The sequence below is a fragment of the Numida meleagris genome, chromosome 1 (genome assembly GCF_002078875.1).
Source record: "Numida meleagris isolate 19003 breed g44 Domestic line chromosome 1, NumMel1.0, whole genome shotgun sequence".
Classification (NCBI taxonomy): Eukaryota; Metazoa; Chordata; class Aves; order Galliformes; family Numididae; genus Numida; species Numida meleagris.
This window is the reverse complement of record NC_034409.1, coordinates 125338205-125410293: the sequence shown is the minus strand read 5'-3', so window position 1 is coordinate 125410293 and position 72089 is coordinate 125338205. Positions and strand designations below refer to the sequence as shown.

The 72089-nt window shown below is 36.3% G+C and overlaps 1 long non-coding RNA gene across 1 annotated transcript; it reads right to left on the bottom strand.

Moving 5' to 3' along the window:
- LOC110392783 lies at window positions 25679-36716 on the bottom strand. Its single transcript, XR_002434620.1, has 3 exons — window positions 36680-36716; window positions 28248-28346; window positions 25679-25898 (listed from the first exon to the last, which is right to left on the bottom strand). It is a non-coding gene; the product is annotated as an uncharacterized LOC110392783 (long non-coding RNA).

Below are 72089 nucleotides of genomic sequence, written 5' to 3'. Positions count from 1 at the left end.
AGCAGTGTGCCCTTGTAGAGAAGGAGGGCTGCATATTGTATGAACAAGACCAAAGGCAATAAATCAAGGAAAGCAATTTTTCCCCTTTACTCAGCACACATGAGGCCACAACTGCACTACTGTGTCCAATTCCAATCCCTCCACCCTTTCCTCACCCCTCCCTCCCCTCTCCCTTTATACATGTCATTTCAAAAAACTGGAGAGATTTCTGTGAAGGTTCACAATGCCATTTAAGAGCTGGAATGTATGTCTTATGGAGGGATACTGATATACTTCTGAAGTTTGTTTAGCTTCAAGAACAGAAAATTAAGATTGGATCTAATTGTTGTGCTCCATTAAATAAAAGTACTTTATTGACATCTAAACTTTTCTCAGAGGTGTGTGATGAAAGTGCATTATCCAGAACTCACAGTAAGTTTACAACAATAATTACATTGATCATCCTTAAACATTCACAGAAAGAATTGTTGAGCAAATGTGGAAACAATTGTGCAGTAGTTGTGAAATCTCCACCTTTAAAAAATTTAAAGACTTAGATAACATCTGGCTTCTAACTTTGATGTTAGCCTTGTTTTGAGCAAAAGGCTAGGCTCAATAATATTCAGATATTAATTTAATACTTAGTGTCATTCTATGACTCAACAAGTACATTGACCTTAAAAAGCAGCAAAAAGACTAAAATATTAATATCTAATAATACATTTGGCACCTGAACACATTTTTATTAAGTTTGCATATATACAAATACACATGCACACACACATGCTTACATCCTTGTCTTCCAATTCAGACTGTGTTATATATATTTCTTTCTAAATATAAAGGATTGACAAATAGCAAAATTTAATTGCATTAAGGCCAAAGCAGGACCATGAGGAATATGTATGTGAGGCCTTCTATATCGAGAGAGGAATATTCAGTGCTACATACATAATGACTAATTGTAGTATTATTTTATAATAGAATTATTTAAATATTCTTTGTCTATATTGTAGTGATTTAAATGCAAACTATGTGTCCATACTTAAATGGGTAGGATTTACCATTTAGTGAAACTATTATACCTTAGGATACATTTTCAGTATTGGGAACTGTTCTAGTATTTTTTCTGAGGAATTAGATTATCTGATCAGCATCATAAATTAAAACAAAGGATGTTGGCAGACATTAAAAATGCATTTTAGCAAAATCACACGATAAGTCAGCATGATGTCTGGCTTTCCTTCTGCTTTTAGAATTATAAATGAATTCTTCCTGGGAAACAATGCTGTTTGCCCAACAAAAACTCCCAAAACTCAAACACAAGAAGAATCTTACATTTATTGAGTAGTATGGTTTATATCAGTGTGTATTTGATCTCCACAGTTTATGGCAGGCAAGATTTAACAAAGATCTTTCCTTGCCTTTGGAATTCAGGTAAGTGAAAAAACAGTATATTCCTGTAGTTGAACCTATGGGGAATCGTGGAAAATAGATTTTTTTCTCTCTTAAAATATGCAGGCAGAACTGTCTTATTAAGTTGTAAACAGGAGGACAAACATTACTCTAAAGAAGTGACCCAATTTCTGAGACCTTTAATAATTTTCTAAAATTAATTAGCAGTTTGGTTATTTTGATGTCTTGGTCATACACACAAGATGAAATATGCAGATTTTTCTTTCTAGTTTATTGATAAAATAATTAAAAATATGAATTTCTTATGCCTACATCTCAGAAAATTTCATTTATGAAATATTTTGATTCTCTTCTAGTAATTATTTTTGATATAAACAATGACATTCAAAGGTATTAGTCTAATTTACATTTCTAGTTTTGTTCTTTTTGAAATGAGTATATGAAAATGCTGTGACATGTGAAAACATATTGGACAACATGATTGCGTGTATGTAGTGTATCAACAGTTCTTCATAGATAGTAGAAGCATATAGGAATTACACATGCACATTTATGTAAAAAGAAGTAACTCACAAGTTAGAAAGAATGTGGAGAGAACTGAAAATAAAATACAATTTTGTAATTACATGATTTTGTTGAAAGGCAGATACATAATTCTGTCCAGCAGCTACTTGACCTACCAGAAACTTTAATTAGCTATTTTTTGTGAATTGATTGAAAAATACTTCTCCCTTCCCCCCAAAAAAACTTTAAGATTTTCAGCGAGAATACATTCTTTTACATAAATATTAGAAAGAAATGAAAAAAAATATATATTTTTATAAGATCAGCATTTTTATAGTTCATTATAACTTCCACAGATAGTTCCTACATACATCATACTCTCTTAAACTCAGTTTATCAATCTGTTGTGTTTTAAATCTCAGAAACTAATAACATCTATGTTTTGTCATTTACGATCCAATGTCAGGAAGAAGCTGAATTCCATCTCTATCTAGATATATCACCAGTTCCCTGGAGAAGGGAGATTCCTAAAGGAGCTCAAAGGTGGCATGACTTGGAGATTTAGTGGAGAAATTTAGCTGAAATGTTGATATCTATATCTGCTCACTTCCCCCTTGATACTTGCTATAAAGTTAGTGAAAAGAAGCAAGTGTTGTTCAAATGTGACTAATCTCATGCTAAAATTAGTGCTCAAAATGGGCTAGATGAAGCAAATCCTTGAAGTGTCTGTTTGCTCTCCACTGGAAATCAAGGGTGACTGGATTTGCTAATACATCTACTCTTAAATAAGTAAAACTCAGCTGGATGACTCTCTGTAGTAATTTATTGCAATTCATACATAACTGCAGTAGTATCTACACTGCAGTTCAATATCTAAATAGCTTGATCTGCTAGGAACACTCATCACATTTTTCTGGACTGAGTTACATTCAGTCCAGACATTCAGTGTGACAGAACAGGTACTTTTAGTTTGTAGGGGATCACTCTAGCCATTTTGAACACTTTGACATCTCTTATTAAACCAGGAACTGGGGGAACCTGGGAAAAAAAATACGGGTTTTGGATGAATGGTCAGTTATTAATTCACTTTCACTGTGAATGGAAATGCATGCGTATACCAACTGTAGCACACAAACATATATCTCTCTTAAGTCTTTATGGCAACAGATAGAGGTAGCAAAATGTTGTCAAAAAATTGTCTAAAATTTACATTCTTACTAATTAAAATAACAATTCAGGTTGTATCAGAAAACATAAATAGAAAACAAATTAGGTATCCACAATTTGAACAAATAATATTTTCTTATTTGATTGAAGTTGAGGGGAAGAAATTCCTCAGATTTCATGATGTTCACCTATTCTTCGACAAGATCAGTGTTATAAAGTTAGATCTCTTTGCAAACAGCAACTGTCTTAAGTAATTTTATTATGGAGGTGTAGATGAAGAGAGGGTTTGGTTTAAGATAGTATTTAACACTGAAGAATCTTCTTGGATGACAAAATTATCAGCTCGCTGTCAGTTGAGCAGTACCAAATGAGTACATTAGCAAGATAAAAGCTTTAAACTTGTGTTTTGCAGAAGCCTAACATTTTAATAAATTCAATACAATAGTATATTAATACAAGGAAATCTATTCTGTTTATTTGACAGTAATCAACTTCGTGTTGTGGAGGGTCACACTGCTCTTGGTAACATGTTTAATATTTCACATCTAATGTAAATCATCTGTGACCAGTGAAAGGATATTTCACCTACTGATTCTTTATGTTGTCCTCCTGGAGTGGTATTAGAAGTCTCTGAGTCACATGTTCCCCTTGGATAGGTAATGTAAACAGCTGAAAACTGTCCCCAGAAACAAACAAACAAACAAACAAACAAACAAAAACACTTGGATTTTTAGCTCAGTGAGTTTGGTCATCTCCTGAAGTGTTGAACATCTTGAATACTATTGTGATCACAATATCTGTGTAGGAAGAAAGAAAACAGACATAAAGCTGGAGGTAGGAAGATGCCCAAGTTAGCAACAAAGCAGAGTTAGATGTTCCTTGTAAAGATGTGATCTCAGACAGACACCTATTCTGCTGGTCTTCCCAGTATTCTGCTAACACAGAGTAAGTTTTGAAGGATGCATAATTTGCTATGTTAAGGTAGAAACATTGCTATGTCAAATTCTTCCTTTTACATCAAGTGGTATCAAGTTAGAACTGTTCTAGCTGCTTGTGCTCCCAGGGACTAGCAGTGAGCTGGTTGTTCTGTAAGCATAGCTGGTGCCTCATAGCAGCTCAGTCATTAAGTGCCAACCTCAGGTCTTCAGGTGCTAAAATGGAAGATTGGATCTTAAGGATGTGGCAAGAAGAGGAAATTTTGAAAAGTCTGTTAAACCTCAGTTATAGAGGGTGCAGAAGAACATTGGGAGGCCAGGTATCTTCAGGCTTGGAGACGGAGTACAAGTCATGATCACTTAGTGTTCTGTTTTGTTAGAACTACTGTAACCACACTGCTCTGTAATAAGGTATTTTTTTTTGCTAACTGCAGGCCGTATGTTTTGTAATGAGTTTGCAAGGTCTCAGGTGTGAGGATTATCTGTAACAGCAGTTATTCTAATTTCTGTAGCTAGAAACTGTTTAACTCTGTATGATACCATCATGATTTTACAATCCTAACAGAATGATGCAGTACAGAGGATGACAGGATTGGTACAATAACAAACCTCAAGGAATAAAAACTTGCCATGAAACTCCCCCACCATTGCTATCTGAGTGGAGCCACTGACCTTAGGACTCAAAGAAGTAGAGGAAAGGAGACCATAACACCAAGTAATGACTTAGACACTAAAAAAAATTACATTTAACAAATTTAATTGTGTTATCATTACTGAAACTTCATTAGATTTATTTTTTCAATTTCTACAGTAATTACAACTTGGCTAATAATGATTCTTGGATTAAACTGTAAAAGTACCAATTATAGTAACAATATTACTCATTTTACATATATTCTATGTTTCCTTTTTCTTCATAAGCAAGATTTTGAGCATAGCACTACTGATTCTCTGCTAATTGTTTGTGAATCTCATTGTTTCCAAGGAAGAAATAGGTAGTTCTTCAACACTGGAATGAATTGTTGAACTGTGGATAAGTTTGAAAAACAACAACAAAAAAAAAACCAACATGATACTGAATAGTATCAAAGTAAAGAGCCCCAACAGTGAACATTATCCACAGTGCAGAAGTGATGATACTGGACTTTTAGTAAAAAAATAATATTCTGATTACATACTTAAAAGTATTGCCATAACGCTTTACTCTAGGAGGCTAAATCCCTAGCCAACCTCAGCTATTGACAGATCCTATCTCGTGTCTTATGTCTTGTCCTTGTATTCATGAAAGCTTTTTTTTTTTTTAAAGGATATTTTCCATTTAATACTTACATATCTACAGTATGCAAGATCAGGGTATTACAAAGATCACTCCAAAAGTCATGCCTCTTTTTATTTCCATGGAAACTACAACTATTACAAAGAGAACAATAACACTCAAAGTCTCAGCTATTAAACACTATTTTTCAGCATAGTCATCATCATTTGTGCAGATATGCGTTTTTTTAGCGCTGAGCAAGAGCCTGAAGTGCTGTAAAAATCTGCGCAAGGGAACATCTGTTTCTGTTTGTGTAAGCCTTTACTGGTCAGTACTGCACTCCTCCATTTTTGAGCATTTGTTCTAATGATGATTTTTACATGCATACATTGAACTCTGTTCTATTTGGAAAATATTGCCTTTATCAAATGCCAGATTTATTTATTTTCACTCTTAATCTAGAGGTTAAAAGATACATGACCTGAATAAATTTTGATACAATAAAGCGTATTGTGAACCACAAAACACTTTCCTAAGTTAAATTGTATATATGTGTCTGTTTTCTTTAAAGATGTCAGGGTTTGGAAACATCTGTAAATTTCTTGCACTAATGAGTAGATTTTGAGATTATAAAAGATTTTAAGTTTCAAAACAACAAACAAAATTGCTATTATGTGTGAACTTACCATTTATTTTTCTTCCTACGGAAAATAATTTTGTTCAACGTTTGGAGGACTTAACTATAGAGCATGCACATCTGCATTAAGCATACCTGTTTAATGCAAAGATAACTATTTCTAAGCAACTACAAAAGAGTCAGGATATATGTTTTATGCTGATTAGCTTAAAATACGATAATGTCAACCTCATTTTAGGTGGCTGCTTGAAAGTGTCATGGAGCAGCCCTTTGCTAGTCATTAAGGGAAATACATTATGGACTTATATAATGTTAAATAATGGTAACTTATGTATTTAATGTTAACCATTATGTGGTTAACAGAGAAAACAAACCACTTGTAAGCCTACATTTAGTAAAAATTATGATTATTCTGATTATGACTCTTAAAAATACCTCAGGTTTTACCTATGTCAATGGTTATACATCTATTCCAGGAGTAATTACTGGCATCCAGTTCATACATTACAACATAACTCAATGTTGTCCAGCCTTTTCCTAGAGTAGATTCATCATGTTCATATAACAGCACATGTGAACTTACTGTTCTCTGGGCCCGGAAAGTTATCTCTTTTATTAAGCATTGTAGATATGTCTTTATTTGTTTACACATCTCATCTACTCTCTTTCCATCTGTTTCTGTTCTCCCTCTTGTTTTTTGTCTTCAGTTCCTCACTGAAATACACTCACAAGACATATCAGGATAACATGATGTCGAACATTTTTCTTCTGGGACCGTTACACGCAGAGACAAAAATGCAAAACAAACAAACAAACAAACAAAAACAAAAACCAAAAAACCCTCACTTTTTATGTCAATTTTAATCAAAACAGCATTGTTTAATGTAATTTTAATTGAAATATTGACTCTCATAATGATTTATTAATAGAAACTATATGTAAGGCTATCATAATACTTTCATTATTTTACCATCAGAGTATATCATCAATTTGCTTTGAGAATTGCATTGCGAGAGATCTGCAGTCTTATGATTTTTTCCAAGTGTTCTTGATCACATCTCTGATTTCAGTGGTACCTTTGTTTCAGTTCCTATTTCTCTCTCAGAGAGCTGTTCATATTGGGTATGTTCTGTCTTGTTTGCAAATGTTTTGAATACTAAATGCAGTCCAGGGATTGACAACAAACTACACTCAGATAAAATAAATTGAGTTGAATACAACAGAAGTACAGTGAAGCACTAGAAAACAACTAGAGAAGAGGAATAATTTAGGTCAAATTTGGGAATATTATTAGCTCAAACAGAGGCACTTTTCACTTAATAGTATTTTTGAAGAACCTAATTATTCTTACCTCTGCATTCAAACTTTCATCCCATCAATGAATTTTTATAGAATTTCTCTTTAACTGTAATTCAAAATTAATATTTAATGTTGGCCTTAAGCAGGTAATTACAGAATTGGAAACACAGATGTGAAAACACAAAGAATTTCAATTTTAATCTTAATAAGAATCTAGGTCTCCAGCAAAGCTACATTCCATTTGACGCAAATGAGAACGATACTTTAAAATGATGCAAGAGAGTATTTAACCAATTAGAACAATACAGAAGTGCACAGCAGTTCTCTCTACAGATTTGTTTCCTGAAAATTGAATATATTTACAATTTTGTGAAATACAGGGTGAACACTAGTGAGTTTAGACAATATTTTATAACAAAATGTTGAGATTTTCACACTCAGGCCAAGTTAGTGTAAAATGACGCTTTAGTGGAGACACACAAACAAACCTGAAATTTATAAACATTTTTAAAAGCTTCATATACATCTATAATTTGTGGACCTTACTTACAAATAACATTTTGCATATAATCTAGATGCTGAAAATGCTTGAACCTTCTAGAAACACTCTTCATCTGTGATTTATTGGATTTACTCACTATAGAGCATGAGAGTCGGTCATGGAGTTACAAGGAGTTCACATTTGTTTCTGTGTGGAAAACAGAGTAGATAGAATGCATGAAATGTAGAAAATCTAGTTATCTTTTCATCACAGCCACAGAAAGAGCTGTCAACAAGCACTGAACTGTGGAAGATCAGCGCTTTTTAAAGACTTGAGTAATACGTTCATTTCTGATCTTTGATTGCAGTTCTAGCGTATTTTCACGTGGGTGTGTGTGTACTGGATGTTTTTTAATCATTAGCATTTTTCAAGAAACAAAACCCTCTAATCTGCATTTCATATTGCTGAAATAATTAATTAGTACTTGAGGACTTGTATAGGTTCTCCTTGAAGGAGCATTCCACTTGAGTAATGAATTGCTGGTAATTTACATTGTGATGAGAGAGAACCAGATAAGACAATTTTCCTTTTTCTACCTATTGATTCAAAATGACCTAGTGACAGAGATATAAAAAAAATCTGCAGGAACAGAACTAAATATTCGGATCATTAATGCAATTGCTGCTGTAATTATTCTTTTTAATATGATCAGCTACTTTTGATTTATATTTTTAAAATCCCAAGAAAGAGTTGTTTGTAAATCTGCAGGAAAGCCACAGATACATTCCACATCGTTTTTGAAATAAAGTTGTAATTAAAACTGCAAATGTGTTTGAATGATCAAACAATCTGATTAATGCAAACTATCAATTGAACATGACTTTATTAAGCAAATATTATGGTTAATTGTATTCCACAAGGGAAAAATGTTTACCTAATGTCACTAGTACATATTCTTCTATCTCTCCATGAATCAATGCTATAAGAAAGATTAATAGATATATTTAATTATGGAACTTATCTGTTTCATTGACTTTTTGACGAAGGTTTTATTTCTAAAACTTAGTTACCTATCTTCAGTTCAGTTATCATCTGTAAGTACTTGTTGATTCAGTCTTCCAAAGATTACATTGTCTGAAGAAAGTGGCTCAGACAACCTAAAATCATTGGCTGTTTTGTCCAATACGTTATGTAGATCATATTTAGAAACTGACTTGTTTGAAGATAAATTGAGGGGAAAAAAATGAAGACTAAGACAAGACATCAAGAAGTTCTTAGCAGTATTAATTTAGTTGGACCAAAATGATAGGAGAGGAGAGGTAGAATGTTGATAATGGGCTTATGTTGATAAAACTTCTACGTATGTGTATATATATGTATGGTCATATGTACACACACATTCATATACATGAGATATGTGTATGTATGTATCAATTTAACACTATACACATCTATGAATTATAAGATTTTTATATGCATGTATGTAATTTTTAATGTAATAACAGAAAATAAAAGTTGTTTTAGAGAGTACCCTGCTTATTATTCAAGAACGTGTGACATTAAAAGCATAAACACATAAGCCCCAGAATTCTAAAGTTTTGTTCACGGAAAAAAAAGCTGTTTAAGAAAAATATACATTGTCTCTGTAAAGTAAGCCTAAATGCCAGCTGCATGGACATGGTGGTTGATTTTCAATATGTACCTCTGAAGACTATGAACAGGTAAAACAATCCTATGTTTTACAACTTTAAAAGCATTGATTGACTTCCAGCAATTTTCTGTCCTTCATATGAATAATATTCTTGGAAGTTCAGTGGTTGTCTTAATCTTTCTCCTTGACTTGCAGAAATTGTTTGCTATTTACATCAGCATTCAGACTTCCTATGAAACCCTGGAAAACATTGTCAATGTACAACAGCAATGGAAAAAGTTTTGAGAAAAAAATAAAATGCCTGATGTAGATAAATGGAAAACGAAATGCTATATACAGGACAGATAACAACTAAGTACTAGTATTAGCACAGTGTTGGTAAATACTCAGGTTGTATTATGTAATGCAAAAATATTTGAAAAATTATTTATATTGATAATAGATGTTGTACTTTTTGCATTACGTTTTGAATAGAATAAATGTCTGAGTATTGCTTGAGGAAGAAGAGAAATAGAGAAAAAAAACTTTTAAATAATTTTGCAAATACACCCTTTATTTCTACAAAGCTGGAAAGTAGAATAAAACCAACAACACAGAAAAACATGCTAAATGAACTCTTCTTAAATGATTATGCAATTGTAGCAGCAACTTTAGTAGATCACACTTCTTTCTCTACTTTAGCTTTGTTAGTTAACATCTTAGATCAGTATTTTATGGCCAGTGTATGTTTCTTCTATGGATGTATTCTCATTTTTACAATTCTGCACTTTCTCCAGGTGACATTCATCTCATTTAACTGCACATGATGACAGTCTGTTGTAAATTGAAAAGGCACTTAGTGGAAAAAGACCACATCAATAACCTCACCATCTTTGTACTGATACAAATAACAAGTATTATCTTTTTACTATCAATTCATAGATTGAATTTCCAAAGACTCTGAGAAATCTGGGAACTCTAAAGTAAAAGTACACATGTGACCAAGACTTTATAAAGGCTATCCTGAAACCAGATTTCAAAACATCAGATAAATTAAACAGATGACATCACATCTCAAAAGAATGTTAATATTGATTTGAATGAAAGTATGCTTTGTGGGAGGACTAATGAATATGTAGGTTATCTTAGAAAATGACTCAGACATCCTTACTGCATTGGTACATATGTAAGTACTACATTATTGTAATTAAAAGGAAATTTACCTGTGTTGTTCCATTTTATCTAATGACCTGGCCTTACGTCTGTGTTGTAATTTGAATGCAACAGTATAATTGGATCTAGTCCCGCATACTTTTGATGGATGTGTTTTTAGACCACAATTTCTCTCATCTTGGTGGCATTGGAATTCTTTGGATGATTTAACCCTTGAAAGCAGGCTTTCCTATGACTCCAGCTGTGGAAATGTATGGTTGACTAGATAAATCTCCCTCACAGTCTTTGGTGAAAATTAGTTTGACTTGCTGGTTTATATGTTACTTTTCTTTCACAGTCTGGGATAGTTTCAAATTACATGTATTTTGTAAATGAACATTAAAAAAAAATGTAAAGGGATTATCATATGTGAATTAAGTTTCAGTCTTTCATGATTTTTTTAACATGGTATGAAAATTATATTTTATAGTAGCTATTTCTTCATTTTTTTTTTTTACTAGATATTGCTTGAACCAGTGCAATATCTTCCTCTGTTTCTAAAAATAATGTAAGGACTTAGTCACAGAAATGTTCATTCCTTTAATTATGTGTGCATACAAGTATATATTAACAACTATAACACATTGGATTCAAGATCATCTAACTTGTAACTTTTATTTGATTTCTTGGTAGCGTTTACCTGGTGAAGAACATATATTTAAAACAGTAGGACATTCCAATAACTTTTTATTTTATTTTCTGGAAAAGCATCCCTATACACACAGTCCAATAGCTTATCAGTTCATTTAATCAAATGGATCTTCAGTTAGCCAGGCTGCAGGACTTAAAGGACTAATGTTTATGAATACTGGCAGCACAGGTGATACTTTGCCATTCTCTATGTTTCCTATGGCAAAGGAAAAAAAGAGGTAGACAAAATATCTCAGTTCTGCACAATGTGAGCTAAAATGAGTCACACTCATCTGCATGTGATAATTCACGTTGACATCTATCAACATAAAGAAAAAAACAGAATTTGAATGTGTATATCTTTTTTTCCTTTATGATACATTTTGTACACAATGTTAAGAATGTAATATAAATTACTTCGAAAAAATTCTGTGTTTGCTTGACTAAAAGCTTTAGAAATCTTGTGAAAAATCTCATTTCATTCAAGTTGATTTCACAACATTATGTTGCAAGTTGTGCTATCCACAGCAAAACTGGCTTATAGGGCTGATCTTCCCAGAAATACCTTGACATCCTCCATTTACATCATGGTTGTACATGCCTTTTTTCACTTTTTCCCATCTTTCACAGCACTTAAAAACTGTTCTGTTCATCAGACTTCCAGTTCATAAGAAAATTATTCTTTTTTATTTTTTTTTTAATAAATATATATGCTATGAAATTTATGTCTTTTAGATAAAGCTGAGTAGGGAGATTTTAAAAATCTGCAAATTGAAGTATCTTCTGCTACATTATATTTTGGAAGTTGGAATTCAACAGTCTGAGCTTTGTGAAAGGGCTGAAAATGCACACACCTAAAAGAATTCTTCAATATTCTTTTCAAAGCACAGCGCAATGTGTTTGCATGAGAATTTTATCCTTTGCAAGCCCTGGGCTAAACATTCAAGTTGAGTTACTTGAATTGTGTTGATAAAAAGTTACATTTATTTTTAGGAACAATGCTCTCTTCAGGGCATTAAAATCTTGGCTGCGAACCCAAAAGTACCCTTATTTGATGCTGATAAAGACATACATGTGCTTTTATTTTCCTAATACATGGTGAAGGTTTTCTGGTTCATCCGCAGTTCTGCTGCCCTGAGGGACACAGCCAGAAGCATGAACCACTAGAACAGCACTGGGCTAAGAGTTCTACTGCTTACAGTGCATGTTGAAGTCTAGTCCCTGCTCTGTCTTTAAAGGGTATTGGAACAGAAAACAGATTAGTTCCTTTGGATTCATGTGGATAACAAAAAAACTGGAACAGAGAGAAGGTACCTCACCTCTCAACAAAGAAAATGATAATATGTAAGAAAAAAACTGCTTAAAATGTCGGACACAAACTAAGTCCATTTTAGAATAGTTTTGTTTTGAAGGCAATATTAAGTTGATTTCTAATACAACGGATAATTTTTGTTTGTTTTGGTTTTAGAAGATTCATAAACAATCTGGGTTTTCTTCCAGAACAGAAAAATTAAATTACAATGAAATTCTAATTAATTAATATTGGGAATAAATTGCACTTGCTACTTCATTTATTTCAGGCCTTACTTAAAATTCAGATCTCCCTTTAATAAAATTTAAAGATGTGTTGGAATATAATAATAATTTCAATTTACATTTTAGAGTCATCTGAGGATGACTGTAGGTATTATCAGATATTAGAAAAAGGAATATACAAATAAATAGATTTCTTTTTCTCTCATTTTAAACAAGGAATAATTTAGTGGGTTGTTAGAACTGTATTAAAAATGATGTACGTAAAGCATAGAATCAGACCAAGGAATAGTGAACAATGATTACAATTGTTGCGTGATACATTGGTTCCGTGGGGTTTATTGGAGCTGTTTGGAAAGCCATCAGGTGCTGTCATTTCTCTACAGACCTTGAATATTCAGATGATGAATACATGGATTCTGACTCCAAATAACAGAAATAGAGGAAAATCTTCTCTTTTGAGCCCCTGAGATTATGAAACCCCAGCACAGATGCTTTGAAGAATATCATATAGGTAAAAAGAAACTCTTATTAAAACACAAGTGGCAGGGCCGAATGAAGAGAGCTGTAATATCATTAATATGCAGTACTGATCTTTTTTTTCTAAGACCTTCTTTAAGTCTGTTCCTAATATGTTCATGGAGAAATTTATTCTGTGTATGTGTATAATAAAACATTTATCTCACTTTATCGCTTTAAAAAACTGTATAATAAGGAAAATGATGTCAGGATTAATAATGAAAAAAAAAAAGATGTCTCATGTCATTTGAAAAATAGGATATTCTTGACATCTGCAGAGGTCTAGCAAGACTGGAGACAGAGCCATTAGAGGGCAACAGCTACCGGTCTGATAGTCCACGCTGCCCAAAATGCCATTGCAAGAATTTGCTTAGGCAACTAAATCTAGATGCCACTGAGTGGCTAAAATTTGTCCTTTCTAGGAAGCAATACATACCATATAATTTAGACACCCATTTTAGAATTATGTACATTCATGAAGATGTCCTATTAGATTTAGGGAACAATTTAAATGTTGTCTGAGCATATATTGGTGTTTCAGGTACAACCATGACGTTCACAAGTACTCAGCACATATGACTAAGGATCTCTTGGAGGGAATTCTGATGCAGCAGAAGCTGGGTGGTAGGTGACTGAGGCTTTTACAGTGGCTCAAAAAGCAAAGCTCAAGCACTAAAAATCAACCCCAGCACTATTTCCTTCAAAGAGAAACAAAAGCTTCTTCTTGACATACTTTAATTTAGATTAATTTTCTGACATGTTTTTTCTTTTTGTTTGTTTGTTTAGGGGTTTGTTCATTTTTGTTGTTTTTACTTTTTGTGGGGTTAGTTGGTTTCGTTTGAGCAGCAGGGATTTTCACTTTGGACAATTCTAACAGTCACACTAAATGACAGTTGGACCTCAGTGCTTCCAAAGGAGGACAAAATTTCTTCATTTCAACTTAGAAATGAATGTAAAGTTGATTTTGAGTGGAAAATAATTAATTTCATGGAAATAAATGTGAAATCTCTGGGATGCATCTGGGAAATTTTCAGCCAAAATACTAGAAAGGAGGTCTAACACCTTCGAATATCTTCATAGAATTGATTTTCTAAATTTCAGTGAATAAGAAATTACAGGCATTGATTTTTTGTTTTGTTTTGTTTTGTTTTGTTTCCAGTCACAGATTCTAATGGGACCTGGTTAGGTAATCACCTATCCTCCTTCAAATTAGTAAATGACCAATTAATATTTTGACAAATTATACAAAGTGTAATGATTTTACTCCTCTGAAAAGATACATATAGAAAAGCAAACTCAGAATAAAATTTTAAGAAGAAATAAAAGAGAGAAAGGAAGAGGGAAAAGGCTCACCAGAAAACAAGGTAAATATTAGTACATTCCTTTGTTGGAATTTTACTATTTTAAAACAATTTCTACATGTAAATCTCTATCAAACATATAGTTTCAGTATCTATTACATAAATTCTACAGGTTTGAAGAAATAAAGTGGACATCTAGAGAGAATGAGCCTATTTCTAGATAGCTGTATGTAGTGTGTCAAAACACAGTCAACGCTCATTAGCTTAGTAAATCTGTACTGCATCACTGAACATTATCTCTATTTCATCCATTATGGTGCAGTGATTGCCTATTATGTTCCCAGGGCTTTTTTATGTGAAAGAGCAAGAGTGGCATCTGCCAAAATGGTCTTGCCATGTCAGAACAGTTTTAATTGAGCTGAGCCATAGGACCCTGCCCAGCACTATTACAGGAGAATAGAACCATTTGGTGAATAGCACTCTATGAGATTACAGCTGCTTAGAGTATAATGGGCAGTTACTTTAATAACCTCCCCAACTCAGATACTATAAACAAGTCCACAGGTAGTCATTTTACCTAGTTATCCCATTTCCTAAAACAGTGTGGGTCTGATGCTTTGTGTCTGTCTTTTATGTGAAAATTACTGCTTGTCTTGGCAACAGGTGTTATCCATTCCATGGTCACTGGAAGGAGAAAGAAGAGGTCATCTTCAGGAAGTAAATATTTCCTGCTTAAATTTCTTCTGCTTCTTTAGAGCAAGTGTATTATCCAAGTAGAATGAGAGCTAGTGGGGTTTAAATATTTTACACTATTTCCAATTGAAATATGTTAATGATTCACTAGAAAATTAGTTAATGAGGAAAATATCTTATTGTTAAGTTTATGAAATCTGATTGTAAATAGTAAAAAATATAAGGAAGCGTAAATAAGCATCTGAAAATTTACTCTTTCAAATGTTTTATTTGTGTTTTTCTCATACTTAAATATATATCACAATCTAAAAACATTTCTTTTTGGTTTCAAATTGATTTACAAAGTAGCATGTCAACAAAGCAGCAAGATTATGCAATTTTGTGTATGAAGAGAAAGAACCATGATTCTTCAAAACCAAATGGAATTAGAAGTGCAAGTTCTTTTTCCAGATAATGGTCATAAGATATAAACAGAAGCCTTTCCTCTACGCCCCCACCCCATTTCCTATCTCTGACAGATCATAAGAGATCAAACAAATAGGTATGATATTTTCTTCTGATGATGATAACGATGATTTGTAGAACACATGAATTCAGCTTAAGCAGTTAATATATGTCAGACAGTGAACTCTGCTATCTGGATAAATTATCTTATCTGTTTGCCCAGTGCTGAAGATTTGCTTGAGAATCATCAGTTTGCATGGCAATGACATTGTGGAGACCAGAACATGAGGTTATTTGCATAAGTTCACTCCAAAATACTGTACAGTCTTGCTTTTTTTCCTTAAAACCAGAACCAGATAATAATGATGATGATGATGTGATAACGACAGCGATGACGATGATGATAATAAACATCCCTAGCACACTTGTTATGGCCAGTGAAGATAAAAATAGACCTAAACCAAAATTTTTTAATATTTTTTTTATTGAATCACTGTCCAGAAATTCCTGCTTCTTTCAAAAAGATTGTAAACTATGCCTGCAGAGTGTTCTTGAGTAGGAAAGAAACTTAAGCAACAAACCATAGATATAATTTTTAATCTTGCTTTTGTAAAAGCTAAGGCAAGTAGTGTTTGTGAGAGTCCTTTCCTAAGGTTTATTTTCAGTGACTCCATGTATCTAAAGTGCTAGCAACTACAATGTATAAGCACTGAAAATCATTTATGCTTAGTACATCTTTCGTTCTCTCTCCAGAAAGGGCTAAAAGAAATATTTTCTGGAAAGTGCTTTTGTGGCTTTTTAAAACAACCTAAAATGCAGACTGTCTGCAATTAAGGCAAAGACAACTACTCAGTAAGTGTTCATGCAGAGATCCACTGTACTATAGCAGTGACGCTTGATCTCACAAAACAGAAGGCAAGTCACTCTTCATAAATAACCTGTCCAGTATTCGAAATCTGCCAGGTCCAGAACATTAAGGATTAAATAGTAGTTAACAGTTGACCCTGAATAGCAAGCCTTTTGTGTTGTTTAAACCAATATTTAATCAATATTTTGTGTTACTTTTACAGTGCTCGTTCAGTGCTTTTCTCTTCCAGGTGTCTTCACCTTTGAACCACGGAAACAGTCAGCAGTCTTTAAGTTCATCGGAAGTTGGTGAAAATGACTTTACTATTTTACTTTTCAAAAAAATACAGGAATGTGTGTATTTAAAATCGTCTTTTGCAAAGCTATGTGTATTTATACAATTAAATAAATGGAGATTTCCATATCTCTATGCACTTCTGAGAAGCTCCAGAAGGTAATGTTTCTGTTAACATTCCTATTCATCTGCTGGAATGGTATAAAATAAGATGTTAATTCTAATGGTTCTCTGCCCCTCAATAAAGCAGTCCCATTCCACTGCCCTCCCCTACTCCAATCTCACTCTTCAAACCCCATTCTGTTTCTGTACTGTGTAAGTGGTTGCAGGAAGTGATTGTCCTGTTCTGCACATTACTGATGTGGCCTCACCTCAAGTACTGTGTGCAGTTTTGAGCTCTACAGTAGAAAAAGAACATAGAACTATTATATAGTGTCCAAATGAAGGCTATGAAGATGGTGAAGGGTCTAGAAGGCAAGACACATGAGGAGTAGCTGAAATCTCTTGATTTGTTCAGTCCAGAAAAGAGCACATTGAGGGGACACCCTCAATGTCTAGCCCAGACCCTTGTAGAATTTGGATCTCTGACTGTACATAACTACAGCAGACTGGACCCAAAAAACCTACTTGTATTTGTTAACAGAAGACATGTAAGATGAAAGCAAGCAATGCTAAGCACTTCAGAAAGAGTATGTGAAATGTGGTTTTAATTACTCTTCATCACCAGGAAATGTATAGATTTCGGTTGAACATCTCTGCAGAGAGAGAAGGCATATCACTTCAGGTCAAAAGTGAAATGACAGCTGGATAGTATAATTATTTAAGACATCACATGCCAGCTATTTTCTTTGCCTCCTTTATCCAAACTCCAACAGTATCTTCCACCTGCCCTTTGCACTAAGAATGGATCCCCAGAAATTTCACTGCTACAGGATTCTACTTACTAGTCTTACTCAAAATCACAATTGAATAATGTAGGGCAGGTTCTGTCAAAAAGTGAATTGTGAGTTAATTAATTATCAACTGAGACTTCAAAATCTATTCCAAAAAGCCATACAAACCTCTGAGATTTTGTAATTTCACTTTTTTTTCTTTTTTTCCCCTTTATTTCCAAATATCTTAGTTAAATGATCATGTACCCTACAAGCAATCATGTTTGAGGGAAAAGTTTGTATTTTCCTCACAAAAAAATATGCAAATAGTTCATACAGCAACATTTGAACTGTAGTGACAACATATGTTTTGTTCTGTCTCTTATCAGCAAAACTATGAAACAATGCTAAATGAACCTACTCTACATTCTAGAGTAGTATTCTGCAATATTCCTCTCGTCACCAGAGACATTGTCAAAATATCATCTTCAATTCCATTGTTTTAACTACTTCTGCTTTGACTTTGGAACTACAATAGAAAGTTTAAGAAAGCAAAGGAAATATTATTATGAAAGTTTATTACATATCATACCAGGAACTTCAGTGAAAAAGAAATGAATATAAAAGAAGCTGTTAGGTTCTCAAAACTGACATATACGCAAAACAAACAAACAATCAAACAAACAAAAAAACAGCATGCAGACACTGTGGACCCAAGACTTCTAGAAAAATTCTGGAAACATTTCCTTTTCTATTTAAATGAGGGAACTCTTATTTTCTTAGATATCACTGTATGAGAGCAGCTGAAAAATATAGCTAGAAGTAAACAGAAGGCCATTCATTTGCAACAACAACAACAAAAGAACTGCAATTTAAAAAGTAGCCTAGAAGCACTGACCTCCATACGTCATCATGATGAATATAATAAAAGAATACTAGCATATTCAGTTTCAGGAAATTAAATCTGAATTAATTGTGGAAGACAGTGAGCAAAATGCAATGCACTGAAATAAACAAACTGGAAGAACGCTGGAGAAGATACCTTCAAAGATGAAGCGTATAGGAGGTACATGAGTCGATATGAAAGTATGAAGGTTCCCATGTATTAATGAGGATGAAAAGGAAAATGGAGATGGATGGAAAGAAAAAAAACCAACAAAGATATATGTTCACAGTTTACAATTGGAACAGCCATGATTATTTTTCCTGTTAAATTCCTGTAATTGTGCTTTGATCTAAAACTCACTATGTTCGCTTGAAGTTTTCTAATACTTTGAGTGGTCTGGTGATAGACAGAAATACATTTTCTTTCATTGTTTGTCAAGGGTCTACAGCACTCCAAAGTTAATTGCATGACAGCAATTGGGAGAAAACACGTTCCTGACACGTTTCAAGGCTACTGCTTTTCAAAAGAGTTAAACAATGCAATTCAAGTCTTCTCAAAAGAAGAGAAAAATGTCTGTTTCTTTGCAGTTGGTACAGGCATTAAAGTTTGGTACAATGGTTTCAAGAGAAGTCTATTAGCTCAGTTAGACAAAAAAAAAAAAAAAAAAAAAAAAAAACCAAAAAAAAACCACCATGAAAAAAGTCTGAGTTTATTTAGCACTCTATACTGATAAAGTGGAAGATGTAGTTATGTAGTCAGATACACATAGTGAAATTGTGGCTCTGCACACTATGAAATGACAACAGAAAAAGAATAATTGAGTAATCTAAGTTGTCATGAATTTTGAGCTGCTGCAGAAAAAGAATATCTACTCACATAAAGATAGCTGTTCATTCAGACTGACCTCTGAGATAATCAGGGTCTGAATGCTGGCTCACTGCTGTTCTTTGTAAGAGTGCGCACCTCTACAAGTTTTCTCATTAGCACTTGCATGTTACTGAAGTATGGCAGAAATGTTATTAGCAAACCCAAATGAGTAAAGCATCTGACTGAAGATTTTGCTTATTTCCCACACTATAATATTAAACTTGAGATGCGTTGGAGGGAGATGAAGTAAGCAACATTTAATTCATACTACAATATTACTATCAGAGTAAGACATTAATATTATAAATTCTATTAATTTCAATTATAGCTTTACATTGAGCCATTTTGAGGGAGCAAATATTTTTGACCAGCAATGTTATTCAGTACATTATTTGGGCATTGATTTTATAGAAGCTGAACTGTTTTAAAGAGTAATTTGATTTCTTTCCTGGTGAACTGTCAGCTCAAACTGCCAGCTCTTCAATTTCATATACTTAATAGAGGCTACGGTGGCTCAATACATATATTTTATCATGTGAATGTAAAGGAATACATATATATATATATATTTCTCACAGAAGATTACGATCTAGAAGTGATCAGTTGTTCTTGCCATTAATTTCAGGGATAAGTCTATTTAAACAATTATGGTACAAAAAAAAGCTCTTACTAGCAACATATCTTCAGTTATAGCCGACAAGCATAAAACATATTATTCTCTTAGAGTAGGCACTCATCAAGAAGGTAATTAGGAATATACACCTGTCAAATTAATTGCTTTTTTTGCATTAATATTCTTTTTTGTTTGTTTGTTTGTTTGTTTGTTTTTTGTCATTTCACACTGCTGTACTTAGAAATACATCTATTTGGATAATTTTACTAATGTTTCCCTCTGTGCTGAGATCATGAACATTTAACATGAAATCAAATGGATTCATGCATGGTAAGAAGTAGCCTTAATATCAGAATATTTTAGTTATCTTGTTTTCCCTGAGTTTGAATTCCAGATATCTTTTCTCCTTATTTTAACTGAATGCATTTTATTCAAAAACAAATAAATAATAGGATGAACATTTTATTCACATTTAGAGTTTTTGACATTACCTTGGAATGACCTGAGTTATCTGAGCCGTGTGCCAAACAAAGAGAAGAAGGATGGTGCATCGTGGATAATTTTATTTGTTGAAATCTTAATCTCCAGCTGTCACTATTCATTTTCTATTTATATTAGAATAAGATGGCTGAAAATGGCTTGGCATTTTTATCTTATCTTTTGACATTTTCAGAGCTAATTATGAGTTAATTAACTCAGACTAATTCTAGGAGACATTTATTCCCAGTGTTTTCCATATTCCTGTGGACCTCCAACCATGCGGTAGTTGAAATAATACTGGGACATCCCTTACTATTGCAAATCAACTAAAACCAATGTTTTTCAATCATTAAATGAAAATCCATGTACTTCTGAACAGTGACTGTGTGAGTCTGTGACTCTTCTGTACAAACTCCAGTTGCAGATTTCAGATAGTCAGAGACAGTACTTCCCAGTAGAAGTACAGTACCCAGTTTGTCTGGCTTTTCCTTAAACATCTTTCTATCATTTTTTTCTGGACATGCAAAACACATTTTGAATACTAATAAAAACTATTCCTTCAAACTTTGAACTTATGATTGTAATGGCATCCTTTGAAGCAGACATGATCTTCTGCCAGAAGCTCTTAAAAAATCTTTAGGTGGAGAAAAGAATGGATTATTAATCTGTGGTGAAACTGAAAAGTCAAGGGCTGTATCAAGAAAGGTGAGAAATGACAAATAGCAGGCACTAGTGACAACTTACCTGCAGTAATATTTATAATTCTGTTTAATAATGAAGAAGTTGAATTCACACTAAAACAGAGAGAATGTCATTATAATAGCAACTGGTAATTGTAATGACAAAAAGATAACTGGAGTGACAAAATATAACTTGAATGACAAATGGTATCTGGAAAGAAAAAGAGTATATTATGTATGCAAATCAAAAAAAGCTAACACTGCATGCAATTGCTCTTTAAATTCACTAAGGGATGAGATAGAGACATAGTAGCATTCTTGAGGAAGAGAAAAGAGTTCTTAAATGAAGACAAAGTAAGAGAAAGCTGTTCTATTTGATATGACAATGTTGGAAGACTATATGAGTAGGTATAAAGTAAATGTGAAAAAATGGGTGACAATTTAGAAGATGTTAAAATGATACAGTTGTAGAGTCTTCTAGACGTGATGGGAACAAAAATCGAAGTACTTTTTAAAATCACCTCTATCATTCTCTTAAAAAGTTATTAGAGACCTGATTTCACTGACTCAGGAGAATTACAACTCCCCTGCATTAAGGACTAGGTATTGCATATACATAATTATTTATTTATTTATGGCTCATATACTGAAAAAGATATAACAGCTGATATAGCAGCTTGAGGACACAGGAAAACAGGTTGCACATGTTATTCGCTGTTAAGAGAAGTTCTTATTTCCTTTATTTTGTCTTAACTTGGGACATTTTCTATTAATAGATTAGATATTGATCTCAGAATAACAAGTAAACTGTTGTTTTTCCTTGAAACGGCTATGTACTTGTCAATAATATATTTATACAACTTCCATTGAAAGAATTTTAACATTTCAGTAATAAAATATTTATTGATTTCAATAAAAGAAACTCTAGAGAGATATGTATCTTGGCCTGTTTTTGTAGAATAAAATATTGTTCAAATATTGGAGAAATAGAGGCTATATTCATGTCTTTTCAAAGTAGAAATAAAACAATAGATGTAGGTGACAGTGTTTGTTCTTCCAGTACAAAGTATTCCCAAATGAGAAAAACTTACAAAGTCAGCACAAAAAAAATACCTTTACACATAAATGCCAGTAAGGTGGGAACAATATGTATACATACTAACCTAAAACACACTAATCATTTTAGAGCAAATTGAATAAAACAAAGTAACATAATGTTAGCAGTAGCACTGAAATTTTGTCTTTTAAAAAATATGTTGTCAAAATTGCTGTATAAATTTATAGGATACTCACAGTAAACTCTTAAAAAGGTTATAAAAAATATGCTTATAAATATATTTTTCAGACCCTAATGCTTTTCATGATGTCATGCAAGATCAAATTTTAACATTCTGATGGCATCTATTCCTTGCCTTTTTAAGTCATGAAACTGAAAGGCTGAAAGGCTGCCATCTAATCAATTCTTGTCCAGGCCAGAGTCATCTACACTTAAAGTATCATGATAGAAACTTATACTTTGCTTTTAAAGAAGTAGGATGACAGACCTCACAGTCATCCAAGGCATTTTGCTCCAGTGTACATCACTGTTATTGTTAGAACTGTTTCCTAATGTGAATGCTCTTCAGCTTTAGTCCATTATTCCTAGACAATTTGTTATAGACTTGCAGAACAGATTGTAATCTTCCTTAGCTATAGCAATCTCTATATATTTGAAATCTGTAACCATATCTTCATCTTTTCATCCTCAAGCTTCTGACTTCTTTTATTTAGGCTAAATAGATGCCATTCTTCCACAAGTCTTCTCATCACCGAATCTCAATTTTGTTTTTCAGTTGGAAACCTGATACCGATTTTTCTACTCTCTGTGTAAGATGCTATTCTAAGCAATTGCATTTCCTGATTGAGCAGGTTGATAAAGTGCAATCAAGAAACATCAAGCTCAGCACAGTTTTTGCATATGAATAGGTGTATGATAACTGAGGCTCCTGAAAAAGATTTTGGCAGCTGAATTCCAGAATGGCAGAATAAATATAAAAGGTTTAAGTAATAATATTCACTATAATTAAATACAGTGGATGATGAATAATTAAAAACATATTGGTATGGACAACAGTGAGGCAACCCATTTGTCTTCCAGATAAATTTAAAAAGGCAGCTTCAAAGTAATCTCTGATCTTGTTAATACTCAGAAGATTTAGGAAGCTGTTTCAGTATAAATGCCATATCTAGGCACTGATAATTTAGCTTCTGTTTTCTTATATATAACTCATTACATATTAAAGATTTCATAACAGTAGTTGTGTTTCACTTTTATCGGATTCATTGTGCATATTCTACTACTTAAAAACTCTCATTCTGTTTTTGGCATGAACCTCATCATGATCACAGGAGGATAAACTGATGAAAATTACTGGTAGAATCAAGCCACAAGTTGCTAAGGACTATGCTTTTACTTGAAATATCCTTCCAAAAACAAATAAAGAAATAAAGATATGCTTGTAAATGAATAGGATAGGTAAAAATCTAGTCAATTATATCAACTTAGCTCAATCAATGCACAGAAGCTGAGACTGCAGCAGGAATGGATCTCACCCCACCCAGAGAAAAGACCGGATTAATTTATTTCTTGGATGCCTCACATGTGTGAAGCTGTACTGATTCTATATACAAGGGCTGCTCCAAAAGTAACACTTCTTATTTTATTATGTTGGCCTGCAATGTTGTAGGTTGGATGTTGATATGGCAGTGAAGGATGAGCTTTCCCATCAATATGCTGTTACACATTGTTGCTGTGAGACAGATGGCAGCAGAGGGGCAGTCTGACAAAATGGCATCTGACATGGAAGTATGTAGGAATCAAAGGTGTGTCACTGAATTTCTCCATGCAGAAAAAATCTCATCCATCAACATTCATAGATGCTTGCTGAACACTGATGGAGACCAAACAGTGGATGTGAGCACAGTGTTTCAACAGCAAAAATAAAAAAGACAGTGAATCACTTCTGCTGGTGCAGATATCTACGAGTACAGCATGAAGGTGTTTGCTCATTACTGGTGAAAATGCATGGCTAATGCTTGTGACTACACTGAAAAATTGTGTTTTGTAGCTGAGAATTTGCTCTATCAAGTAGTCTTATTGTGCTCTTTGTATCTGTTGTGGTTTCCATGGAAACAAGTAGGAGGCATTGCTTTCAAACTGACCTACGTGTAGCAGAAACTGTTCAGTCACATATCATTCAAGAATATAAAGCTACTTCACAAAATCTTTTTTTTCCAGGTAAAGAAATACATTACAGCATGTAGTTAGCTGTCAGTCAAGCAGACAGAGATTTGTAGTTGCTATGTATCTGTCAATTTCCATTTTTTCTTGCAAGTATTTCACAATGGAATTTATAAAAAAAATAGCCTAGATGCACAGTGTGTGTTCCAGAAAGGAGCACACAATTCAAACTCTAAAACACTAAAATAGTCAACATTATTTCACACACTTTTCATATTTTCATTATACTACTGGAATACCTGCAGTGAATCTTTACTTGCACTTTCTACTTGGAATGTTGAATGATGCCCACAGCTGATGCCCATGTAAGATTGCTCTGTGAATTGGGAAATTCTTTGATGTCTAATTCACTATGAAGACAATTATACTGTCCATAGCTAACTTCTTCTCTGCGTTGGGTTGATATTTATACTCAACATAGGCCTAATTAATATAAAGCAGTATATCTTGATGCAAATAGTATTAACACGGTTTGAATTATGCCTTTGTTAAATAGTTGCAATGGTGCAGATATGCTAATCAAGTTGCTAAACTTTTATTTAAGGCAGATCCAGAGGGATCAGAAAATCGCATAGAAACTCTGCAGACAGCTGAAAATGCTAACTTTAGCTAATCTGAATTCCCACCCATTTTCAACTATACAAGTTTTTTTACTTGCTACATAAATTCAACTAAAAATTCATTTTCTTAGCCCTTCACAGTCTTGAGCTCTAAAGCATTTTTTGTATAGTAATATACACTCGTGTTTGTCTCAACTTAGTGATTTCTCTAGCTGCTATTTAAACTATTCTTTTATAATACATATATGTATTCCTCCAAAAGCTCTCTTTAATGTCTAATTTTAGCTGCTGCATGGTCTAATCAGAGAGGGAAAATATTTTTACCCTATTTTAATGGACAGTATCCGGTAATGAATTCCTCTATTTTTTTCCTTGGCACAGATACCCTATAAACTTTCAATTACTTACCTTCTGAATGTTTGAGTTTGCCATTTAAACAAGATACTTTCAATGTATATTACAACATGATCTTTTTACATTGTTGCCTACATCTTATGTAAAATTTTAACACTCATAGTAGAACTCATTGCTGGATTCTGAACTCTGGAAGTTCAATAGCAAGAGATAAATACTTAGCAGCTGATTTGATCAACTTGGAGGAAAAAATATTTATCACAGATTTGGATAAAATTTGGTTTTAATCTGAGGTTCCTTTGACAGTCATACTTGTGTTCTGCTATAATCATAGCATGTTGCACGTATTTTTCTGTGGAGAAAATATAGAGAGAGAGTAGGGGGAGGGGAGGGGGAGCGGGAACAACAGTTTTCGCAAGACAAGGTGAATTTATTTACTTACACTTTTGAAGGCCGTCTGCCTCACAAGATAGAAATATCAGAGGAGCACTCGGTAAAAAGAGATTCAAGACGAGTATGCAAGACAGCTTCTATTCTTGTAAAAATGAGAAACAAGATTACTTCCTATTTCTATGTAAGAGAGAGTGATAACATCAGGGAGATAAATAAAAATTAGGTTGAGATAGTATATGAAGCATATATTTAATATGATACTTGAAAACTTTTGTCTTGGTGTATCAGAGAATTATGACATAACTAGTGCTTTCAACGTCTTGCTCTCTTCTTTGCAGAAGCCATAGTTCCAGCATAGTCTGTAAAACTTTTTTTTTGTGGTAATGAGTAGATAATGTATTGAGGATCACAGTCTGAGGTGCTCTGGACTAAAGATCTTTTTTTATAGTGTCTGTGACTGCAAGGAGATGAGGTTAACTCAGATCTATCAATCACATTTCCGATGAGCTTTCAATTACTGACCTCAGTTTTTAACCTATGGTACCAGATATTGAACAGGAAAATATTCATTTTAAACACTTGAGATGAAGCAGATACTGTTCTAGATCAAATATGACATGGTATGCCATTGAAACATATTTGTGAAGCAGCAGGCTGATATTCAGGTGCTAAATACACAAGTCTGATGTCCCATTTAAATTCATATCAGTTCACATTACTTTGTCCATGTGAGAATACTAGCAAAGTTAATCTACTGAACATTTATCATGCTTCACTGACTACCTGGTTTTCCCTTACATTTACATAACTTAACATATTTCTGAGAGTGACTGAAACTTCTAATCACTTGAAAGGGAGAGACCAATGATATTTTTAAAATTGCTCATGAAAAATGTAAGACATGACAGGTAGAGCAAAGATAAAAAGGTGAACATTTTGCTGGTTTGTCTCCCCCTCTTTTATATTATTGGTTTTAAATTTATGCAGTACAATAAGAGAAGATAAAAACATCTTTTTGCCGCTCTTTTAAAACTTAGGAGACTGTGCTAGGGTGCTTTTTTTTTTTTTTTTTTTTTTTTAATTTTCTAAATGAGTTCTAGAAGTCAGAGTACAAAAACAACTGTAAGCACGAAATTGCATATCAGATTGTTTTAGTTTCCTGAAACCCAGGTAAAATAGAGATTTTACACCTATAATTCAGAACTCCCAGATGTATTCCCTAAAAGCTGGATTTAACTTTATGTGCAACACATTGATAGACATATGTCTCAGTTTTCTATAATCTATTCTGTAAAATGATAATTGATCATTGGTCCATAAAATTATAGATTGTCTCCATCCAGAATTTTACCTTGCTCAGAAAGTGGAGAATAGAAAAGGAATCTTCACTATTTTTGGACTGTGACCCATCCATGAACATAAATATATAAATGCAAACATAAAAATTTATTCTATATGAGATTTGGTGGTGAGGGCATAATTTAGTATTTTAACTTTTGCTTTAAATAGAACTTCATGTATCATCTAGGTGAGTAGGACATCTGCTGAGAAGATTCAAATTTTAGCCTTAACCACTATTGTCACAGAGTAAGTAGAATTCAGAAAAAGAAACTGAGAAGCAGCTACATCAGAACTTTTCATAAGACAATGATTAGAATGTTTTCATAAAAATCACTGTATGATTGCGTATTCAAAATTAGACACAGATGATACATGAGATTCTCTAAAATAATCTGCTCACTGAGTATAATAGGGAATTACTATCAATTTTTCCACTGCATTTTTAGTAGACCTGCTCTCAAAGAGAACACAGCCTAGTACACTTCTTCAGAAGTATGTACATACCTGCAGAATTATTTAGATGCAATTGAAAGTCTGTTTGTCTTATTTTTCAAAATACTACTACTTTTTTTGTATAAAAGCTTATATGGCAGGATGTACCACATGATTATCTCTTACCATGATCTATGTGTCAGAGTTCAGTACCAATTATGTACAGATAACAGCAGTTCAAACTGCAAGACTGTAAAAAAGACTCTCAGAGTTTTTACAGAAGGATAAAATTAGTATTTAATAGTATGCCAGCACATTGCATTGTATAATAGTGTGTTGATACGCTGAGGAAAAACAGTATTCTCTGAAAGCTGATACAGTACTACAAGTGGCAAGTTCAAGTACTATTCTATTAATGTGTAGTTCTAGTAATTCTATTAATTGATTGTGCTATTAGCTGGTAATTAGTTATTTCTGAGTATTCAAATGACATACATGTGATATTACAAATAAATGTAGCCTACATATATTGCATTGTGTCTTGTGAGATATTCAATTAATAAACTATTTTTTTTTCACACTGTTCTAAACTGATTTAAATTAAAAATCACTAATCTCAATAGATTCAGCTCCCCAAATAAGATGAAATCCGCTCTCCTAAAGTATAGTATTTACCCTTCACTATTCTTCCTCACTCTCCTCAGGAAACCTACCTTTTGAAGCTGACTACGCTCAAGGCTGCTGATGATTATCACTGGGCTGGTCAGCTCTTTGCCATTCTGGTGGATCCTGTATCTGCCTTAAAGAAGGTCCTGTTGTCAAAGAAAAACAAATTCCTGTCAACAACATCAGTTATGCAAACAGATGCTCAAGCCTTTCATAGGTAGGATTGAGGAGACACCACACTTTCCCCCTTCCCTTCTCCCCTACCCACGTGTTTGCACTTCACTTACATTCATGCTTTAAATGCTCAAGACCTTCTGATATTGAATCTATTGCCTACGTGAAAAAGCATAAGAAGCAGTATTCTGAGATCTGGACAAGCAACATACCAGAGTGACGTCCTCAGAAAGCATCAAACTTCCTGACAAGAGGTCAGGTCAGTGGATAGGGGCCTCTGAGTCCCACAACAGGGAGTCACCCACTGTTAAAACTTTCCACTTCCTGGTACTATCATGGGACTCAAGCACAGCCACCTCAGGTGCCTCTTTAAACACTGCTTTATGCTTTGCTGCTACCACGACATTGAGCTTATTCTGTAGTTGCAGATCTTTGGGTGGAGAAGAAGCTGTCCTCCTGGTGCTAAAAGTCACAAGCTCCCAGCCCTCATCAGAACAGGAGACTTTATTTGCCACTCTGTGAGGATACTTTCTGCCCTCACCTCTAGTGGCATCTTTACGGGACCTTGAAGGTCAGGCTCATTTTCCTCTCCCTTTATGCCGTGCCGTCTTCTTTCCTCTTCCTGCAGCTTCTGGCACTGTTGGCAGACTCAGCACTTGCTGGCACACACCTCCCAGCTTTGCTAGCCCCAACTCAGTGAAAGGCACTGGGTGGTCCCATCCTCCCCCCAGCATAGTCATGCTGGGCCGGAGGTGGTTGATGCAAATATATTTACTCATTTCTGTTATCTAGTGAGCAAAGCCAACAGAAACTTTTTTGTATGTTCTATGGTATAATACTGATTCTATATTTCTGAAGTGCTTCGTGGGAATACAGTCATTACACTTACATTTTCTAAGCTGACTCTTCAAGAAAACAACTTGTTCAAGTGCTGCTTAAAATAAAATATTCCACAGCGGGAAAACAGACAAGTTTGAAGTATTTCATTTGGAAGTAACTCTTTTTCTTCCTTAAGTTTTTAAATATTTAACCCTGATTTGTATCCAGCCAACATTTTAAACTTCTGAAACCTCTGAAGAAAACATTCTACCTCTTGGGCTTGTCTATCTTTTTTAAAAATAGCAAATTAATAAGTTACTACATATATATATATATGAACACAGAAATGTACACATCATATTTCTAGTTAAGACCAAAGACATTCTCAGGAATGAGAAGTCTGTTTACACACAATCAAGCACATAAAAGCACTAATAATCTAATATGTAAATAGAAGAGATTGATTGATAGTGCTGCATGAGCTCATTCATTTTCATTCTCACTAAATGTTGATGACAACAAGCTGTGGGGTGCAGTTGACGCACCAGAGTGATGGGATGCCATCCTAGACAGGCTTGAGCAGGGGGCCCAGGTGAACATCATGAGGCTGAACAAGTCCAAGTGCAAGGTCTTGCACCTGAGTCGGGGCAACCTCTCCTATCAACACAAGTTGGGGGATGAAAGGATTGACCACAGCCTTGCAGAAAAAGACCTGAGGGTACTGGTGGATTGGCAGCTGGACACGAGCCAGCAATGAGCCCTCACAGTCCAGAAAGCCAACTGTATACTGGGATGCATCCAAAGAAGCATGACCAGCAGTTTGATGGAAGTTATCCTGCCCCTCTACTCTGCACTGGTGAGGTCTCACCAGACGTACTGCATCCAGATGTGGAGTCCTCAGTACAGGAGAGATGTGGACCTGTTCAAATGCATCCAGAGGAGGGCCACAAAAATTATCCAAGGGAATGAACACTTCTCCTATGAGGACAGGCTGAGAGAGCTGGGGCTGTTCAGCCTGGAGAAGAGAAGGCTCCAAGGTGACTTGGTAGCAGCCTTTCAGTATTTAAAGGGGAGCTACGGGAAAGAAGGGAACAGACTCTTAAGCAGGGTCTGTGGTGATAGGACAAGGGGAAATGGTTTAAGACTTAAAGAGAGTAGATTTAGGTTGGATACAAGGAAAAAGTCTTTTACAGTGAGGGTGGTGAGGCACTTGAACATGTTGCCCAGAGATGCGGATACCCTGTCCCTGGAGACATTCAAGGACAGGTTTGACTGGGCTCTGAGCACCTGATCTAGCTGTGGATGTCCCTGTTCATTGTAGGGGAGTTGGACTAGATGACCTTTATAGGTCCCTTCCATCTCTAAGGATTCTGGTTCTATGAAAAGAAAATAGCCTCAGTGACTACAGTTAACAGGAAATGGGGACCCTTCTCTGATGTTATATATACCTTAGTAGCCTGTAATCTCCTCAGTAAGAAGATGCCATCATATAAACTAGACAAAAAAAAAAAAAAGTATATGTCTTCAGCAGCTCAGCAATCACACTACATTTCTGTATTTTCTCCTAGTGCACCATTACTCTCTACTCTCATCAGCATTGCACATCTTTTTTTATGTTGAGAAGAGCACTAAAGGTAGTAGCAAAGAAGTGGTTAGATTGTTTTGTACAAGTCAAAGATTTCCTGCTCTTAGATTTGTTATTGGACTTTGTTGGTTCAGTTAGATGATGAGGTTTTACGGAAGTCTGTAATATAGACTTTGAAACATAGAAAACACATTGGATAAATTCAGGAGCAGTGTAAGGTGGTTAACATCCACAAAGACTAATGTAGCCAGAAAAGGAAAGAACTTTGCAATGTCTAACAGTCATATAAACCTAGGACAATTATAGGTTTATATGTCCATGACATTGTTATGTCATGTTATGTATGCAACCTGTTACAGCACCTCACCAGTCTTATAGTGAAGAATTTCTTCCTTAAATCTAATCAAAATCTGCTGTTTTTCAGCTGAAAACCATTTCCTTCTGCCCTATCACTGCATACTCTAGTAAAAAGTCCTTCACCAGCTTTCTTGTTGGCTCCCCTTAGGTACTGGAAGGAGAATATAAGGTGTCCCCAGAGCCTTCTCTTCTCCAGGCTGAACAAACCCAGCTCTCTACACCTGTCTTAAGAGGAAAGGTGCTCCAGCCCTGTTGTATATTCTCAATAGCCCAGTTGTTATAGCATTCATGTCTATTGCTTTGGACTAGAGTGAATGTTTAGCCTTCTCAGAAGACAAATTATTAACAAATAAGTTTTGCAAATGTCTTTGAGTCTCATCAGGTGAAAGTACTTTTTTTTGTTTGAATATTTTGTTATTCTTTGAATGAAATGTTCAAAGTGCCAATCACGCTCTGTAACATTCCTTTTGAATGGATTTCTCAGTTCCAAAAAGGAAGGTGTTTTTTTTTTCCTTTTCCCCTTTCTTTTCCTTTCCATTTCCTTTTATTCTTTCCCTTTCCCTTCCCCATTCCCTTATCCTTTATTTATTTATTTATTTATTAAGTGTAGATGGAATAACTGTAAGAATATTACATCTAGAAATGCAGAAATGTACCACTGGACCAAGTAAGGCAAACACAGCTCTTATTAAGCAGATCATTTTTTTCAGTCTTTTGCTATCTGACCAGGAGTCAATGAAAAAGTCTTTGTCAGAAACTTAAATATTTTACCATCATTAGATTGAATAGCTTTACTCTAAAACAAAAGAACTTTAAAAATGAAACCAGCATTTAAAGAAAGCCTCACAGTGCTTTTTTTTTTTTTTTTTCAAATCAGAATAATTCTCTTCAGAGTATTGAATGTTTAGAGGCTTCCTATTTTCTTCTGCCTATTATACTACTTTGATCTCATTCCACAAATAATGCTGAGTTCTGACACAGTTAAATTAGGTCACAAGTTCTCCAAGAGCGTTGCCTTTTAATTTCATATCATTTGAATGTTAAGCTCAGCCTACCCTCATATAGATGATGGATTGACATTAGAGAAATGCTCAAGTCAGCTATTTTATGAATGAAGGATTACCTTTCTCCTTCTGTGATCATTAAAGAAAGTATGCATGCAGTATTACATTTGAACTTTTAATACCCATATAAATGGTAACAAAATTATTACAGTAATAAAGTGTTACCAGTTTGATTTTAACTTTTAAATTATTATCAGACCACAAATGGATATAGACTATCCATTACCAGGCTTGAGCTTAAATATGAGATGTTGCAAAAGACATCTATAATAACTGCCAATAAGAGCCAAAATAAACATCTAAATTATGAATTTAATTAAGGAAAATAGATAGATGCCTTCATAGGCATTAATAGGGAAGTCATGCCTTGCCTTAGGTAGGTGCTGGGGACAGGGTTGCCCTAATAGAACTGCTAACAAAAGAGTTAGCTCATGAATTTCCATTATGGTATGACTCCTTACAGCCTACATATTCCTTCAGAATTTGGTTCAATATATTTACAGTCAGACAAATCAGCAAACTTGCTAGCTTCTTCTCAGAAAAGAGTCTAAAATTTCAGGATGGTTTTCTAATGATATGATATGCTCCATCACCCACAACAGGAAGGTAAAACATTGCTACTGTAGAGCTATTTTCACTCCGTGCTCAACAGTCACTCCCAGGAAAAAGTATATAAAATATATGGTGTTTTACACCCTACGTAAATTTCTATGCAGAGTATTTTTATATTATATATTAATTTTGTAACCTATGCTCTGTAGTCAAGTTAATAAGGTATTATTTATTTCTTGTAGGTAATTTATTTTATGTAGGAATATTCATAACACGCTTCTAATATGTTTTGTTAGTATATGACTTGGAATTTACCTCTAGATATTAGTCAAATATTGATCAAAGAAGCTTTCTCCTGTTGTTTAACATCTGTGTATAGTCCACTTCAGTTAAGTGGGAATATTCACAAGGACAATAAAAAATCTATCTTTACATAGAATTGAAGCAATATTCCTTTACAGACCTTTTGTAAATATCTTATTGCTGGGTAAAATATCTTATTTTGCAGTTCTCTGACAAAGAAGTAAATGCAACTCATACATTATCAATCTACATTTGACCTATAAAATATGTTCATAATATTTTTTAAAAAATAATCTTTCTGCAATGGCAAAATATACAGTAGATTATCTTCAGTCACAAAATTTTTTATGAAAAACAAATAAGAACATACCTAATACTTATTATGACATTACAATAATTGAAAAGGATAAATACTGGAATTATTTTAGAACCTGCTTAAGTTAGAGTTTGAGTTGAAAAATGCTTTCCCTTTTTTATTTATTTATTCTTAACAATTTTAATATCATATTTAAGTGGTTGAAATGAGGGGCCCTGTGCCACTGCTGGTTTAGTGTCCAAGCCACATATAATTTACAAAAATATGGGTTTGAGGTGAAAATAACTTGCTTGTCCTACTGAATCCGTATCATGTTGTAAGCTGCTAGCATTCACCTCCAGGCTTTAATTCAAAAGAGTAAGTCTTTTTCTTTCTTTCTTTTTTTCAGTTTAAGAACATGTGAAGTACAGGGTTTTGAGTAAATGGTCCCTAAAATGTTCTTTTAATAGCTTCTTGAGGAAGAATAGCATGGCCTTTCAGTCAAGGATACCTCTAATTGTGTTGGATTTACTTGACATTTTCCTAGGATATTAGGATGTGATGAGAAAACTGAATTTGACAATAAAGTGAAGTTTTTGACATTCTCTTGGTCTCTAGTGAAGTTAGAATAGTGCTATTAAAGAACTGGTACCTCCCAGGATGCAGCAATTACTTTTCTCAATATTTTTTCTTTGTTGAATAAGATGCAGATATTATTCTCATCTAAGGGTTCTAGCAACCAGACTGTTCCATTTTAATGTAGTGAAGAATTTAAAGTAATACAAACTAGACAATGGGAAGATGAGTCATTTCTGAGTCACTGAAGCAAATGAATAGAATTAATGTTGAAATTATGCCCCAAAGAGAATAATCAGGTTACATTTGAACAAGCACCTGTTGCACACTGTAGTTTCCAGTAAAAATATGCAATTTATACTCTGTTCTAAATTGTTCAGTCTACTTTAAAGTTGTAGGTTGCAGTACTAATATAAAAAGAGAAGCTCCTTTCACTAATTGGCTTCTGAGTCATTCTGTGGCATACAAACACAGATTTAAGACAGAAGTTACTGTGAAGACAGTTCAGGTCAATCCAAATTCTTCAAATTTGGACCTGTGCACATTAGCTTCCCTGGGACTATTTGTGTTGCGGAGTTATTTAGATATGCCTAATAAATTAAGGTCTTTGTTTATCACTGAGTGCCAGCTATTTTGGACTTCAGTAAACAAGTATTTCATCTGGGAATTCTGTCATGCAGTGTCTTGTTATTGCTTCCAAGAATGCTCATGATAAAGGAACAGGTGAAATCTAAGAATATCGTAATTTGAGTTAACCATTAACCTTTCCAGAGCTTGAAAAACAAAACAAAACAAAACAAAACAAAACACCCCACAATCCCATTTATACTTTCCTCCACATTGCAATTTTAAATGTTGGTACTTATCTTCAGATGATTTAACCAAAATCCTAAGGGAAATGACTGTGGTAATATGTCAGTAGGATGTACAATGGCAATGGTGATTCTCCTGAGATCAGACAATTGTGGTTTAATCCAACAGGCAGCTCAGCACCATACAGCTATTCACTCACTACCCCCTTCCCATTTAGATGAAGGAGAGAACTGGAAAAAAAAAAATTAGAACTCATAGATGGAGGAAAAAAAAAACAACAACTATCTGCCAAGATAGAAAGGGAGAGAGAAATAATAGTGATAATAATAATAATGTATGAATTTACACAGCAAGTGATGCACAACGCAGTTGCTCACCACGCACTGACCAATGCCGAGCCAGTTCCTGAGCTTCCCCCCAGACAACTCTACAATCCATTTTCTAGTTTTTGCGTAATGTCATATTATAAGGAATATCCCTTTTGCCACTTGTCCTTGTTTTATCACCTCTCAGCTTCTTTTGCACTCCTAGACCCATCTCTAGCAGGGCAGCAAAAGATGCTGAAACACCCTTGGCTCTGCACAGCACTGCTCAACAACTAAAACACTGCTGTGTTATCAACACTCTTTTTCTCCTAAAGCCAAAATGTAGCCATATACAAGATAATATGAAGAAAATCAACACTAAATGAGCTGAAACCAGGACAATGACTTAATGTGGTCCTGCCAGATAAGAAAAGAAATGAACATTCCTGTATCATCATAGATATTTTTTCTAGAGCCAAGATTTTTCAAATTCAGAAATGTATCTATCACACAAAAAAAAATTGCTCACGTTACATGGAAAATAAAAATCTTCCAGGAAAAAAAAACAAACAATAAAAAAGGCAAGTAATGCAAGAGAAATGGGAAATAAATCTGGAAAAAACTATCAAAATAACTAGAAATAAAAAAAAAAGGCAATTTAACATCCTTACAATTTCAGTGAAGGCTAGTGCAAAATCCCTCGTACGTTTTATTTTTCCAATTGTTTCATTTCTACTGCTTTTTTACCATTATTCCTCATTGTTTTGGAGTGTGAAGTGAACAACTGCATAACTAAATGTAGATGTTTACATCTGACATTACCATTTATATAACTTAGCAAATAATGCGGAGACATGAGAACAAAGAAGGCTGTAAATAATTTCATTCCTTAAAGTAGATATCTGAATAGATCAAATGCACAATCTCTGCTATATACATATACAAGGAAGGTATTTATCTATTTATTATATTTTCTAAAAATTTCTGAAAACATACGTTTTTAAACAAAAGCAGAGCAAAATGCAAACTTCGCCAACATATTTGATTGCATGAGAAGTTTTTTAATTCCAAAAATAAATCTTCTTATAGAATTGAACCATAGAATCCTTAAAGTTGGAAGAGACCTTTAAAGGATACTGGTGGGAAGGTTCAACATCTGCTGCCATACCACCAACACCAGTCTCTGACATCCTGCGCCAACATCATAAAATAGGAGGCATTACTTTTGGAGCAGCCCTCATATTTAAATTCAGCAGCAGCTTGTCTATCATTGCCCGTTACTTCATCAAAGCATTTTTTTTCTAGGAATAGCCACAGTGTGCCAAACACCCTGTCACGGGATTGTCTAAGGATCTGCGTCCGTGACAAGGGGGTACAGGCCCAAAAGAAAAAAAACGAGAAAGGAGGAAGGAAAGAAAAAAAAAAATCGCCGGCGATAAGAGCCAGCCCCCGGGCGGTCCAGCGGCTAAAGCGGCAGAGAAGCCGCGGAGCCGCAACCTGGGAAGAGGGGGACCCGTAGACGGATCTAACACAAAAACAGCGGCACCGATCTGAGGAGGAACAACTAATTTTACTAAATATATCAAAATGAGGCTAGTAGAATTATGATAGAGGGTTTACAGGCTGAAAATCTTACACAGTAAAATGCAGGAGGACCACGTGCTTTCTCCGCCAGGCTGGGAAGAACAGACCCCGCGCCTCCCACGTGGCTTCCCCACCCCCTCTCCCGCAAAGACCCCTGGGGAGTGCACCTCCTCCCCTCCCCCTCAGAGGGCCACACCAAAAAAGGCAGTTTACAGTAACCGGGGAATTAACTCTTTAACTGCCCGTACCTTACATGATGTAATGATGTGGAATACCGACAACAAAAAATCACAAAACCATAACACACCCACAGTACCTACATGTAAATGCAAAGGATTTAAGCATGTTGATGAGTCATCTACAGTGGCGACTTTGTCTACTTATATTTGTATGGCGCCTGCAATAGTTCTAGAAACAGTATGTTTATTATCAAATCTCTGTGATCTAAATATTTTCAAAGAAACCTCCAAGACATCTCTTAAATTCAACTTTTACAAGCTTTCCGCAATAACTTGTATTTTCTCATGCATGTATTACACATATATGATAATTTCTCTGTTATCTTTTTTGTACTTACATGTTATTACTTTTTATGTACTTTAAATTTTGGGTATCAGAGGCAAATTTCAGTTCCATATTTATCTTGTGAATGGCACAATAAATCCTTGAAACACAGAGGTATTGTACAAATGTTCTACAAATATAAATAACAAATAAAATACAGACCAATACAATCAAGAGCAATGTTGACTAATTTTCCATCAATGAGACTACTCTGCAAGAGACAGCACAGAGACAGTAGTTCAGGTTACATGGCATTTTCCCAAATCTGAAAAGACTGTTTAACTGATCTATCAGCACCACCAATGCCTTTAGTCTATAGTTGTATTTTCATTAGTTTCGTTCTTTGCTGGGGTACCGTCACGGTTTCACTTTGATAGACAGCTAAGTTCTACCATATTGCTCTCTCACAACCCTCCTAAAGGAACAGGGGGAGAAACAAGCTTAATGGATTTAGACAAGGACAGGGAAATTGCTCACCAGTTACCATCACATGCAAAATTGACTCAGCCTAGGCACACTAATGAATTTGCCTATTGCCTACTGCTAGTAAGAGACTAGAGCAGTCAGAAAACTAAAAACAAATTTAAAACATCTTTCCACAGTCCACACTCTTCTACATCCTTCCTGAGGCAGTGTAGGGGAATGAGGAATGGGGGCTGCAGACAGCCCATAGTGCTCCATCTCTGCCACCCCTCCTTGACTGTTCTGCCCCTACTGCACCTCGGTCCCTCCCAAAACGCTGTCCTTGCAGAACTGATTGCCGTGGGCTTCCCACGGGCTGCAGCTCTCCCAGCACTGCCCCAACAGGTCTCTACTGTGATGTCCATCCATTGGGCACTGCCCCACATGAGTCCCCATGGGAAGCAGCTCCCCCAGCCCTCCTGCCCCACCGCTGCCCCTCTTCACAGGCTGTAGCTCCGGCCCAGGCCGCTTCTGTGGGGATTATTTTATGAAAATATGTGTGAGCAGGTTGTAAAGTCTGTTTTGAAAAGATAAACAGTAGATCATCTTGCAGGCTGATTTTACACAACTGTGTAGAATATTCAATGAATTTTCTACCTTTTTAAGAATATGTGAAGATATTCTTAGAGATAGATTTTGCCAATAAGTAAAACCATAGTATATTTTGTTTTCCAGGAGACAGAAATATATGGAGTACTCAAAAAAGACACGTACTATTCCTGATCAACTGTTGATACTGTTCCTTCTAGTAAGAAAGTTATCACTGTTTTCTTTTATTTATCTTCTCATAATTCAGAGACTGCAGGCTGAATTTTCTTCCCAGAAGAAATAAGAATTCAGGCTCAAGGAAGGAACTGTAGTTTTGACTAAGATATAGACATTGCTTAATCCAAATCTCTCATAACATGTTGTAATAGGCGGTTGCGAGGGTACGAGATGTAACGAGAAAGGCCCCCTCCCCGAAAGAACAAGGACTAGTTGACCAAAGAATGTACCCGTGACGCAGGGAAAATGGCAAACTAAGATGATCCGATAAGCTACCTTTTGATATGTCAGTAGATGGAAAATACTGCTTCATGCTTCACTGCTGCATGCTTCAGCAAAGATATCCAATCAGCATTAAGGGAGTAAGCTTTAGATGGCAATAGTGGATAACAAGTATTATAAAAGTAGTGCTACACCTTTGAATTAAAAAAAAAGCTTTTCTTGCTGCTATTGTGTGTGTGTGTGAGTGTGTTTTCAAGTGGTGCCGAAACCTGGGAACATGTGTGTGTGCTTTCAAGTGGTGCAGAAACCCGGGAATGTGTGAGTGTGCTTTCAAGTGGTGCCGAAACCCGGGAACGTGTGTGTGTGCTTTCAATAACAGAAGCTATTTCAGATATTTTTTGTGTGTGTAAATATTGTCACAGATGGATAAAACTGTTTGATTAGGAAGAGACCCTTAAGGGTCACCCAGTCTGACTCCCCTGCAATGAACAGGGGCATCCAGAGCTAGATCATGTAGCTCAGAGTACCAACCAGCCTGGCCTTCAGTGTCTCCAAGGAGAGGTGTCCACCACCTCTCTGGGCAGCCTGTTCCAGTGCCTCACCATCTTTATTGTAAGATTTTTTTTCCTTATATCAAAAACTCCCTTCTTTAGTTTGAAACCATTTCCTCTTGTCCTATTACAACAGACCCTGCTAAAGAATCAGTTCCGTTCTTTCTTACAGACCACCCTTTAGATACTGAAAGGCCACTCTCAGGTCTCCTCAGAGCCTTCTCTTCTCCAGGCTGAACAGCCTTAGCTCTCTCAGACTGTCCTCACAGGGCAGGTCTTCCATCCTTTTGATCATTTTTGTGGTCCTCTTCTGAACACACTGCAGAGGGTCTATGTCTCTCCTGTACTGAGGACTCCACATCTGGACGCAGTACTCCAGTTGAGATCTCATCAGCGCAGAGCAGAGAGGCAGAATCACCTGTCTTGATCTGTTGGCCATGCTTCTTTTGATGCAGCCCAGGATATGGTTAGTTATCTGGGCTGTGAGGGCACATTACTGGCTCATGTCCAGCTTGACCACCACTATTCCCAAGTCTTTTCATCAGGGCTGTGCTCTATCCTTTTATCAACCAACTTGTATTTATAGCGGAGGTTGCCTTAACCTAGGTGCAAGACCTTGCACTTGGATTTGTTGAACCTTATATGTCAAACCTGGCCACACTGCTCACTGTATAGGTCTCTCTGGATGGTGTCCCATCCCTCAGGCATGTCAACTACATCATATAGCTTGGTGTCTTCTACTTCTACAAACTTGCCGAAAGTGCACTTGATCCCACTTTCAATGTCATTGATGAAAATACTAAAAGAATTGTTGATCTCAGCATCAGCACCTGAGAGACACCACTTGTTACCCATCCAGACATTGAGCCATTTATCACCACTCTTTGTGTACACTCTCACAACCAATTCCTCGTCCATTGAACAGTCCACCCATCAAATCTGTATCTTTCCAGTTTGGAGACAAAGGTGTTATAACCTCCATTGTGGTAAGATACATAACCCTTACTCTGGACTTTCACAAAGCTAAATTCATAGCTTTATTCATTAATAATCTACTACTATGTTCTAAGAAGAACATAGTATCATCTGCTATGCATCTTTACAGTATTCTCTAATCAAGAAGTTGTGTACAGCAGTATGGTCTCATCCAAATCTTCTCCACATTAAAAAAAATTGTCTCAGACTGTCTTCATATAACAGATGCCACATGTTCTGATCATCCGATGGTTCTCTGCTAGGTTCTCTCTAAATTTTCAATAGTTTTTGTACTGGAAAGCCCAAAGCCAAAGACAGTACTCCAGATGTGGTCTCAAAATTGCAGAGGAGGATCACACCTCTGGACTGCTGTCTAGTCTTGTGCTACCTCAGCCCAGGATGCTATTGGCTATCTTTGTTGACAAGAAGCTCGCTTGCTGTCCACTATGACCACTGCAATTTTTTTTTTCAGGGCTGCTTCCAAGTCAGCTAGCCCCAGTTTATGTATGGGTTTATCTCATCCCAAGATCAAGAATCATAGGATCACAGAATCACAGAATCACAGAATCATAGAATCATAGAATCATAGAATCATAGAATCATAGAATTAGCTAGGTTGGAAAAGACCTACAAGATCATCCAGTCCAACCATCCACCTACCACCAATAACCCCACTAAACCACGTCTCTCAACACTTTCACAAAGCTCAATTCATAGCTTTATTCATTAATAATCTACTACTATGTTCTAGGAAGAACCAGACCCCTCACCGTCTTCGTCACCCTCCTCTGAACATGCTCCAGGGCCTCAATGTCTTTCTTGCAGTGAGGGGCCCAAAACTGGACACAGTACTCGAGGTGCAGCCTCACCAGTGCTGAGTACAGAGGGACAATTACTTCCCTACTCCTGCTGGCAACACTATTTCTGATACAAGCCAGGATGCCATTGGCCTTCTTCTCATTGGCCACCTGGGCACACTGCTGGCTCATGCTCAGCTGAGCGTTGACCAATACCCCCCGGGTCCGTTTCCTCTACAAAATCTTCCAGCCACTCTGCCCCAAGCCTGTAATGCTGCCTGGGGTTGTTGTGGCCAAAGTGCAGGACCCAACACTTGGCCTTGTTGAACCTCATCCCATTGGCTTCAGCCCAGAGATCCAGCCTGTCCAGATCTCTCTGTAGGGCCTCTCTACCCCCAGGCAGATTGACACTTCCTGCCAGCTTGGTGTCGTCTGCAAACTTACTGAGGGTGCTCTCAATGCCCTCATCCAGGTCATCAATAAAGATATTGAAAAAGACAGGCCCCAGCATTGACCCCTGGGGAACACCACTTGTGACAGCCAGCTGGATTTAACTCCATTCACCACCACTCTCTGGGCCCGGCCCTCCAGCCAGCTCCTTACCCAGCAAAGAGTGTACCTGTCCAAGCCACGGGCTGCCAGCTTCTCCAGGAGAATACTGTGGGAGACAGTGTTGAAGGCTTTGCTGAAGTCTAGGTAGACCACATCAACAGCCTTTCCCTCATCCACCAGATGGGTCACTCGGTCATAGAAGGAGATCAGGTTGGTCAAGCAGGATCTGCCCTTCACAAATCCATGCAGGCTGGGCCTGATCCCCCGGTTGTCCTGCAAATGCCGTGTGATCTCCTTCAGGACAATCTACTCCATAACCTTCCCTGGCACCGAGGTCAGGCTGACAGGCCTGTAGTTCCCCGGATCCTCCTTACGACCCTTCTTGTAGATGGGAGTCACACTGGCAAGTCTCCAGACTTCTGGGACCTCTCCAGTTGACCAGGAACGCTGATAGATGATGGAAAGTGGCTTGGCTATCTCCTCCTCCAGCTCCTTCAGTACTCTCAGATGGATCTCATCCAGCCCCATGGACTTGTGGCAGTCCAGGTGGAGTAGTAGGTCTCTGATCGTTTCCTCCTGAATTGTGGGGGGTTTATCCCGCTCCCCATCCAAGACTTCCAGGTCAGAGAGTAGAGTATTCTGAGGATAACTGATCTGACTTTTAAAGACAGACGTAAAGAAGGCATTGAGAACCTCAGCCTTTTCATTGTCCTCAGTGGTCATATTCCCAGCCACATCCAGTCAAGAATTGAGATTTTCCTTGGTCCTCCTCTTACTGTTATTATATTTATAAAAGAGTTTCTTGTTCCCTTTTATCCCAGCAGCCAAGCTGAGTTCAAGCTGGGCCTTTGCCTTTCTCATTTTCTCCCTGCACATCCTAACAACATCTTTGTACTCTCCCCGAGTTACCTGTCCCTTCTTCCACAGGAGGTAGATTCTCTTTTTCTCCTGGAGCCTCAGGAAAAGCTCCCTGTTCATCCACGCCAGTCTCCTTCACCACCGGCTCATCTTGTGACTCAGGGGGACAGCCTGTTCCTGTGCCCTCAAGACTTCCTTCTTGAGGAGTGACCAGCCTTCCTGGACCCCTTTACCCTCCAAGACTGAATCCCAAGGGACCCTCCCTACCAGTCTCCTGAACAATTCGAAATCTGCCCCCGAAAGTCCAAGGTAGCAGTTTTGCTGTGCCCTCTCCTGGTTCCACCAAGAATTGGGAACTGTACCATTTCATGGTCTCTCTGTCCAAGGCAGCCCCGGATTTCCACATCTCCCACCAGACCTTCCCTGTTTATACACAGCAGGTCTAGCAGGGCACCTCCCCTGGTAGGTTCTCTCACCAGCTGCAGATGGAAGTTATCTTCCATACACTCTAGAATACTCCTAGACTGCTGCTTCTGTGCCGTGTTGTATTCCCAGCATATATCAGGGAAGTTGAAGTCCCCCATGAACACAAAGGCTGGCAATCGCGCAACTTCTGCCAGCTGTTCATAGAATGCCTCATCTGTCTTTTCATCCTGGTTGGGTGACTCCCACCAGGAAGTCTGCCTTGTCAGCCTTTCCTTTGATCCTAACCCATAGAGATTCAACATTATCTTCCCCAGTTGCAAGCTCGATAACATCAAAACACTCACTAACACAGAGAGCCACGCCACCACCCCTCCTTCCTTGCCTATCCTTTCTGAAGAGCTTGTAGCCATCCATTGTGGCACTCCAGTCATGGGAGCAATCCCACCTTGTTTCCATAATGGCAACTAAGTCATAGTTTGCCTGCCGCATGATGGCTTCCAGCTCCTCCTGTTTGTTGTTCATGCTGCGGGCATTGGAGTAGATGCACTTCAGCTGAGCTCCTTGCCTCACCCATAATCCCAATGCTCCCCTAGGCACACCTCTTTCAGGCCTGGTTTTATCCCCTTCCTCCTTCCTCTCTAGTTTAAAGCCCTCTCTATAAGCCCTGCCAGCTCCTGGGCAAGGATCCGTTTTCCCATTTGAGACAGGACAGACCCATCAGCAGACCTCAGGCCTGGTGCCGAGTAAACCGCCGCATGATCAAAGAACCCCAAATTCTTGCGTTTGCACCAGCCTCTCAGCCATGTGTTTATGAGATGGCCCCTCTCAATGCCCTTCTCTGTCACTGAAGGGAATACAAGACTTTTGTCTTGTTTAAATTCATGAGGTTCCTGCCAGCCCATTTTCCTAGTCTATCGTAGCCAATCTGAATAGTAGCCCTGCCCTCTAGAATATCAAATGTTTGCATATATTCATATTTTTATTATATTTTCAATAACTTGTTAACTTTTCTATTATCTTTGTAATTTAAGAAAGAATGTAAAATACTTATTTCCTCCATTCCTTTTTCTAGGGACATATTTGCCTCACAACATCAGAAAAAGAGGACATGCAATTCAGGAAAATTATACTTTATATTAGGTAGAAGAGGATTTAAGATAAAATGGTATCCTGTTTTCACCAGAAAAATATTGGCAGAACTATGTTTATCTGTTAAAAATTCATAGCTCACATCAACAAAAGTTCCAGTTTTACCCTTCTTCAATCACCTACATCAGCTTCCTCTAAACTTCCTTGGGTAACCTATTCCGGTGTCTGATTGCCCTCACTGTAAAAAGTGTTTTCTTCTGTTCAGATAGGACCTCCTGTGTCTGTTTGTGCCTACTGCCTCTTGTCCTCTCACTAGTTACCACAGAAAAGAGCCTGGCTCCCTCTTCTTTACCAACTTACATCAGGTATTTATACAGATGGATAACAAACCAGTAAACCTTCTACTTCTCAGCATGAACAGTTTCAGCTCACTCAACACTCTTATTATATTAAAAATGCTCCAAACTCCTAATCATCTTCACAGACCTTCTCTGGAGATAATCTATATCTTTCTTCTACTGGGAAAACCAACAATGGGCACAACGCTCCAGATACGGTCTCACCAGTGCTGAGTAGCAACCAAGGTTCACCTTCCTTTTCTTGCTGAACAACGTTCTTTCTAGAGGACCCAGTGTCAAAAGGTTACAAGATTGTAGGGTTTGGAAAGAACCTCTTGAGATCATGTAGTTCAACCCTCATGCTAAAGCAAGTTCACTAGAGTAGGTTACACAGGAAGGTGCCCAGGTGGATTTTAAATAACTCCAGAGAAGGAGACTCCACAGCTTCTTTGGACAGCCTGTTCCAGTGCTCTGTCACCCTCTCAGTAAATAATTTTTTCCTCATTTTCAAATGGAACTTCCTATATTCCAGTTTGTGTCCATTGCCCCTTGTTCTGTCACTGGGCACCACAGAAAAGAGCCTGGTCCCATCCACTTGACTCCCAGATATTAGATAAATATCTAATAGATTAACACTGATAAGATGCCTCTTCAGTCTTCTCTTTTCCAGGCTGAATAGTTCCAGGTTTCACAGCCTTTCCTGATAAGGGAGATATTCCAGGCCCCTAATTAGCTCTGTTGGCCCCCTGCTGGACCCTCTTTAGAAGTTCCACATCCTTCTTGAATGGAGATCTCAGAACTGGACACAGTATGCCAAATGCGGCTTCACCAGGGCAGAGTATAGGGAAAGCATCACCTCCCTCAACCTGATGGCTCTTTTTAGTGCACCCCAGGATACCATTGGCCTTCTTGGCTGCAAGAACACACTGCTGGCTCATGGCCAACCTGTTATCCACCAGAACACCCAGGTCTTTCTCTGCAGAGCTCTTCTCCATCAGATCTGCCCCTAACCTTTGCTGATGCATGCCGTTATTCCTCCCCAGATGTAGGACTCTGCACTTATCCTTGTTAAATCTCATCAGGTTCTTCTCTGCCCTACTCTCCAGATTGTCCAGGTCTTGCTGAATGGCAGTACAGTCATCTGATGTGTTTGCCACTCCTCCCAGCTTTGTATCATCAGCAAACTTGCTGAGGGTGCATTCTATCCCTTCATCCACGTCACTGATGAAGATGTTGAACAAGACCAGACCCAGTACCAACCCTTGGGAACACCACTAGCTTCAGGCCTCCAACTAAACCCCGTGCCATTGATCACAACACTCTGAGCTCTGCCTGTCAGCCAGTTTTCAATTCACCTCACTGTTCTCTCATCTGTCCCACACTTCCAAAACTTACGTATGAGGATATTATAGGAGACAATGTCAAACACTTTGCTGAAGTCAAGGTACACAACATACACAGTTCTCCCATCATCTACGCAGCCAGTCATGACATCATAGAAGGCTAACAAATTGGTCAAGCAGGATTTCCCCTTGATGAATCCATGCTGACTATTCCTGATAACTTTCTGAGCATCAAGACCGCTCAGACAATCTCATGGATATTGTTTTTCTTTGTAGAAATATTTAATCTAGTAATATGAATGTATTTAAAATATGCACCTTCCCCACAAGAAAGAACCCAAATTGCCGAGCTCATATAATTTCCTCTTTGTTGTCTCACTTTCCTGTTTAACCAGAAGTTGATTATTATGATGACAAGATTAATGGTTAGTATGCATAAGAGGGCTATGAAAAACAGGAGTTCAAGACCAGGAGTGCTGGAAACAATATGTGTAAAAATCCTTGATGTGCCTCAATACTTTTCTGTGTTCTGTGGGCATTTTATTTTTACAAAAATGTTAACACCCGAATACTTCAAAAAATACCTCCCTGAAGTCAATGTAGAACATTCACATTCCGTGTATGTCTTCCATGATTTCAGGGAATAGACAGACTACAGCCTAGTACATTGCCTTATTTTCTTTAGGTGATAAGTTGCTTCTGTAGACAGATGATAAAAGCTCCTATTTTAAACCTTGTCAGCCTTCTGTATACGTCCAGCTTTCTTCTGCCACCTTTATAGTCACTTAGGTGGTTATATGCAATTAAAAATAAACAAACAAACAAACAGAAAAACAGAAATTTCCCACAGTCAAGTGTGCTTTGCTCATGATAGCAGCAATTGTTAAACAGTCTCCTAGTTTTCATATCAACTCCTGAGCTTTCTCACATCTTGATTTTCCTATTTTGTTCCATCCTATTGAGGAAGAGACATGAGTGGGCAGATGGATGGGAGTCTGGGTAATAGCCAAAGCTAATGCACCACAACACGAAACTGTACTGAAGAAAAGGACATATTACTCTGTGTTGAGTTCAGTCTATATACAACTTTGAGGAGATTTTCATCTAAGATTCACCAAAAGTGTTTTAGATTTAATGTGTTTTGGATTTAATATCATTCCTTTATGCAGGCTTTATTACTGCTGATTAAGATGCACAGTTTCTAGTAACATTCTATTTTTTCTTTGTTGAAGATCTACTGCATTTTAAAGCAAAAGAGAATAGTCACTTGAAGAATTTGGTGTTAACATTTAATAAAACATTCTGGTAACCAGGCTTTTACAGAGAATATAAAAGCAATCCTTTTAGTTTTAATAATGACATTTAAAATGGATTTAATGAAAAATCCAGGACGTAGATACAGAATTTAAAAAAGAATTCACTGTGATATATTTTTGTAGCAGGAAAAAAGAAATTAAATCAAGAGATTTGTATCACAACATGTTTTCCTAAATCTTTTCATCTCTTAAAATGACATTTCCGAGTAGTACAAGTGAGTTTTGTTATGGTTCCTGTAGCATTTTGGCCCCAAATTCCTCTGCTCCTTAATTTAATTTTCACAAAATTAGACAAGCATGTGAACTTAGTACATTATACTGAGAAAAAGAGTGAGAGGAAGAGCTTTGTAGAACTGGAACCATAAGAGACTATTCTTTAGTCTATTCATAGTGTTAGGAATAGTGAAAACCATCGTTGTGGTTTTGTGATTTTCGGTTGTTGGTATTCCACATCATAACATCATGTAGTGTATGTACCTGGTTCTCAGAAGAGAAGGACTACTACATTCCCCACGGTACTTTGCTCCTCTGTTACCATTTTCCAGCCGGAGGGAAAAGATAAAAGCTCACAGTATAAAAACTTGCAGATCACGAGACCTCGTCCCTTTTTCCGCCGTCTCTCGTCTTGGCAGCACCTCGCTCTCCAGCCGTCTTATCGTCGGTAGTAGAGTAAGGCCTACCTTGATTTTGGGACATTCTCTCTCTCTCTCTGTATTGGATTTATCAGCTTAAATTGTAATTATATTGTATTATAGTGTGTTGTTTTGCATTCCGATATCTTATTTAGTAAATTAGTTTGTTTCTCCTCAGATTGTTGCCGCTGTTCTTTGCTCTCAGGGCCATCTCCTTACCCTTTTCCCCTTTTCCCTTTTCCTGGGGCGTGGACCCGTGGATCCCCCGTCCCCTTCATCACGGAATGAGGCCGAACGCCCGTAAACCGTTGACAACCATGTAACTTAAATATAATATATTATTCTAGTGGATTCACTGACGCCTTTGAGGCAGACTAGAACTTCTAGTTCCAGTGGATATGGAATATCCACCATGAACACTCAGGAGAACAAGGCAGTAAACATCCTTATTTGTCTCTAAAGCTGGAACTAACTTTAAAGCTGTCATTGCTTTGGTCTCTCCCAGTGAATGAAAAATGTCAGAAACACAAGGAAAAAAAATGGTGTAGATTCATACAAGGTGTGAAGAGTGAGGAGTTATAAAATATAAAACAAATAAGAATAAGAAATACCATTTCTTGAGAAAAAAAAAAAAAAGGATATTCGGACAATATTAATTCTCCTATGGTGACAAATTTCAGAGTAGCTTTTAATGGAAATAGTCAATAATTTATAAAGTTTTTATTTTAAGGTAGATCTTTAAATTTTATTGTAATAGAGCTCAAACAACATTAGTTTTCTCTACCTACAGTTCCATTTCTTTATGGCACGATTGCTGAGGAGTCAAGAGTACTTTGCAGATGTTGATAGCTGCATATGTAAGATGTCTCTGTAAAGAAGTTCATGTTACACATCGAGTTAAGCTTTGTAAACAAAGGGCTTTCCATTTGTAGTTCTGTAGGTTGTCACTAGAAAAACTGCTACATGTCTTTTATTTCTGTTTTGTAAATGCTGACCCCCTCTCTCTGACTGCTATAGCATGTTGACCTCCAGATCCAAAATGTTCATTATCTTCACAGCCCTGAGATTGTATAAAGCTTAGCATATAACATTAGCAAGCACTAAAAATTTACATAGACAGTGAAATTAAATGGCTAATAAGAATTGTTTGCATAAAATTTGTACACTAATAGCCAGTTACATTATTCAAAGTCTGTACCAATTTAAAACCATATTCCAGTCAGTGCCATCAGCATGAACAAGAGCTGCTGGACACTACAGATTGTTTTTGTTTTCTCCTTCCATCTCTTTTCTTTTAGTTCTTGGAGTTTTGTTTAATTGTTTTTTGGGGGCATTTTCTGATATTTGTGTGAGTGAAAAAGGGGTGAGGATGGAGCAAAAGTAACCAAGGCTGTTAGGTTCAATGTCTGCTATTAGCTACAGATCCAGCAGATACATTCTTGACCCTGTCTCCATCCCTTCTCTAACAGGAAGAAGTAAATCCATGTTGTAATCCATAATTAGTGGATGAACTTGCCAACTGCCTTTCAAACTCTGTAATTTTTATGTGAGAAATAGACTAAATTAGATCAGAATAGAGATTAGTCTCCTTGCCAGACATTTCTGGTGTATCTTGAATGATTGTAACATTTCATCTTAGCTGAAACAAGCTTCGTAACAGCTTGTTCCACAGCTTAGAGCTATTTTCCTTAGAGCTATACATATATTATTCAATATGAATTCTAAAATTTTCCTGATGCTGCTTTTCTGTTCTTTAGCCTGACCTCTTTCTGAGATAAATTTCAGTAATAAACAAAAGAATTTTTACTTCAAACAACTTAATGAGAACTTTAGCGTTTAAGAGAGTAAAAATCTCCATTGTCACCTTTTCAGTTAAAAGAGAGATTCACCTAGTCAGCACGGGCATAATAAAGGTTATATGAACTTAATTAAATACCAGATTGAGTCCGCAAGCATTAGATGCCCCTAATGAATTGCAAATTAAGGAAATGTGAGAAAATGTGAATCTTCTCGTATAGCAACCAAGAACCTACATTTTTTAATGATGAAAGGGACATTTTTTTTATAGATGTCTGTAAAGCCATGAGGAAAACTACCTCTATAATTTGAAGAAATGTTATAGTGAGGACTGATTATCCTTATTCATCAGCCATCCATTAATGTTTCATCTTGCATAATGTTTTACAGATGTAACATTTGCCTTTTTTTTTTGTAACAGGTATATATTTTCTTTTGCAAGCCACAAAATATATTGGTAATGAATCCCTGAGTTAATGAAGTAGGGGTTTTGTTTGTTGTGGTTTTTTTAAGACTCCAAATTATTTTAAAAATTATTTCTCATTATCTTTGTGTATCAGAAACTAAACATACCTGGAACACATGTTAACCAGGATCCAGATTTTCCAAACACCTGTCAACATTTCAATAACATATGGGGAAAAAAATCATCAGTACAAAGCACATTTCCTTTGGGAAGAGATTTTCTGTTTTTCACATAGAGAAAAAAAAATCCTCCAAACTTTTAAAATCAGAATTTCTGAGGTCCTTGCAAGCGTGGCGAGTTATCTCTACTTCTTATTACATAGCTTCATAGATCAATGAAATCCTGGTGCCCAAGACTTTCAAGAGCTCTTCTTTGCTACAGGAACTGCCAAAAAACCTCAGGAATCCTGAAGCAGACTGAGAGGATCAAAGCTCCTGGGTGATGGACTGATAAGACAATTTCAGCAAAGACTGGCCCACCTATTGGCTGTCTTCCAGACAACAAATCTAGCCATGGTCTCCACTAGGCAGAAAGCTCTGGTCAAAAAGAATGTACTGACCCAGACAGAGTGCCTGCCCAAGAATGTGGCTGTTCAGGTCTCCTGCTTCAGGCAGTGCCTGATCCTGTTGCTGCTGGTGGAGAGTAGTTGAGATGCCACCTGTGTGAGGTGTGAACAAGTGGATAACCTGCTCAGCATGGTGGTGGAACTCAAGGAGGAGATAGAGAGGTTAAGAAACATCAGGGAGTGTGCACAGGAGATAGACAGGTGGAGCAACTCCCTGCCATACCTGTGAGAACGGCATAGGGGTGGTGCTCCCCAAGCAGTGGTGGACCCACTTCCCTGTCACCATTGGGCAGAGGGAGGGGAACTAAGAGATGGGGAGGAATGGAAGCAGATCTCATCTTGGTGTTGCAGGCTGTCTGAACCCTTCTTTTTTTTTGGCTCAGAGCTTGATTTCTGAAGTATCTTTTGTGATAAGACTAACTTACCAAGGAGGCTAGTGGTGGGTGTTGCCATGTGGCAATTAACATCACCTTGTGAACATTTGAAAGCATTTCCTTCAGAGCTGTTTGCCTCCGGAAGAGAGTGCTCAGAAGTGTTTACTGGTGGAAGGTCTGGCCTGTGACCAAATAACTCCAGGTTGGTGTGGGAGACTGGGGAATGATACCATCGTATCCTGTGAAAAACAGGATCCAGGTGGGTGCCTCCCTGCTCCCTCTTATCTGCTGGCGAGACCTGGAAGATGGGAACAAAGGAGTTTCTGCTGAGATCCCAAAGCCAGAAGCTGCCACTCCAAAGAGAGCTAGCTCAACCACTTTGGACTTATAAATAAGTTCATACTGCTGTTGGAGGTTGTCGTCAACCGAAGTGGTTGTCAACTGAAGCAGTCATCAACCGAACAACAACCCCTGACGACCCATCACTACTGAAGATCAACGTCCGCACTACAAACAACGCTGGACCCCTGGTGGTGACTATCCCTCTTGCTTTCTACAAAGACTCCTTGCTTTCATCTCTTTTCTATTGCCCACCTTCCCTTCCCCATCTCCCTAAGCAACTAGGATTTGTAATAAACTGGTTGGGCTAACACTTGACCCTTTGTGTCTTAATCTCACCGTCGGGTATACATATATTAAAATAACCCCCTCTCCCTCCTATAAATTGGAGCGAGACACAAGCAAATACCCTCCCCACCTACCTCAATTGCCCAAGTTTCCCTACATAATAGGTTTAATCTTCTGGATCTCGAGGGAGAGGTAAGTGATGATATGGTGGAAGGTACTTGCGGGACATTGTCTAGGGTGAGGCAGTTGACTCCACTCCTCAAGACTGCCTCTGCCAAGAAGAAAATAATGGTAATTATAGTAGTCAGCTACCTTCTGAGAGGAATGGAAGGTCCCATGTGTTGGCTAGACCCTACCCATAGGAAAGTGTGCTGCCTCCGTGGAGCGTGGATCAGGATATTATTAAAAACTTCCTAGTATGGTTTGCCCCTCTGATCATTATCCCTTACTGACAGCTCAGACTGGCAGTGATAAGATGCTGAGAGAAGCTTGAAGATCAAAAGGGACTTCAGAGCATTGGGGCGGTTATTTACTGGAGCAGGAGTACAGATGGTATTTTTCTCTATCCCTTCAGTGAGGGATACTGAAAGGACCAGGAAAACCTATCTGATAAATACATGGCTAAGAGGCTGGTGCCATCACAGGAATTTTGTTTTCTTTTTACCATGTGGCAGTTTACTCTGCACATGTCCTGATGGCTGCAGATGGGTCACGCCTGTCTCAAAGGGGGAAAGGATCCTAGCCCAGGAAATGGCAGGGCTTGTTGAGAGAACTTTAAAATAGATATGAAAGGAAAGGAGATGAAATGAGGCTTACTAGAGATGAGCATAGGGGAACAATGCCAGTGGTTCACGGTGAGACCTACAGCTCAGCTGCAGTGCATCCACACTACTGCATATAGCATGGGCAACAAACATGAGGAGCTGGTAGCCATCATGTGGCATGCAAGCTATGACTTAGTTGCCATTACAGAAAGATGGTGGGATCACTCACACAGCTGGAGTGCAGCAATGGATGGCTCTAAGCTCTTCAGAATGGGTAGGCACGGAAGGAAGGCCAGTGACATGGCTCTCTTTGTTAGAGAACATTTTGATGTTGTTGAACTTGGGACTGGGAATGGTAAAGTTGAATCTCTATGGGTAAGCATCAGGGGAAGGGCCAACAAGGCTGACATGCTAGGGGGAGTCTGCTATAGACTGCCTAACCAGGATGAAGAAACTGACGAGGCATTCTATGAGCAGCTAGCAGAAGTTGTGCAATCACCAGCCCTTTTTCTCATGGGAGATTTCAACTTCCCTGAAGTATATTGGTAATATAATACACCTCAGAGGAAGCAGTCTAGGAGGTCTCTGGAGTGCATGGAAGATAAATTCCTGACGCAGCTGGTACAAGAGCCTACCAGGGGAGGTGTCCTGCTAGACCTGCTGTTCACAAACAGAGAAGGACTTGTGGGAGATGTGTAGGTGGGGAGCTGTCTTGGGCAGAGCGACCACAAAATGGTATAGCTCTTGATTCTAGGTGAAGTCAGGAGGGAGGGGTCAGCAAAACTACCTTGGACTTCCAGAGGGTGCACTTTGAACTATTCAGACACTGATAAGGAGGGTCCCTTGGGATTCAGTCCTGAAGGGTAAAGGGCTCCAGGAAGGCTGGATGCTCCTCAAGAAAGTCTTAGAGGTGCAGGAGCAGGCTGTCCCCATGTGCCATCAGATGAGCCAGCAGGGAAGAAGGCTGGCGTGGATGAATGGGGAACTTTTTCTGAGACTCTAAACGAAAAAGAGAGTCTGTCTCCTATGGAAGAAGGCACGGGCAACCAGATGACAGGCCTGCTGGATGAGGGAAAGGCTGTTGATGTAGTCCACCTAGACTTTAGCAATGCCTTTGACAGTGTCTCCCAGAGTATTCTTCTAGAGAAGCTGGCAGGCCATGGCTTGGCCAGGTACACTCTGCTGGGTAAATACTTGGTTGGAGGGCCAGGTTCAGAGTGGTGGTGAATGTAGTTAAATCCAGCTGGCAACCTGCCACAAGTGGTGTTCCCCAGGGGTTGGTATCGGAGCCGGTCCTGTTTAATATTTGTATCAATGATCTGGACAAGGGGATTGAGCACACCCTCAGTAAATTTGCATATGACATCAAAGTGCATATGACACCAATCTGCCTGATGGTAGGAAAGCCATGCAGGGGGTTGTGGAAAGGCTGGATAGCTGGGCTGAGGCCAGTGGGGTGAAGTTCAGCAAGACCAAGCGCTAGGTCCTGCACTTTGATAAAAGCTCCAGGCAACATAACAGACTTGGGGCAGAATGGCTGTAAGACTGTGCAGAGGAAAACGTCCTGGGAGTGTTGATCAGTGCTCGGCTGAATGTGAGCCAGCAGTTTGCCCAGGTTGCCAAGAAGGCCCTGGAGTGTGCTTGGAGAAGAGCAATGAAGCTGATGAGGGATCAGGAGCACAAATCTTATGAGGAATGGCTGAGGGATGTGAGATTGTTTAGTATGGAGAAGAGGCTCCGGGGAGACCTTATTGCCCTCTACAACTTCCTGAAATGGGGTTATAGTGAGGTGGGGGTCAGCCTCTTCACTTGGCTAACTAGCGATGGGACTAGAGGGAATAGCCTCAAATTGCTACAGAGGAGGTTCAGGTTGGATAATAGGAAAAAATTCTTCTCTGAAAGAGTGGTCAGGAGCTGAAACAGGCTACCCTGGAGGTGTTTGAGAAATGTGTAGACGTGTTACTAAGGAACATGGTTTAGTGGGCAACGTTGGTGCTAGGTAGATGGTTGGACTAGATGACCTCAGAGGTCTTTTAGTGATTCTATGATTCTACGATTCTGAGTGAGGGTAAACTTGGAAAAACTCCATGACTCCATGAAAAAGAATCTTTTTTGCAAAATTTTGTAAAATGTTTTAATTTCATTAAATGACCAAATAAATTTTTGTACCTGTATGTAGTTGATAAACGTCTAGTATTTTTTTCCCTTATGTTGAAAAACTAGAAAATAAAAACCACTTTTTATTCCCACAATTAGAATTTCAAATTCCTCAGCTCACCCTCTCCGTGCTGTGGTATTTGATCATTGCTAAGTGTCCCCTTTCATTTTATTTGTCCTCACAGATGCTTGTGCACTGGAGTGAGTGCTAGCCAGATGGGACTGGACTTTCTTTAATTTCTGTGATTCATTAAAATCTAAGACCTCAGCATGAGTCATACAGAACATGAAGCCCATCTGCTGAATAATCATGTTTTGAGCTCAGCTACATGGACTTGCCTTGGGCAATTGCAAAGCATGACACTTGATTATGATAAATGGGAATAGAACAAGTTGTCAAGATGATACTACTGCATTTGAGGTACACAAGCATACTTGTAGATTTATTAGTGTAGACAGTCAATAAGATACCAGAGAAAAGCTTGCCAGATACAGAACTGTTATTTCAGCCTGGCAATTCAGCCCACAGGATTTTGCTGCAAGAAACATTCCAGAAAAGCTGCTCCCAAATTGGATTTGTTAGCACAGGTCAAAATGTCAGACAGCATGAAAGAAAAGGCTACGTATTCACAAGGCAATTTAGCATAAAGTAAGCTCATGTCAAACCTATTGGCTGCTCACACTCCATTGACTGATTCAGTCCCCTGCTGACTATTTAAGGTATTTTTCCTCCAAAGCACACTCCTAAATTGTAGAATCCATGAATTTGAGGCACTTTGGAAGCTGGTCTTATGGCTATAAAACCAGTTATCATACAGATGTTGAAATGACACAATGAACATTTGAAAAGAAATAATGCTGGCCAAAAGCTGGAAAAAATCAATAGAAATGTTACAAAATTGAACAATTTTTCAAATATGAATGTCTCCATATATTTAGCAAAGAGTACCAATGCAGTAATTTACTTTAAGTATTCAAATATATGTTTACAATTTTCTGTATAAAAAAAAAGTTAATGAATTTGGCAGCATTCTTAAATGATGTTACAGCATCTGCTGGACTCTGTATGCATTTCTCATACATCATCTGTATTCCTGTTCTATTGAGAAGAGTTAACAAATCTAATTTAGCCTGAAGCAATGGTTTTGCTGTTTCAATTCAGTGAGAAGTTTTAGGTTTGGAAACTAAATTACTTTTTGGAAAGATAAAGTACAAATACTGAACATAACAGATGATCAACATTCCATGACACATAGCTATCAGAAAAGAAGAGTCCTAAAAAAAATACTAAAAGTTTGCCTATCAGAAAAAATACCAAAGTCTGATCTCTAGCAATGAATCTGTCTATATTAAACCCATCAGCAATATAACTGCAATTAGAACTGCGGATGATTTGCCAGAGTCATTTGTTTATCATGGATAAGTTATGAATTACCACGGAGTGTACACAGTTTGCACAGGTTGGATTTACATAGAAAGATTTAATAGGGAACACATCTATAGAAACTGCAGACTAATCTAAAATACTTTACCAATTTGATGAGAGCAGTTACAGAAGTAACCTGGCTGTAACGAGAAAAGTTCTGATATGACTACTGAATACAAATAGGAGAAAAGTCTGCCAGCTTGAAAACTCATTAACCAGGTCTGGGAACTTGAACTTCAGCCTAAGAACTTGGTCTGGGAACAAGGAACATCCTTGAAATGCAGCTGAATATCTTGTATCAGAGGGACCCTGAAGATACCATTAAAAAACAAGAAACGTAGGGACAATTTATCACCAGAGAAAGTGGGAAATTATATGAGAAATAAAAATTTGATTAAAGAAAATAAAGAAAACATCATCCCCTATCTGTTTCAGGGAGAGGTCTGAAATGAACAGCACCCATTGGGTCTACCCACAGGTATCTTCTTATCACCTGTGACAGCAAAAGGGCTTGATTTTTACCCAAGTCAGAGCTTCTCTGAGAAAATTTCCATGCTGCACGTAGTTTTTTAAAATTATTATTATTTTTCTCTTTCTCATCAAACAGATTTAAGCTTTGCTGAATTCTGTGACACTACAACATCGACTCCTAAATTCTGTGATGCTACACGCCCCATGTCACAGGTCAAATTCAAAGTGAGACTCTGTCCCTTACTTAAGTCCTGTTTCTGGGCCCATTCCTGTGAGTGGCTGGTCTGTTCTGAGGTTGTTTTTAGACCCTTTTAAATCAGTCTCCTCTCTAAGATCACTTTCTTAATTAGACTTCTTTCTGATTGGTACGACATACATAGACACTCCTTCAGGGATCAGTAATTGTTTTACACACACATACATATATATATATATATATATATATATATATATATACACACTTATATAAATATAGTCCTAATATGTGTAGTTGTGGTAAGACTGTTCTTGGTTTTGGTAAATCCTGACATAAGTGTAGACTTAGTAAGAGTGATGATCTGTAACAAGTATATTTGCTGTTACACTACTCCTTGTTATTTGGTGTCTGTGCATAGACACTATCATAGTGTTACTGATAAGTTTGTTGAACCAATAATTATCCCCAGAGCATATCTGCTGCTATATTACTTATTTTCTGTCCTCACATTGCCTTTCTAGTACATCAATCACTGTTGCTATTAACCGGTGCTATATCATTATTATCTATTACATACATAATTGTTTCCTGATAACATCTGTAATAGCTTTATAACCACATATTTAGAAAAACTATATGTAATAGATTTTTGTATCCATATACGTTTAAGGAAGTGATTGTCTCACCAGTAGCACTAGTGAGACTGCACCTTGAATACTGTGTTCAGTTTTGAGTCCTTCACTACAAGAGGGATATTGAGTTCCTGGAATATGTGCAGAGAAGCATAACAAAACTGGTGAAGGTATTAAAAAACTGATGGAATTGGGATTGTTTAGTCTCAGGAAAAGGAGGTTGAGGGGAGATCTCATTGGCCTCTACAACTACCTGAAAGGAGGTTGTAGTGAGGAGGGTGATGGTCTCTTTTATCAGGTGATAAGTGATAGGACACAAGGAAAAGGCTTCAAGTTGCTTAGATTGGATATCAAGGAGACTTTCTTCACAGAAAAGTGGTTAAGCATTGGAACAGGCTGCCCAGGGAAGTGGTAGAGTAACTATCCCTGGAACTATTTAACAGACATGTGGACATGGTGCTAAGGACATGGTTTAGCGATGGGTACTGTTAGGTTGATGGTTCAACTTGATGATCTTAAAGGTCTTTTCCAAGCTAAATTATTCTATGATTCTATTTATGTATATATGCACATATTTGTCTAATTAATAATAGTACTTTTGCTAGTTGTAATTTGTGTTAATTTGTAATAAATGGGAATCTTATCAAACAAGGCCTCCATGTCCTTGAGTATCGCAGGATGCTATGAATTCATTTTTGTGATTTCCACATGCATGTGGTTGAGGTAATCCCCCTTGGATTTTTTATCATGACACCAGTATTAGAACCGGCCTCTCTTCATCACCTTGTTTCTGCTCATGTGTGAAACATACTGGCAAATTACTGAAGATGATTTTTTATCACAATCTTCTGTGAACACAATAATTTTTCAAGGCAATCAGACCAGAAACTTTCAAAAGCTTTCTGAAGCACTCTGAAATGTGATAAAAAAAAGCAACAATAGAAGAATAAAAATGGTCTGGTCTCCTTCTCATTATAGTTTTCAAAAGGTGTTTCATGGCCATAGATGTAAGACCTATGACTCCTATGTGGAGAGTCATCAAATTTTCAGTACCCAAAGTTTAACACTGTCTTATTAATGACTTTCCGGAAATTGTGGTGAAATATTCATTCTGCATTCTAAAGATATGGTTGGGTTTATAACTGAGAAAGCATTAAAGACTTAGTGTGGAGACTTACAGTTTTGTATTCCTTTTGGTGAAATGATGGAATGCTGTGTCTCATAAACCCCAAACATCTAATTCAAATATCAGTCCAGCATTTGATCAGATCCTTCAATAAGTCTTTTATGCATTCCTCACTCAACTACAAGAGGTCTGAGAAAAACACCCTCTGCAATATGAAAGAACATCTGGAGGGAAAAAATGAAAGGCAAGGCATGGCAAGGAAAGGAAAGGAATGGAAAGAGTATTTCAATATTGTATTAAAAGTATAAAATATTATGATGCAAGGAAAAGGATGTGTTTATTTTCAGAAGTATGTATTTGTTGTAAAAGCTCATGAGGAGTACCACTGATAAGCTGAGGAACAAATCTTTTTTAAAGGAAGCTAAAAAAAACCCTTGGTATGAGTACCAAGGATAGAGTACAAAGGATAAAAAATAATGACCAAATAAGTTTTGACTTGTAATAGATTTTTTAATGTTGATTCAGATGTTCCTGAATATTGAATTAAACAATTTGTTCATTAGTTCTTTTGTGCTGATGTGGCCTAAAACTTAATCCAACAGTTTAAATAACTTCAGAGTTATTAAACCCAGAGAAGTCCATTCACACTGGAAGTGGGATTTTAGAAGGTAATAACTAATAAGTGGTTTTAAGATGAAGAATTATATTTGCAGTAATTATATAAGATAGCAAAATATTATATAAAATGTTAATGAACTTGCTCTTTTTTTGCTGTGGAATTGCCAAATGTGAGCAATAGTTTTGAAATATAACCTACATATAGTATTGACAATATCATTTTAACTGATGATTCTTTTTTCTAAAAACAATTTTATTGCAAGAAGCAGGATACTTCAAGCATTGCACACAGGAGTTTTATCACATTAATCTATAATGTTTGTAAAATATATATAGCACAACACATACCCCTATAGAATCCTATACAATGTATACTCCCCATACAACACTTGAAAGGTGGATGAGCGTTCTCTTGTACGTAATACTATGGAACAATATACTGAATATTGTTGTTTTTCAATGCAGTCTTTAGGATTATATTGTTCTTTTGCTTCCCTAAGGAGAGGATGTTTACTTCTTTCTATGGATCCCTTTCTAAATATGCTTTCTTCATGTAAGCCATATTCTTGGTTTAAAGACCTTTTTCAATACTTCCTTTGATTCTGGGGCTGTAATGTAGAAGATGTTGGGAAAACCTTTGCCCAGGATTAATGGCTGTGCTGCAAGAAAAGGTTATAAAATGGCTCATCATGTATAAAACACAGCCAGTCGGTATACTTATCTGGCTGAGCCCTGCAGTTGGTTACTGCAGTCCTTCCTTTCTTCTCATACAGTTTCTCCTTAAGTCTTGTCTTAACTCTCTCTTGGTGTATTCATACTCTCTTCCCTATATGTATGTGTAACACAGCGATCACATCACCCACCCTGACCAGTGATCACTGGTTCCCTAGCTCTGAGCTGGGCCCCAGCTACCAGGCAGGGGTGGTCCTGTCTTGAAGTGGCTGGAGGAGGTGGCCACAATCTTCATTTCACAAGGAAGAAAAAAAACCTAAACTTCTGTTTTTTATTAAACATTTTGAAGACAATATCTAATTTTTTCTAGTACCATTCAGCAGCATTTTTGTAGTTCCACTAAGAATGAACTTGACCCATCATGCTTTTCCCTGATGTAAAAGCTGACATACTAAAATGCCAATAGGTCTCGTTTTTATCAAAATTACACAGTCTGAATCTAAAACACTTCTATTAACTTCACTAGATTTACTGTGGTTTTATAGAATGGAAATCAGAATTTGTGTTGTAGTCAGAATGTAACTTAAAAGCATTACGCAGAAAGAAAAGGCAAGTGAATGCTGTTGAAAGGTTAGAAAAATCAATAGGCAGAGCAGAAAATAAAGTAGTAGAAACAGCCAGAAAAACTAAAAGTTAAAATGTCATTTTGAGATGAGAGAGAGGAATACTGCTGAGAAACTGTAGCTTATGTCACAAACTATCTAAATAAAGAGAGTTAACCAATTTTATGGCTGCTGGAGGAGCATGCTGATCAGCTGTATAATGCAGATCTGGTTTGTATCCTTGGAATAAATCTAACCTTTCTGAGTTAACTAACTTCCCTTTGACATGGGAAAGTACTGAAAAGAGATGTGCTCTCCACTAAAATACTACCTTTGGCTTTGTGTTTTCTCTGTTGTTAAATTAACCATGAGTTTGGCAAACATACTTTTTCTCAGATGAAGTTATGAATAGAATTTATTTACATTCCATTTTGTTGATATCTGATGACGTGGGTCATTTGTTATGAGGAAGGCTTTAGCGTGAAATTGTTTCCTCATACTATGCTATGGTATGTTGCATTGTAAAGGTCATAATTTAATTATTAAGCAAAATATGTATTAGAGTCTGAAAGTTTTGAATTTTTTGAAAAAATTATCTTGTATATTTTATGACAGTATATATTCATTTTAGAAAGGATCTCTACTATTTTCACATTGATTTTAATGACTTGTAAGTTCTTTAATGCAATCAATACATTGAAATATTGTTGTAATTGACATTTCCTATAATGACAAGTGTATGTGATTTTGATTTTTAGTCATAATTTTGTTTATCAAGACTGGTTCTGATAAATGCGCTTTTCTTTTTATTTTTTTGATAGCTCAATGTAGCTATAATATGAATTCCTTACTGTAGGAAGATCAGTTTTTAGATGAAGTTTGAATTTTAGTTCACTTTTATCTTAGATTGTCCTGTTTAAACCTAGTACATGACAGATTTGGATACTCATAGTACTCACAGGTACCCACCATCTTAATTTAAGTATAGTTTCCCTGTTTTATTTGAAACAGAACAAAAGTACTCCTCCAGACTGATATCTGTAGAACTAAATGGCATTCGTTTTTGGACATTTGTGCATTTGTCACAGTTATATAACTGATGCCCTGGGAAATGCTTAAAATCAAACAGATGAAAAAAACTATGACAGATTAAAAAATATATGAAATAGAGAATCCTTTTTTGAGCATCTTAAATCTGCATTTTGGTGTCCTTTGTATCATAATTGAAGTGAAACATTGTTACTAAAGCAGGAACAGTTATAATAGCATAAAAATGCATTTTTACACACATTGTAATATACTTTAAAATGAAAAGCCATTATGAAACTATAAATCAGACCATTCCATTCTAGAAAAATATATCTGCCCTAACCCTAAAAATGTTAAAAGATAATTTCTTCAACATTATAAAAGTGTTTCAGATCATATATTTTTGGCAATGGTTTACTGGTGTTTGGCCCAGTTCCGTGACGAATGGGACAGGGGACCCACGGGCCCATTCCCATTCCCACGGGAAAAGGGAAAAGGGAAAAAAGGGTAAGGAAATGGGCCTGAGAGCAAAAACAGCGGCAACAATCTGAGGAGAAACAAACTAATTTACTAAATAAGATATCGGAATGCAAAACAACACACTATAATACAATATAATTACAATTTAAGCTGATAAATCCAATACAGGGAGAGAGAATGTCCAAAGTCAAGGTAGGCCTTACTCTACTACCGACGATAAGACGGCTGGAGAGCGAGGTGCTGCCAGGATGAGATGGGCGGAAAGAAGGAGGGACAAGGTCTCGTGATCTGCAAGTTTTTATCTTTTCCTTCTGTCTGGAAATGGTAACAGAGGAGCAAAGTACCGTGGGGAATGTAGTAGTCCTTCTCTTCTGAGAACCAGGTACATACACTACATGATGTTATGATGTGGAATACCAATAACCGAAAATCATAAAACCATGACAATTTTATAAATAGAAATTCTGTGAACTTTGAAATATTTCCTCTGAGCAAATTAGTTTGAACTAGTTGTCATTTTTGCTAGAAATAAATAGTTATTTTGACCAATTCTCTCTAAAAATATTTTATGAAATTATCTCTTAGCAACATAGTGGATGCTTATTTTTAGGAAGGCAAATTGGAACATAAAAGATGGATTTTTCTTGAAGGATCTTTTAGATAGAACAAAAAATATTTATTCCAGTGGTTGGTATGTTTTGCTCTTCTTTTTTTTTTTTTTTCTTATAATAGATTATATTATAATATCTTTTATTTATTTGTTTGTTAATTTTATTGTTTATTTGATTGTCTTCTGTTCCAAAGTGAAAAACTAAAATGTAAAAGAATAAACCTAAAGAATTTCCCAGAAAACTGATCATTCTGTTTCCTATCATTTCATGTTCACTTCACTGGTATGCCTCAGGGCTTAATGAGTTTTGTAAGAAATAAAATGCTAAATTATAATTACAAACATATGAGTCAAAACTTTTAAAATATTAACATGCTTTAAAATAAAACAAAGCAAAACACCATACCTTATATCACAAACATCATGAAATTAGACGTTAATAAGCAATGTAATTTAAAAATCAGTTTTGTTTTCTGTGACTCAGAGGATTTTTCCATTAATTATAGTCTTATTTAGAACATGTCTTTCAGGGGAGGGTCTCAATATTGGAGACAGATACAACTCATTTTTTGTAGCTGTTGTAAAACCTCCAGTATAAAAATCTGGGATAATACTTCATCTAGTTTTTTTTTTTTTTTTTTTCCCACTTAATGGTATGCCTCTACAAAGTGCTCAGAACATCAGAAAAGGGCATGAATTCCCATCACAGGACCTTTAAAACCTTTTGAATCCTCCAAAAAATTTGTTGCCAGTAAAAAGGATTGAACTCTGAAGTGCAAAACTTCTGTTTTTAATGATATCTTTTAGCATAGTTGTCCAGTAGTATGGGACTGTGAGACAAGGAACGTTTAGGATGAGCAACACGAAAGTTTGTCTGGAACCACCAAATTAAGTAAGACACTTCCACCTGGTCTGCAGGTGGGATAGCAAAAATGCTCATTAAAATGAAGCGAGTAAATAAGTCAGCAGGAAAAGAATTCAGCTGCCATCAAGTTTTTACCTAACGCTTAGGGCTTTTTACTCCCCCCTCCCCCCCTCATCCCCTTTAAGTTAAAATTGTGGCTGATACTTTCCACTAATTTGGAGTATGTGAATGTTTATTGTATATATCACATGGCTGACATGTGCAATTGCAAATCTGGGTGGCTTGTACTGAACTTCATCTCCATGAGTTCTGTTGAAAAATTTAGTTTGGCCTAATTGTTTATGCCACTTTTTATCAATCCATTCAAAGATGGCTGCATGGGTTCTTATAGACAGAATCTTAACATTGAGCAGAAGGGAAAATTTCATTTCATGTGAAGATGCTGGCAGAAATGTCACTTGCAGTGTTGTGAAAACATTGTTTGAAATTTCATAATGAAAAGGTCATAACGTTAGCAGACACCTGGCAGAGGGAACCAAAACAAATTAAATACTAGTTTAAAAAGCTGAATTGAAGAGCAATATTTCCATATCCAAGAAAGATTTGTGACATTGACATTAAGTACTAAACTTAATTCAAAAATAATATGAAGTCTGTTTAGACTTTTTTTCCTCCAGTCATGAAATTATCATTCATGTAGAATAAAAAAGAAGTTAAAGAACATGAAATAATATCTTAAACTAAATATACTTTATATGACATGGAGCAAAGAGCATTCATAGTTTCTGCAGCTGCTTTCTCAAAGACAACCCTCAGAACCTTATCAGTACCAAGTTTAAAGAAATCATGAGATGAATGAGATCACATTCATAGATTGAGCTGTCTATAGGGAAATGCATGTTTACATATAATTCTTCCACATCTAATAAACTCACTGCACATTTTTTTCCCCCAAAAAGAAAGTAAAAACTCAAGTATGTGTCCTATTGTTCCACCTTCTACCAAATTCTGAGGAAACAGCTTAAAAATAAATGTTTTGTCTGATGTGTAACAAATGGGTATAATAAATTGAGTATAATTATTGTATCCACCAGTTTTTAAAATATTTTGTTAACATCCCTTGGGGGAGAAAAAATGAGAAGAAAAAATAAACAAACAAATAAATATGAAAGCAAGCAAACAAAAATCCTCCCAAGGATATTGCCTATTCAAAACGGAAATCTAATATTGGAGTCAAAGCTTTCAGCTGAATTTTTTACTTATAATCAGCACCATCACTGAGGCCAATAGAGCAATTCTATTAATAGGTACACTAGCACATAGTTGATGAAGATAAATTAATATACTGATGTATTTTTTCTTTTCTTTTTCTTTTATTTGCATACAGGATGTTACTGAAATGAAGTATATCTTAATAAACAGAGTAGATTTACTGGGGGACTAGAGTGGTTCCTGACTGCTACAGGACAACACACTGACTTCAGTCATAATGCAGATCCTCAGTCCCTTTTCTCTCTTCTTTGTAAATTATACTGAATAATTTTTCATTAGCTTAACATTAAGCAATTGATTTTCTCATACAAGTCCAAGCACGTACACATTCAGAATGAAGCTAAAAATGTTTTCCAGAAGATGTAAATCTAAGCAGATTTTTCCCTTTAGTCATAGACAAGGATCTCCTTTGATATCAGAGTAGAGCTAGTTTTGAATATACCTTTGCCCTCTCTTCCACTTCTTTCTCTGTATCAACATAAAATTTTTGATGTGTGGGGAGATCAAAAAGCATTGATTACATCTTTTCAAGGAAGAGTTGAGAACCCTGAGGTGTGCTTTTGAAAATATAGAAGAAAAACATTTACAGATCAAGAGTTTCTGAAGAATACTCTTTCTTTTATGAATGACTCCACAATAATATAGACCATTTAAAAACAGTATTGGCAGTGAAGTCTGTGTTCTATGAACATAGTAACCTTTTTCTCTGCAGATGCAGCAAGCAAATAAAGAGAAAATGAAACAACTAATGACATAGCAAAAACCAACACCGCGAACCAAAGTACTTATCACTGGTAGACATTCAACATTTATACGATCATAGAATGGTAAGGTTGGAAGGCATCTCTGGAAGTCACTTGGTCTAACCCTCCTGCTCAAGCAGGGACATCCAGAGCAGGTTGCCCAGGACCATATATTCCAGACAGCCTTTAAAATCTTCCAGGAAGGAGACTCCACAATCTTTTTGGCCAGTCAGTATTGTATTCCAGTGCTCAGTCACCGATACAGCACAGAAAGTGCTTCCAGAGGTTCAAAGGGAACCTCCTGCGTTCCAATTTGTCTCCATTGCCTCTTATCCTGTCACAGGCACCACTGAAAAGAACCTGGTTCCGTCTTCTTTATATCATCCCTTCAGGTATTTATAGGCATTGATAAGACTCCCCTGAGCCTCCTTAACACTAAACAGTTCTAACTGTCCCATCTTGTCCTCATAAAAGAGGTGCTCTAATCCCTTGATCACCTTTGTAGCCTTCCATTAGACTTCTTCCAGTACATTAATGTCTCTCTTATACAAATTGGGCCCAGAACTGGACACAATTCCAGGTGCAACCTCACCAGTGCCAACCTGCTGGTGAAAGCTTACCTAATGCAACCAAGAATACCATTAGCCTTCTTAGCAGCAAAGGCACATTGCTGACTCATTCAGCTTGGTGTCTGCCAGGACTCCCAGTGCCTGGGGTTGTTCCTCCTTGTGTACAGGCCTTTACACTTCACCTTGTTGAACTTCATGACATTTTTGTCAGTCCATCTCTCCAGCCTGGCAATGTCTACACAACTCTCTAGTCAGGGCCACTCCCCAGAGTTTCATATCATCTGCAAATTTAGATCAAAAGAATCTTATCTAAAAATAAATAATATTTTTTCCTGCCTCAAAATTAAGATGTTATTTTATTATTATTACGGTTTTTTTTACAACTGTATTACCTATATGTTCATTAAATAAACTCAGAATCTCAGTACCTGTAGAAAAATACATCAGGTAACTTATATTGCTTTCTATGTCAGAAGCATATAATGATGAAATGATGAACACTATTTGTTTCAGTGAAAGAAGTAACTGAGAAGCTGATTACTGTGACTGAGACATAACACAGTAATTTTCTTCTGAAAACTTATGATTTAAAAATTTTTGATTCTTCAGATAGTACATGCATTTGGAGACTTGTCAGTGCTTCTGTGAATCTTACTTCTGTCTCCAATACAAATTATCTTTCAAAGTTTGCATGATGTCTTTTAACTCATGAGCAGAAGCACAACAAAAATCATATCTTTACATATAACAAATATTTTTGTATTCTTCTAGTGATAGCTAAGAACATACTTTCAGAACGTAATTCATTTATGGAGAATATGGGAAGAAGTTCTACTAGCTAAATAAACTTCTTGAACGTCCAAGCTTATTTAGTGATTTCATTTCTTTAGAGATATATTTCGATTTAATTTTCTGAAATAATTACAGCTCCTAAGATAGGTGTTGCTTACCTGTGTGTACGTTGTGTGTTTGTCCGTTGTCATCTGAATTGGAAAAGGATCAAGACTGTTTTCTGAATGTTTTCTGTAAATGGTTTTGGTTTGGAGATACATTTAGAGAATGGATATGTTTAGTAGACATTGTGCAGGGATGTATTCTGAGAGGTAGAAATTTATGTCCAACTGCTATTTTGTGCAGTCACCTTTCTTTCTTTCTTTATAACCACAAAAAGATTTCATTTTCTATGCAAAAGCATAATCAAATTCCGTTGTCAAAACAGAAAGCAAAGCTGCCTATTTTTCACTGTTCACAGGACTGTGTTTAGCCAATGTTTAAAAATGCATAAAATTATTTTCCATACCTTGAGCTTTTCATAATTTAAGTTTTATTTTGAACGCTGTTTGGTTTAAAATATAGCACAGATAAGTTGATTTTCACCTTGAAGATGCATTAACTCATTTAAATGAGCGGCCAGGTCCACCAAAAATGCTAAATCTGTGACCCATTTTTCATCTTCATTTCCTGGCACATACTTTCCTTTAGATTCCATAAATGACTTTATTTCATTTTGCAAATCACAAAATCTTTTGAACATTTTACCCGGACTTAGCTACGTTACTTCAGAAAAGCAATTAATGTCCTCATAATCAGCATCCGTACTCTTAAGGACTCCTGGAATTGGTGAAAATTCAGTCCCCTGGACTTTATAAATTCACAGATTTGATGATGATTCACACGACATTACCAATTTTTAAAGCTTTCACAAATAAATTTTCTTAATGTATGATGCTGTGATATTTCATCAAATATAAGTTGTTGGTGTCAATTACATCATCTTCTATTAATTTTATAAGTCACTCTCTCTTAACAGCCATCACCAGAGCACCATCAGTAGCTATACCAGATATGTTGAAGAAGGTTAAAGGTATTGCTTTAATGTAATTTTCAATGTTTCATACAATTCAAGAGATTTAGTTGTGTCTTTCAATGGCACCAAAGAAGTCATTTCTTCATTAACATCATATTTGTTATCAATACCTGTAATGAAAATTTCAATTCAAGCTCTATCTGTGGCATCAGTATTTTCATCTATCACCAAAGCATAAAATTTAAAATTAGCATCTCTACTCTCCAAATTTCCTTTGATAGATTTTCCTGTTTCCTCAGTTTGCCTGGCTATAGTCTGATGGGACAAACTGATTTTAGAACCCTCCCATTTTTTATTTTTTTAATCAGGACAAATCATATCTACCATGCTTTCCATACATTGTCTAAGAAATTCACCACCATTAAATGGTTTTGATTTTTTTTAAATCAGATTTGCTACCACATAACTTTTCTAACAGAGTCATTGTGAGTCGTAACTTTAAAAAAAATTGTTGAGATGACAGATTTTTTTTCAGTTCTGCTATTTTGTATTTATGAAGCACTCCTTGATATGCATCAAATTTGGCAGTGGTTTCTTGCATATGATATCTTTTCAAATTGTAATCTTTGAAAACTGACACGATTTACTTACAAATTATGCGTAGCGACATATTATGTCTCAGCAAAAAAGTACTCTTCTGTACATTTTTTGTTGAACATTCTTCCTTCATTCACAATTTTTCCTTTTTTCTTCTTTTGATTTCTGTTTTATTTTGAGATGAAAAAAAAAACAGTAAGCACCACATGAGTATTCTGGATATTTCTTCCACAATTAATATATTAAATTATTAAATTATTTTACAAAACAGCAAAAGATCAAATTTAATAATTAAATGAGAAAATTTACATGTCTGCTTAATACCTAAAAGCACATCATCAGAGGCACACACATGTGTAGTTAGGTTGAAATATTATTGTTGGTAATCACTGTGCTTTACTCACTAAGTGGCACAAGCACACATAACGTGAAATACGCATGGGTTTCAATTTGACTCAGTGCGGGTGGTGGGAGAGGCAGATTTAGCATCACACTCAGCCCACCCTTCCATAGTATTTGGTTGTTGCTTATACAGTCCACGCTTTAGCTATGCACAATCAACTCATGAAAATTATAATATAATATAATATAATAAACTTAATAATATTAAAAGTTTATAATCTTGTGAAGCCATGTTATTAGCTGTCCAGGGCTGCATGCAGCCTGTGGGACACATTTAAGATGACACACAATAAATTCCCAGTGTTTTAACACAATAAGTTGAAATTACTGTTATTTAGACAGCATTACAGGCCTCCAGAGAACTCTGTCTGTAGTCAGATTACAAATATTGAACTCATGAATAGCTGATGTGCTGCTTATCTAGATTATAAACACATAAACATATAAACTCCATTAGAAAATTTAGGCAAATTCCGTCCAAAAAAAGAGATGCGCAATGAAGGCTAACATTTCCAAATGGGTGTAACGAACCACCTGAACTAAGAGAAAATATTAGTTTTGTATGCCATTTATGAAATAAATACTTGACCCGATTTCATTGAAAAGTAGCAACAGCACCCAAGGAACACCACCAGAACTCCTGAATCCTCTAAGGGAATATTTGAAATCTGACAAAATCTCAATTGCAGTTTTGCTTATCAGTAATAAAATAAAATAAAATAAAATAAAATAAAATAAAATAAAATAAATGTATGCAGTTCTTCATAATAAAGTCAGACCTTGATGTTGTGGTATTATCAACTTATTTGAGCTTTGAAGAGCTTCTGTAGTCCATTATATCCATTAATGTTCTGTGCAGGGATTTGGGCCTACTGGTTTTATGAATCAGCTACTAAATAGACCAAAACATATGTTCTAAATTTGCTGAGCCAATGGAGATGACAGCAGTTCTCGTCTAGCATGCTGAGGAACATGTGCAGCAGACAAACAAGTCCTGAGAAACCTTTTGTACTTCTTTACATAATTTTGCAACTCTTTATATAATTAAATTCCAGAATACTCTTGGTTAAGCTGCACTTGTCATTGAAGCTGTTGAACTTGGTCTACAGTATTTACACATTCATTAAAACTCCCACTATTCAGAAAGGCAGTTTTGTTATAAATGATGACCTAGATTCCCAAAGCAAATGTGCTTTGGGAAATGAGCGTATGTCAATGTCTGTGCAAAATTTGGTAGTGGTCCTTTCTGAATTATGGAAATGTGAGATTTGAATTTTCTCTAAGTCTTATAATTTATAAGATTTTATTATTGTGGTTTATAATTGTGGATTCACAATTCTATAATACCTACAGCAAGAAGAATCCAGTCTTGTGTAAATGTATAAGATCTGAGAATTAAATCTGTGGAGGTTCAGTAGGTGATGAAATTATACATGAAAAAAATTGAATTGGAAGAGAAGTAATAAATAGTAAAATTACAGAGTAGAATTGTCTAAGATGTTTTAAAGAACCAGTATGATAAGAGGCACTGTTATTTACATAGTATTAATGAATACAGTACCACATTGCTCATAAGGCTTGTTTTGCATTGCCTTTGATTAAAACAAAGAAAAAAGGTTGCTGTAAAGACAGGTTAGAATACATCCACTTATTTTACAAACATGAATAACAATGAGAAACATGACAAAATCCAAGACATAATCATATATAAGAATACGGTATGATTTATTCGTTCATCTGAATATGGTTTTAAGAACAACATGGCACAGTTATCCACTACCTCTGTATTATAGAAAACTCTACCATATTACTGTTATCACTACACATGAAAAGGTTGGATTCTATTATTAGTTCTCATCAGGAATTCCTTTGTGAGTCTGGATGATGTGCCTCTTTTTATCTATTTATTCTATTTTTGTAATAGAATGAAATGGTTATGAATAATGCCTTTCTTTAGAAGGCACTTTAATCTCTGCAGGTGAAATGGCTCCATGACTTGGTTTAAAGCCCAGCAAGTTCAGTAAGTAGCTTTTTTACTAATTTCAGTGCATTTTGTGTCAGATCACCTATGTAAAAATAAATAATACTGACTAACCAGCATTATCTTGTGAATGCATTTTATCTTGTGAGGTGTTACCAAATTTATGCTAGAAATTTAATCCATAACATTATTTTACCCTGACTGTCTTCTAACAACAACATTTCAGGCTTTAAATTTTGAATTAAATGCCAGATATAACTGGCCCCAGTAGCTGAAAATCTAAGTTAGTATCAGTCTATCCTGAAAAGATATTTGAAATGTCAAGTTAATGTGAGTGTACCAAACAGGTACCGTTGCTGTATACAGCATCTGAAAAACAGTCACCTTTTTTTTTTTAATCTAAGCAAAATCATTTCAAAAAGTAAAAGAATACAACATTTTACACTGTTAGGATTCAGTGTAGACTGTCAACATTTCTAAAGAGAGAGACACACATATAAAATGAAGAATTTTGTGTTAGATGTGGAAGTGTCAAGAACTGTATTATTGCATAGGTTTTCTTGTATTGTTCTGAACAGAAGCATTACAAATAGCTTACTCTGTACTAGAATATTCAGCTGAAACCTTGATATAGAGAAACATAAATAGGATATTTGTGCCCTATCCATTTTACTAATATATATTAAAAAAAAAAAAAAAAGAAATAAAACCCAACAAAATGTAAAAGCCAGAAAATGGTTATCTGAGCTATTTTCTCCTTTAGCAGGACATCTTCACTGACTGAAACTTTAAAACGAAGTGTATATAAAAGTAGAATTTTAAAAGTTGCAGATCTGCTTGTAGACAGAATATGGAAAGGACAAAAAATGAAATATATTTAAATGATCTAAATTCAAAGTTTCCTGAAATACTAACCCTCGTCCTAAAACAAACAAACAAGAAAGAGAAACAAAACAATCAGCAACAACAAAAACCTAGAAAGTTCTAACATCTAAAAATGTCAGTTAACTTTTTTTGTGGATGCAGCTACTATGTCTTTTGATCTAAAGGAATGGATTTCAGTTTCTAGTTTTTAGAAATGTTTTTAATAATGATTTTTACATCTTTTTTAGACATTTACACAGTAAACATGGCATAAAACACTTACTGAAAAGAAATAGGCCTTAATATTCTTCTGGTTTTTTTTTCATTAACTTTTACAAGGGCAACTAAATTTTTAATACATTAAATCAGATGAAAGTGGTAAGAATTCTTCATTTCCAATATAAAAATATTCATTTCACATCTGTTTTAATTTTATGTAAATATTCAGCTATAGTTTATTTTCTGTGAGAATTTTCGGTTCATATAGTTCGGATAACCAGCTACATTTTTAGCATCTCTAATAAGAAAATGTGAGAGAGACAGGATTCTGTTCTATAAGGCAAAATTGTTATTTAAACTTTGTACCTGACATTTGAATGAAATGAAAATAGGTTAGAGAATGTGGTGATTAACACTGGATAGCAATCACTTTGAACACAAGTGGCAGAAAGAACCTAAGGATATATCTGCAGTGCCTGTGCTTCAGCTCTGCACTGATTCCAAAATAGAGTTTCTAGGCAAGTTCCTAAAGTGTTTCTGTGTATGGCCAAGAGGTATCATTCACATGTTTAAAAAACTTACCTGGCACTCTGAACAGAACAAATGCAGAAGAACTCACTGAACATATCATACTCAATAGA